The 72,089-nt window shown below is 41.6% G+C and overlaps 1 protein-coding gene and 1 pseudogene across 1 annotated transcript; both read right to left on the reverse strand.

Moving 5' to 3' along the window:
- Positions 1-11,916: 11,916 nt before the first annotated feature.
- On the reverse strand, positions 11,917-47,261 carry STMND1 (stathmin domain containing 1). Its single transcript, XM_065886007.1, has 7 exons — positions 47,255-47,261; positions 44,472-44,663; positions 43,962-44,194; positions 31,756-31,936; positions 26,153-26,336; positions 12,809-12,929; positions 11,917-12,093 (listed from the first exon to the last, which is right to left on the reverse strand). Exons 1-7 carry the CDS (start codon positions 47,259-47,261, stop codon positions 11,917-11,919), a joined length of 1,095 nt encoding a protein of 364 aa, XP_065742079.1.
- LOC136129783 (actin-like protein 6A) lies at positions 35,833-37,340 on the reverse strand (annotated as a pseudogene).
- Positions 47,262-72,089: the final 24,828 nt, after the last annotated feature.

Here is a 72,089-nt window from a genome sequence, read left to right on the forward strand (position 1 = left end):
GAGTTTCAAACTTCCTTTTCAATAAAACCTTGACCAAGGGCTTGGAGATCTGCCCACGCTTGTACTTCGGAAGGGCAAAGTACTCTACGTCATGAGGGCTAGGTGACATTGGTGTGCTGAGAAATATTGGGATTCAACCACTAATTCAATGTAATCATTTATTTATTCACTCATTCAACAAGTTTTTATTGAGGGCCAATCATGTGCCAGGCACCCTTGTTGGCCCTGAAGATACAGCAGTAACAAAACAGATACAAGTCTCTTCCCGCATGGATCCTACGCTCTAGCTGCGGAAGAGATGGGTTAAAAAAAAAAAAAAAACCAAATGTGTGCGTGCGCGCGTGCGTGTGTGGGCATGCCTGTGCGTGCATGCGCGTGTGCGAACCACCCCAGGAGAATAAAGCAGGGGGCAGGCTAGAGAATTATGGGAGTTGTCGGACTGGTTTTCATCCAGGGAAGAGCTCACTGGCTGTCCCACCTGGAGAGGTGGAAGAGTGACCAATCAGCTGTCTGGGGGAGGAACCTTCCAGGCAGAGGGAACGAGAGGCACAAAGGCTCTGGGTGGTGTCACGCCTGTCACGCCTGAGGAACATGGAGGGACTAGTGTGATTGGAGCAGAGTGAGTGAGGGAGAGTGTTAGAAGATGAGATCCAAGAGAACAGGGTGGCGGGAGTTGGGGGGTGGGGTCTGGTCTTACATGGCTTTGTAGACCACTATTATTTTGGCTTTTACTTGGGGTGAGGTCAGAAGTCTTTGTGTCGTTGAGTAGAAAAGCGATAGGATCTCTCCTATGTTTTAACAGAGTCAATCCGGCTGCCGTCTCTGGAACTGACTGAAGGGAGACAGGGCAGAAGCAGGGAGATGAATCAGAGGGCTATGACAACAATCTAGCTGAGAGATGGCTGCTGCTTAGACAAGGATTTAGTGCATAGGTGGTGAGAAGTGGCCAGACTCTGGATATATTTTTAGAGAAGAGCTGACAGGATCTGCTGAAGGACTAGACAGAAAACGTGAGAGAAAGAGAGAAGCAAAAAATGATGTCAGGGTTTGTTTGGGGGGTGCACATGGGAAAGGCTTTGAGAGAAGCAGAGAGCTCTACCTGGAACATGTTGAGATGCTGATGAGACATCCAAGTGGAGCCTGGACTTAAGGAACATGTCCATGTTGAAGATATAAATTTGGCGGTCATGTGCATGTAGATGGTATTTAAAGCCATCAGACAGGATGAGATCACCAAAGATGAGTATTGTAAAAATAATTAATAACCAGAAATTGCAATTAGAGTTGGGAAACCAGAAGGGGGAGCTCTCACACCCTGAGCCATGCTTAACGCAGCAGGAAGAAGAAAGACTCCTTTCCTGGCAAGGACTCAACCAGTGAAAAGCTATGGACTCTTTGTTTACTACAGCCCTCCCAACTTTCTTTTCCTTTTATAAAAGTGTTCCTCTCTTCCTCTGCAGGGACTTGCCTGTGGCTCACCATGGTTGCAGACCCCGAATTTCAATTCTCTGCTGATCCCAAATTAACCCATCCTTGCAGGAGAAATATGTCAGTCTGTTTGTTTCAGGTCAACAGTATGTATATAGATAGAAAAGAGAAAAAGCCCAAAGCAAAATGTTCTGAGCTCTCCAATGGGAAGAGATCAGGGATATAAGAAAGTCAAGGAACCGAACCAAGAAGTGAAGGATGTGGGAAGGATCTTCCGCGAGGATATTGAAATCACCAAGAATTAAGACAAGAGGAGTGCTGGAGAGTGTAACAGTGACCCAGGAGCTAAAATATTCAAGGGACAGACCATCCAAAGTTTTGATTATTATGCAGTCAAGTAGGACTCAAAATGCTGTATACTCCAACAGATTTTTAGTCTACGGTGGAGATTCATATTTTCTATTAACTATCCTTTAGTGCCACCTGCTGGACATAGATCAAAGCAAATATCAATAACTACAGAAGGATGAACCCTTTAAGGAAAGTCCTTGTGATTAAGAGAATTTCACAGCAGGTGGGAAAAAAAGTTCTTAGTGTACTCTGATTAATTAGATAATCACTTTGCAATTTCACCAGAGGTAATCAATTTCACAAAGCTTGGTTTCTGAACTATCTAGGGGAAAAAATAGAGAACAAAGGAGGATATATAAAGAGGGAAGTAGAATTTGGAGAAGACTAAAAAAATAGGCACACAAAGGGATAAAAAAAGAAGTGGAAATGAGACAGAAGAATTGTCTAATTATTCTATGATTTGTCTTTTGGGAAATACACTATCCATTTTTGAAATTTCTCATGTGTACACGTGTTATCCCCTCTCCCAAAGGTTAAAGTTTTCTGTCATCAGGTCTCCCGTCTTACACATTACTAGTGACATGCCTATCCTACCACTGTATCTATGACAGAGCCAGGCAGAGTAGATGCTTACTATTCACCAAGGACTGCAGTAAGAAGAAACAATCAAGAGTAAAGATAGTTTAAACAGACTCACAGACATAGAGAACAGACTCTTGGTTACCAGTGGGGAGAAGGAATGGGGGAGGGGCAAAATAGGGGTCTGGGATTAAGAGATACAAACTACTATGTATAAAATAGATAAGCAACAAGCACATCTATTTTACATATGTGTGTGTACAGCACAGGGAAATACAGCCATTATTTTGTAATAACTTTGAATGGAGCACAATCTATAAAAATATTGAATCACTGTGTTGTACACCTGAAACTAATATAGTATTGTAAATCGACTATACTTTAGTTAAGAAAAAAGTTAGTTGTACAATATGAATATACTTATTACCAAACTGTACACTTAAAAATGTTAAGATGGTTCATGTTATGTGGTTTTTAAACCCACAATTAAAAAAATTTAAAACAATTTTAAAAGGGCACCATGAAGCGTCCTTGTGGTGATGGAAATATCCCAGATCTTGATCGAACTGACGTTAATTAATATCCTAGTTGTGATATTGTACTACAGTTTTGCAAGATGTTACCCCTAGGTAAAGGGCACATGGATCTCTCTATGTTATTTCTTACGACTGAAAAATAAAAGTTTAATTTAAAAAAAAAGAATATCTAATAAAATGACTTGGTATTGAAAATAAACTGCTCAAAGACCAGAGCATGAATAAATTAGATACTGGTGAATTGAAAGGATGGTCTAAAGTTCGCTAACGTAGCTTTCTCAAATGCAGCCAAGATGAAAGCAAGTTATTCAAATCCCTTAGTGATAAATAGCAGGAGACAGTCAGACAGCAGCTTGGGAGGAAGATGCGCTGCGTAATTTTAGGTTTTTGGTAGAGAATCTTAAAAGAGCTTTCTTATGTGAAATAGCCATAACGAAGAAAACCACACAACAGTATGAAAAATTCAACATATGATATTAGCAAAATGAGTCCAGCATCATATTAAAATAATAACACCTCACAACTGTGGTTTACATTGTACAGCACCCATTTGCCCTCCTCTTTTCTGAATGGAACCCAATTTTATTCAGGTATCCACCCCTTTCCAACTTGCCTCCAAGAAAACAATTCTGTCCTCAACTCCAAGGGGGGGGATTTGATTGTCCCAAAGGTAACTCCCGTTCCCTTGACAGCGGCTGGCTCAGGAATTGGCATGGACACGATCTAGGCATATGGAATGCAAAGGGATGCTTTCAGGGTTCTTTAGGAAACTTCCCCCTTGCTTTTATGGGAGCGCTTCCTGAAATGACTCTCTTCTGCCGAAGTGAGCATGTAGCCCCAGCTGCTACTTAAAACCATCCCATGACCACGAGGAATACCTGCCTTAGAAGGAAGCTAATGATGTGGGTAGAAGAATGAGAGCCAGAAAACCTGGATCCAGGATGACTGCTGAGCACTGGATCCACATACCACGGACTCGCCTTGCCTTTTATTTCTGATTATATACATCAGTACATTTCTTTATTTCTTTATTGTTTATATTGGTGCAAGTTGAGCTCTTAATTATTTCTACGTGAAAGCATCCTAACTGATGAAATGACTTGGTTGAGGGTTTAATTCTGGGAGTGACAGTGTTGTTCAGTATTGGCAAAGATGCTGTATATTCACCCCATCAATGGGTCAGAGGAGAAAAACACCGTAACCATTTTGAGACTGTGTGTGTGTGTGTGTGTGTGTGTGTGTGTGTGTGTGTATGTTTGTGTATGCATGTAATCTCAGAAAAACTGGGAATTGGAGTGATGGGGTAGTGACTAAAATCGTTCCAAAACTTTCAATTTAAGACCATGGGAAGGATTTGGGATTAGCAGACGCAAACTATCATATATAGCATGGATAAACAACAAGGTCCTACTGCATAGCACAGGGAACTATATTCAATATCCTGTGATAAACCATTATGGGAAAGTCTAAAAAACAATGCATATATATGTATAACTGAATCACTTTGCTCTACAGCAGAAATTAACACAACATTGTAAATCAACTACACTTCAATAAAACAAATTTTTAAAAAGACCAAAGGAAGGAGAAAAACAAATGGAAGAATATTCACTGATCTTGTTGAAGCAATGTGGGAGATGGGGAGAAACACTTCATGAAGTGGCCACCCCTGGGAGGGCTCAAGCCGCCTGGTGGTTGGGAAGTTGGGGAGTGTGGTCACTGTGAGGGTCCTGAGTCCCCCACTGAGGCTGTCCTCACACTGGCCTGGGGAAGTGCTGTCTAGGCAGGCCCTGAAATGCTCCTTGATCATATGAAAGAGCAGGCTTTTATTAGACTGAGTGACATAAAATTGCCAATGACTGGACCACATTTAACCTACAACTTCCATATTACAGAGAGTTCTAGCACCTGACTGGCGGGCCAGCAGTTGTTCACCTTGGGCTGAGGACGAAGGTCCAGATGAATTTCTCCACCTCGGCTGCAGCTGGTAATTACTTGCTTTTTTCTGGTGTGGGTTTCCCACATTCAAGCTGCACAGATTTCAACAAGTCTGGAAGGACAAAGGGATAAACAGTCCCTCCTTGAAGAATTAAATAAATGGTTCCAAGTATTCTGGGCTAATCTGGCAATCGCTCATTGTCACCATACTCCTGTGGAAATAGCAATTCTCTGCATCATCAACTTCTCTGCAATGCTAGACACAAGATCCAAAATGAAAATGTCCATTTTATAGAATTTATGAGGTGAAATTTAAGACTAATAAGCTGGCATTTTGGTGATGACTGTAGAATTGTTTACAATCACTTACTGATAAACTGAAAATAACCAAAACCTCCAACAAACAGGCATTGGTTAAATAAATAGTAGCATCTTTCAACTTTTTAAAAACTGTAAACCCCTTAAGTGGTTTTAAAAAAATTTTTCTGCAATTTTGAATGGCATGTGAGAAAAAAGCTCATTTTAAATTTAAAATGTTAAACATTTTGGGGTCAATATACTAAAGATTGTGTTAGAAAATTTCTTAAAAATACAATAGATGAATCGTGTGGAAGATTATTAGTTAATAAAAATAGTCAGTTAGACAGGGAGTCTTAAAAAACAGTGCGTATATACCCTAAATATTTTGTTTGAACTTAAAACATTTATATATACTTTCATGTGAATATACTGTGATGTAACACCAAGGCATGGTCAGGATTCTTACAAAAACCACATTCATAATGCATTATCTACAACTGCAGGTTTAGTTTCCTTGAATTGGAGGGTGAAATTTGTACATTTTATGAAACCATGTGAGTCTAGAAGCTTCCAAGATTTTTTCTTTTTTACAATCTTGTCTATTCCTTTATAGAGCACATTTTTTCAAAAAGCATTTCAAAATTAAATGTAACAGCCAGCTGTTGGGCTGCGCCCCACAGGCTTGCAAGCCTTGTAGTTGCCCAGCCTCTAGACCAAAGAAAGAGCCCGCAGACAGTGACAGAGACATCAACGGCTATCGGATAGGGGATCTTACGCATCTGAAGCAAAAGGTCCTGGACTGACATCCTGCCATGCACAGCAGACAGCAGGCAGGACACAGCTGCAATCTTCAGTACTCGCAAGAGAAGGAAGCTACCATTTATATGGGGAATTGACATCAGGTTGACTCATCAGTTACCATGGAAACCAGCGAGTAGGGCAGGGGGCAAGCAGGTAGGCAGCTGGTTAAGCCTTATAATTAAGAGAAGTGGATAGTCATGAGTGAAGCAGAGACTGGTCAAGCAGGGGGGATGTACAGCGAGCAAGAGTACAGCCATCTTGAATGGCCTGACCATACATCAGTACAAATGGTGTTGATATGTTTTAGAAGAGACATAACTGACTCTCGGTAAATATTCAACTTGACCCTTGGGTGCATGGGTACTTGAACTTGCTGGAAGTGGCCGACTAGTCATAAATGGGCAGCTTACTGTGGGCATGGCTGGATAGGCTTACGGAGTGAACGAACACACAGGGCAAACCTGAGCGTGCATCACCTGGAGGGCTTGTTAAATTCAGATTGCTCAGCCCCGTGATTTGATACAGAAGGTCTGGGGTGGGGCTGAGAACCTGCATTTATTACATGTTCCCAAGTGATGCTGATGCTGCCAGTGGGGGGGCCACACGCTGAGAACCACCGGCACAGGCCAATCCCACAGGGTTGGTTAAGGGCTAAAATCCTCTGTACAGTCTTTCTCTCCTTTAACGAGTGAACACTGCTCGTTCCTCCTTAAGAGGAAAAAGCATGAAGTGTCATATACCTTTTATTTGTCATACACCTTTTTAAGCGATATGGTTGGTTCAGGAATTGAACTGTATTACACAGAGAGGAAATGTATGTTTCAATTACTAGAAATGACTAGGAATTGAATCACTGCTTTCATGATCCTGATGTTTAGAATGACTGCATTTGGTGCTCAAAATAGCTGATCGCTTAATTTTTCTGACAGTAATTTCTTGTTTCTAAATGACAAGAGAAAAGGTTACGGATCCTTAACTGCAAACACTTTTCTGTCAATAACACGTTGCAAATGTAGGTAGCCTTTAATCCTGATCAGTGAAAAACTAACTCAGATATAACTGATTCACTGTGTTATAAAGCAGAAACTAACTCACGACTGTAAAGCAATTATACTCCAATAAAGATGTTAAAAAAATAATTTTATCATGTGGGCTTCTGAAGCATACTTGAGATCTCAGTGTGCTGAATACAAACTATAATGAGGTGAATACAGTTTCCTGAACGGGAGAAGAGCCTGGAGGTGAATTTGCAAGACTGGTCATTTGTCCTCTGAGGGACAGGGACCAATAAGGGCAATGGAAAGCGGGGTCCTGGACAAGCAAGCATGGCAGCTGTCTGACTTCCTGGGGGTTCAAGACTGTTGTTAAACGGGGAGTGTTCAAATTATTTTACTCACCAACTTATAAAAAACAGAAACAGAAATATGTTATGACTGGCTTTAAGGATGAGAATCCCTAAACACATAACAGGGAAACTCAACAATGTTACATTAAGAATGACACTGTGGGGCTTCCCTGGTGGCGCAGTGGCTGGGAGTCCGCCTGCCGATGCAGGGGACGTGGATTCGTGCCCCGGTCCGGGAGGATCCCGCATGCCGCTGGGTGGCTGGGCCCGTGGGCCGTGGCCGCTGGGCCTGCGCATCCGGGGCCTGTGCTCCACGGCAGGAGGGGCCGCGGCGGTGAGAGGCCCGCGTACCGCAAAAAACAAAAACAAAACAAAAAAAAAAAAGAATGATAATGTGGGAGCAGATTTAGTTACATGAAAAGATATTGTACTTCTGAGTGAAAAAAGCAAGTTACAAAACAGTTTATGTTGTATTAGTCCATTTATGCGAGGAAAAAAGCTACAGTACCTGCAAAATGTTCCCAGTAGTTTTCTTGGTAGGAGGGGAAAATGTTGGATTCTTGGTGTTTTTTGATTCTTATGTTTTTCAGTGCATATTTCCTATAACATATTACTTACGGGCTTTAGAAAAATAAAAACAACGAGGTGGCTATTATTTTTAAGAAGCAAATACAAGTGACACAGAGAGACCGTAAGGGTCATCTCCCACTGTTTATTTTAAAATAATGCCCTTTATCGATCTCCTGCAACAAAAATTCCACCATCCTATAGGAAGGCGCTGTATACACAGGTTATATGGGTGCAAAAGTGATCTATCTGCTGACACACCGTAGCATTATATATCTTTAGAATGCAGCATTTACTGTATAATTACTCCTTCAAATATGAGCTATTTACTGATAATGAAATAACAAAGACAGAAATAGGCACAGTCAAAATTACTGGTACCCACTATACCAACACCCTATAATAAATTCTATTTTTGTCCTTGTGATTGTAAAATTTCTTTTGTTAACATAAGAATCTTACATTGTGTATCTTTTAAATATATGTGAAATATTTTTAAATACATCTTTTAAATATTATTTTAAATAAATATGTTATCCGTAAGTTTTTTTCCCCCAGAAAAACTGGGGGATTTTTACTAGATATCAAAGTACCTTTTATTAGACACAGCAAGGCCATCTTTCACAAGGAGATCAATACAGGCAAGTTTTCAGCTGCCCTCAATTAAAATGCTTACAAAGATGTCTATCTAATCCCTTCTTCTGACTCATAACTTTCCTGAAGGTTGTGGTTTGGTTTTAATTGAAGTATGCTGGTGATGTTCAAAATTTTGTTTTAAGAATGAGAAAACCAATTATGTTATTTCAATAGATAAAATTAACATTATTCCCAGAGGAAATATTTTAGAAATCTCAATCCTTTAACGTTCAGTGTGAATCATCTTTAAAAAAGAAAGAAAGTTGATCATGGAAAAAAGTCACATTTACATTTGAAGTTGTTGGTTTTGTTTTGTTTTGTTTGTTCGTTTTTTAAATTTTGTAGAGATGGGGTTAATGGCTCATTAGAGGCAGAGCGGATTCAAAAACAAGCCTCCTGCCCAGTTGATGCTAGTGGCTCTGGGAACGTGGGAAGTGCCTACAGTCTCTGAGCCTCCTCTTCACCCCTAAACCCTGAGAAAGTTTTACGAGTAGTAACACGCCTAGAGTTTTAGGGCAGTTCCCAGAATCCAGGTAACTCATCGTCCCTCCATCCTGTTAAAATGGATGGTCTTGCTAAGAAAATATATGGCTTACCGTTTAGGGTGTGTTACTACTTGGCAAGTTTCACTCTATATATAGAGAGAGAGGTTTTCAAGCCAGGGTATCAGTGATAATGCTCACATCTATATTGTATATATTTTAACTCAATAAACATGTCTTCCAAGCCACTATAAATAGCATAGGCAAGAGCATGAGATTTCAAGAGAAAGTGTTACTTGGGTATTTAGCAAGTTTGAGGATTGATTTAACTTACAAGAATTACTAAAATTTGAACTGAATGTACTTTTGGTCATTTAAATTTTATTATTTGCAGAGATCTGGATGATAGTCCAACTTTTCCTAAGTGTCCCAGTACAATCATTTTGTACTAGTAAATCATCAACTGATCTAATATTTCATAAGACTGGCACATGCCACCACGAGATCATCTCCATAGAAAAAGCAACGGACAGACGAAAAACATCATGTTGTCCACGTAGGATTTTATATAAATAATGTGCTATAAATATTGTGGCATATTCTAGTTTGCACAGTAGTTTTAAACATTATTTCATTTGGTATAACTCCGGGAAAATGGCAATCCCAAATTAACATATACAGTATGTCCCCTACGTATGAACGAGTTCTGTTCCGAGAGCGCATTGGTAAGTCCACTTTGTTCGTTAAGTCCAACAAAGTTAGCCTAGGTACCCAACTAACACAATCGGCTAAACAGTACTGTACTGTACTCGGTTTATAATACTTTTCACACAAGTAATCCATAAAAAACAAACAAAAAGTAAAGAAAGCATTTTTAATCTTACAGTACAGTCCCTTGAGAAGTACAGTCCAACAGCTGGCACACAGGGGCTGGCACTGAGTGAACACGCAAGAAGAGTTACCGACTGGAGGAGGGAGAGGAGGTGGGAGACGGTGGAGCTGAAGGATCGTCGGCAACAGGAGACGGAGGGCAAGCTGCAATGTCACTCACGCCTGACACTGATGGAACGCATGTTCACATCTTCGAAAGCTCTCAACTAGAAGGTTCGTATGCAGTGGACTTACTGTAAGGTAAAAGAGGTCCAGGGAGCCTAAAGGACTTTCCAAGGTACTGCTGTAAGAAGTAGACTGGTTCTTAAAGGTTTTGGTTCTGGAATGAGTTAGGAAAGAAGCCCCCTCCACCACCACCATCATCATATCTCACTGCTGCAGGAGTTCTCAGTCCTACAAGCTAAAGGAAGATGAGGTGTCCATTTGCAACATCCCAAAGGGAATGTACAAACAGGAGGTGCCCAGTGGTCTTCTGCTCAAATCAGCACTGCCATGGGTTCCCAAGGAAACAAGCCATCTCCTGGGGCTGTCCTCCAGCTTCTGGAGGATATATGGGTATACTGATTTATCCACAGAAGAAACATCTACACACCATGTATCATGTGCCATTCACTTTCCAAGGTACAAAACTGCAACCGTGATCAAGACAGACCCATCCTCCATCCTGTTAGAACTGACACATCTAGCGATAAAGATGGACACGCACCCGGTAATTCCAAAAGAGCATGGCAAGTGCGACACTGAGTAATCCGGGCTGCCAAAAGGCAACTATGAGAGAGGGCCACCAACTCAGACCAGGGGCTTCAGAGAAAGTGCTGTCTGAGTGGAGACGTGAAAAACAAGAAGGCATCAGGCAAGTAAAGCAGTGAGACGGGGAGAGGGGAAGGAGGGAACAGCATGTGCAAAGACGCAGAGGCTAGGGAATGTGCTGAGGGTGACAAGCTAGAAGGTCAGCAGGAGTGAGTTATGAAAGCTGAGAGTCTTACCAGTCAGAAGGCGGAGGCTGGACTTTACCTTGACCATAAAAGGGAGCCAATAAAGGGTTTCAGCAGAAGACCATTGAATAGGGACTTCCTTGGTGGTCCAGCAGTTAAGACTCTGCGTTCCCAATGCAGGGGGCCTGGGGTTCAATCCCTGGTCAGGGAACTAGATTCCACATGCCACAATGAAGATCCCGCATGCCACAACTAAGACCCGGCACAGCCAAATAAAGAAATAAATATCAAAAAATAAAAAAGAAGACTGTTGGATAAATACTAAGAAGACTGTTGTAGTCGTATAACTGAAAAATGGTCGGATGGTCTGAACAGGTAATGACAGGGGAAAGTATGAAAAGGGATGCAAGAGATCTTCACAGAATGTAGACTCATAAGACCTGATAACTTTTTCATTTTTCATATGAAGAAAACTCCATATTTCATTTAATTCTGAGAAGTGGATTTTGCTTCCTTAGGCTATATGGATGAAGCTATAATTCAACCAACTTCAGGATATTGCTTTAATCACAACACAACACAAAGAGAATTAGAAAAAAAACACACCTAAACATAGAGCATAAGAAGCATACAGATCATTAAAATACTTAACACAAATCCATACAATTTGTCTTAAAGGACCCTCAGAGGGCAGACACAGCCAAGAGACAGGAACCAAAAAGAAGGATTTCATTTGGCACGAATACATTAATGGAAGCTGAAAGGTGCTCATAAATGAAAGACATTTTCACATGCTGGAAGCCACATTGAAGGAGAATGACAACTTTATAAAACCAAAGCTCGTCAAATCTTCCTCTTCTTTTTTTTAAGCTAACATAGTCATTTGGTTCACTCAGCTAAGCTCCAGCCCAGGCAGCTTTCACAATCATTCCTAAACCCAAGGCACATCCCAGTGGGTCAGACAAAGAAAACATGAGACATACTAAGAAAGTCACACCCGGGGGAAAGGATGCCTTTTCACGAAATTCACATAAAACGGCTCATTAGAATACGTCATCTGCTTGGTTGTAAGACATGTCTGACTCCACGACCCTGATACCTTCGTACCTGTAGTTTCTATCATTTTATCATTTCAACAGCTTTCCTTCCGGCAGGTCAGAGGGTTCAAACGCGGCACAACTCACAGTTTTAAGTCCTTCTGCAAACGGAGCCTCCTTCCCACCTGCTTCAGCTGAATCTGAATGATGGTCTGGGGGCAGAAGTCGGTCACTCCGCAGCCTTTTTCTTGTTTCTTCTTCTTTAGTCTGAAAAGCAGTATTAAAGAGTGAAAACGAGTCCGAGTGACTTTCTCCAAGTTCTCATAACTACTGCCTGTAATGAACATTCCTGGCTTCCCTATTTCATTATGCAATCATTCGACAAGGAGAGGTTGAGGAATTACTGTTGAAGAAGACAGCGCCAGCCGCCAGCCCCCACCCCATACCCTCCAGACACCCTCCAGACATACCCTCACAGGGCTATGGTCTGTCCTTGCTCTCTGAGAGGCCAAGTAGAGACACCGAAGTAAAGGGTGTCAGACCAGAGCTGTGAAGGCTGGTTCCGGCAGAAGGGCAGACAGAGGGTTTATGGGCACCACGTGTGTGTAAATGTTGCAGAAGTTGTCTGAGGGTCTGCACGGCCTCCTCTCATCTCCCATCCTCCACCTGGGACCTCCTGCCACCCCTGGCCCCAACTGAAGTTTCTCTTTTTTTTAATAGGAAAAAAACACCATACTTAATTCTCAGAAGTGGATATTGCTTCCTTAGGCTACAGGGATGAAACTGTAATTCAACCAACTTCAAGATAGTGCTGCATTTCTTCACCACACAAAGAGAACTTTAAAAAACTAAACATACAGCATAGGAAGCATAGAGATCACTAAAAGAATTAATACAATCCACGCAATCAGTCTTTAAGCTGGCGACTGGAGAGGATGCGCGCGTTTCAGAGGCAGCGCCCCTCACGCGAGACCTGGGCTACCTTCCTGCACTCCTCCACTGCCTGCATCTTCTCTTCTATGTCCTTCATCAGGAAATCTTTTATTTCCTTTTTAAGTTTTTTCAGCCTGGCTGGTGGCTTTCTCAGCAGCTTCTCAGTCATGCTTACGTGCAGAAAGACACTTTTTAAAATGCAGAAACAAATGTATTTATTAGCAGAGGAGAAAGATAAGAGAGAGAGAATAAACATTGTTTAAGGTTTTAGTCCTAAAAATCTAAACAGATTTTTGGATAGATTTGTAAAAATAATTACGTGAAAACTGGTAACAGCTGAACTCATCCCTAAAGACTTTATGCCTGGTAACAACAGAACTAATTCCTAAAGAAAAAATATCTATTAGATGTCTAGGAAAAAACAGGCTATTATCAAAAAACATGAAAGAAACATGCAGTGATGGAGGAGGGCTCTTGAGAAGTAAAAAAAAAACCTGGAGAACAAATAAAAGATGGGAAAAGGTGGCGAATGAATGATGCATTTGTAGTTCAAGGTAAAAAGTTAAACCCCATGATTTTATAATATTCCATAAGCTACAAATGACTTTCATTTGGGGTCGAGATTAGTTTTAGGACTTTTGGTCTGGTGAAAGAGAGAATTAACACTGGTCTTTGCTGTCAGTACTTTACAAATGTTTTCATGACAATAGAAAAAAACCCATACTATTTCCTGATTGACTACCGTTTATATGTTTAGAGCAGTGATAATGACTTTGATTGTAATTTCTAGTTATTAAAAAAGGTTAAACTGTTGTAAAGGGTTTATAAAGTTTAATTTTTTTAAATTGGGTTTTAAAAATAATATACCTTGGTTATAAAAAAATTCAAATGATAAATAGTCCCCTAATTCTCTGTTTAACCAGCTGGCCCCCAATCCCACTCATCAGCACGAACCATTTTCAAGAGTTTGGTGTGTGTCCTTCCAGACATCCTCTGTGCACATATATCTATATACACATATATTAACAGTGCATCTGTCATGTTCAACCAATCAATGGGATTATACCATATACACTGTTTTGCAATTTACTTTCTTCATTTAATTTAATAAGGACATCTTTCCAGGTCAGTATATAAAGTATATATAAAGAGTTATTAAACTGCCTTAACGAACACCAAGCCTTCATTATAAAATGAACCAAAACAGGCAGACCTCATTTTATTGTGCTTCACAGATATTTTGGTTTTCTTTTTTTTTACAAATTAAAGATCTGTGGCAACCCTGCGTCGACCAAGTCGCAGGTTGGCGCCATTTTTCCAACAGTGTTTGCTCACTTTATGTCTCTGTGTCACATTTTGGTAATTCCTGCAGTATTTCAAATTTTTTCATTATTATTATATTTGTTATGGTGATCAGTGGTCTTTGATGCTACTGTTGCAAACCGATAATGACTTGATGAAGGCTCAGATGATGGTTAGCATTTTTTAGCAATATAAGTATTTTTAAATTAAGATCTGAACATTGTTTTATTAGACATAATACTATTGGACACTTAACAGGCTACACTATAGTGTAAACATAACTTCTATATGCGCTGGGAAACCAAAAAATTCGTGTGACTCGATTTATTGTGATATTTGCTTTATTGCAGTGGCCTGGAACCGAACCCACAATATCTCCAACTAGGTACTCCTGTATTATTCTAGATAATTTCTCTAAAGACTTTTAAAGACAAAGGAGCTATTGATATCCACTGTCATATCAAAAAGACGGTCTCTTCAGATTGCAATACTGTAGTTACTGAGAAAGTAAATCACACAAAGACAGACAGGTCAGCACAGCAGGAAAGGGTACCAGATCCAGACACATACAGCCCTGGGTTTGAATCCTGGCTTGGTCATGGTGTGGCTTTGCATGAATTCTTAAACTCCGTAAGCCTTCCCTTCCTCATTTATAAAATAGGTTTTATTTCACAGGATTTTTTTTAGAAAAAAAAGAACAAAATCTTTGCCAACTTGGTCTAGCAGGCAGATCACTTCTCTGGTTGAGGCACTGACTGGTGCATCTCTCCTGCCACGTCTGGCACAGAGAAGCGAGGCCCAGCCACCAGTGGTCAGAACAGAGCAGGTAGTGGGATGGGCCACGACCCTGGGTCAGTCAGGGGAGGAGTGGTGCCTGCCGAACGGCGTACCAGGGTCGGCCGAGACGCAGCCCCTAGGGATTTCCAGGTGGTAGTGCGAACTCTTCGGGCAAAGGAGGGTGGGCAGGAGGGCGCCCAGCCCATAGTCAAGGAGTACTGGGATGTACAGCCGGTAGGAGAGTGGGAAGAGGCAGAAGAAGAGGAGGAGAGAGTTGGACAAGGAGAAGGAGAGATGAGGGAGAGGATGAGAATTATGTGGACCAAGAGGAAGAGGGGGACGATCCTCCTGAGGGCAGGGTACTAGATTCTGCTGCTGATTTTAAATTGGGATACTTTTTCCACCAACTTATCCCAAAGTCTGTATGGTTCTAAAGAAGAGAGTGAATATCAATATGAAAACGCTGATGACGAGGATGGGAATGAAAAACCAGAAGAAGGACTTAAAATGGATAGGGTCTCAGCAGAGGGCAGCTCTGGAGAACACAGTTGGAAGGCATAAAAGAAATGGACGGCAAAAGAAAGATGCATTTGCTCTTCATGGATATTCTAGTCTTCCTTAGCTCAAAATACCAATTTTGTTTCAAAGTTCAACACCCCAAAATGATATTAACTGACATCTGACTTTACTCTTACCTTTTAGAGATAACAGTACTGTTCACATTGAAAATAAAAGCTTGTTTGAAATGAAAAAGATAAAGAGGAAAGTATACAGTAGCCACTCAACAAATGGTAATTACTTATTCAGTGAAAGCAGTGACCTTTTTCAATGACAGCACACAGAATCACAACCAAACACAGTTTTTGTAATGAAGGGGAGAAACGAGACTCAGAATCACAGGGGCCAGCAGGCAGGAGGCCTGGGCTCTGTTTAACCCCGGGTCTACTGCTAATACCCACTGTGTGACCTGACACAAAGCACTTCTCTTTGGACTCACTTTTCTCAAAATTATACCATATAACGCTCCTCTGCAACTTGCTGAGGATGGCTAGGGTTCCTTCCAGCTTTAAAACCTATGATCCTTGGAAAGAATCCTTCTAAAGGATAAACATTTATTAAAGTTCTGGTTCAGTTGCAGCCTTCAGACACTTTTATGTGATGAGAAATTTTTCACTACAGGAAAACTGGGAGATGTTTGTCAAAGCAAGTTCCCCCTCCCCCATCCTTGTGTCATCTTTTATGACAATTGGCTTTTAGGCTCCCTGCTGACAAAAGCCATCTGCTAAAAAGACGGGACATGCTTGCTATGGAGGCTCAGCTAGAGATACTGTGAAATTAGGATGAAACAGTTGTGGGGGGAAGTTCACTCATAGACGGCTAACAGAGAATGGAATAGTCATCTAAGATCCAATAAAGCAAGTCTCCCTCAGGCTTACACAGGAGTCTGAGCCTTGATTTAAATCATGAGATCAACAGTTTCAAGAGAGCTTGGGCTTTCCGGTTTGGCTGACCTCTTCCTGTGGCTTTATCCCAAAATGATGCATAAGAAATCATGTACTTCCTTTCCCTTGTGGAAGTTAATCCTACCTGTGCAGCCCTTGTCCTTTCTTGAGTTTGACACTTTAAAGAAAAGCACTGAAAGACCTGAGGAAAGCTATCTGTATTCTTTACCACTGGATTTTATAAAGGCAGGAGTTACCAATTGTTGGCACTTAAAAAATGATAGCATTATATGATCACATTATATGTAGAGAGGTACTACCCATAGAAACTCTAAAAAAAAAATTAACTTTAAAACCTACAGAAGTTACTAGTTCAATTATTCTCTTTAAGAACACCAGCAGGGGATGGAACCAAAGATGCTGCGATAAGAAGGGGATCTCGTTTCTAGCCAATCTGCTTGTATACATTACTTCTTGCATCTGCTGTGTCTTCCTCAGAGCTTTCCTAGTTAATTATTGACCGACAGATAAACCTACCCTGGCTATGTTCTCTTAACAGGAGTCTTGTGCATAGAATAAGCCGAAGTTTCTCACAACAGATCTGTCACTCCTGCTCTGCCACTGTCAAGACCTCCTAAGATGGTCACTCTGAGGGTTAACTGCCATTCTTTTGTCTTTACCCTGGTCAACTTCCTCCTCCTTAAAAGACTCCCCATGAGGTTCAGCAAATAATGTTACAGACTCTGATCATTGTCAACAAACTCCCTAACTGCACTGAAGGTTATCAAGGACAGAGGTTGCCTGGAAAAGGGAATCAACTTGGACTAGAGACAGAAGGGATCAATAGAGGATTGAGAGTCTTGTGTAGGGAAACCCAGAACGGGAGAAATGAGTTTGGATGAAAAACACCTAAAGTGGATAATACCTATGTGGATAAATGAGAGCCACTCCCATCTCTTTAAAGAGATCTGTACCAATCCATACATGTATTTACATGTGTATATAAAACTAATATACATTTATAATACAGCCACTGGAGTCTCAGTAGAATGTTTTAAAATATACTGGAAGATTCACTTAGTCTGATAATTTATCTTCTTAACATCGTATTACTTACATATCATAATTCTTTCTGAGTGAGCGTTACATCTATTAGCGTGAATGTGCTTGCAGGCAGGTTACCCAGAGGGGCTATGGAATGGCTGTAGCACTGGCTAAAAAGCAGATGATGAAAAAAAATTAAGAAAAAAGACGATAGGGGGCCCTGTGGACACAGATACTGCTGTGGATTTCTAGGAAGAGACTAGCTCATAGGGGAGTCCCCTTTTCAGCATCCTTTATTATATTTCACTCTAAATGATAAATTAATTAAAGATAACAACCTGGCTAAGACAGGGACAGATCTATGTCTAAAATTCCCTTGTATATAATATTGGTCTACATAAGGAGCCTTGTTTTTAAGTATTCTCACTTTTATTGTTCTGTTTTTTCTCATAATATTTCACTCTAAGTTTTTTTTAAAGCAATGAAGAAATGGTGTTCACATGTCTGATTGGATTCATCGTATTGTAGTATCTGCTGACATTAACATCTCTTTTTTTGACTATCCCCTTTTTGTTTCCTTTGGCTCTTTGTTTCTTAGTTAAAAGTATTAACTGTCTCATAATATTTTTCATTTTCAGTCCTTCAATATTCATTCTCATCTTTTTGTACTGGCCTCAGAACTTTCCCCTGAATATCCAAGACATCTGGTGTCTGACACACATGTTCTCAGCTACACCTGGATTGAAAGAGACTTTACCTGTGACACCGAGCAATTATATCTCTTCATTTCCATACGCTTCCTGGGTATCATCTCAGTCCTATAGTGAACACATGTTCTATTTTCAGGAATATTTTAGGACTCTCTTTCACAGTGAATGGGAGATTTCAGTTTCGAAAGCTTTAACCCTCCCCAGCTGGATAATGGATTTGAGGGCTTGGTGTACATTTTTATTGAAACTTCATGGCAGCGGTTCTTAGCCTGGGCTGCCCACTGGAATCACCTGGGAGCTTTCAAAAGCACCACATTCTGGGCCCACCCCAAGCCATTTGTCCCAGGAGTTTTGAAAGTTTCCTGGGTGATGCAAATGTACAGGTTAAGGACTGCACTAGGCAATAAGACGCACAGCTGTGCATTACAGCTCCGGCCTGTTGCAAGTCTGGCTTTTGTTGGCCATCTTGGCCCAATTCCAAAGCAAAAAAATAATAATAATAACTGTGTTATTCTTTTTTTTTTTTTTTTTTTTTTGCAGTACGCGGGCCACTCACTGCTGTGGCCTCTCCCGTTGTGGAGCACAGGCTCCGGACGCGCAGGCTCAGCGGCCATGGCTCACGGGCCCAGCCGCTCCGCGGCATGTGGGATCTTCCCGGACCGGGGCACGAACCTGTGTCCCTTGCATCGGCAGGCGGACTCTCAACCACAGCGCCACCAGGGAAGCCCAACTATGTTATTCTTGCCTACCTTTGCAGTCCTGTCACATTTAAATCCTTCTGAGAACACTCCACCAACGCCCCTGACAACCATTCTATTTCTATGTAATACGAATAGGATCACAGTCTTCATCTTTGGCTCTCTTAATGATGTTACTGAAAGTCAAGCCTGTAGTTTTCATTTCTTAATAGATACATTTCCTTCACAATGTAGCTTATATTAATTAACCTTGCTGGTGCCCTTGCAAGGTCCGAGTCTGAAGTCATTCATCTGTGGCACTGGAATCACTGAAAAATGTTTTAATGTTACTCCCACTGACGTGAGCATCAAGAGTCCATAGCGTCTCTCTTCAGAAGGCTTGCTTAGCTACTGTATGTTCCCACAATCTAACCTCCTCCAGATGGCCCTCCTGTTATTTTTTTTTGAATTTTATTTTATTTATTATTTTATACAGCAGGTTCTTATTAGTCATCAATTTTATACACATCAGTGTATACATGTCAAGCCCAATCTCCCAATTCATCACACACCCCCACCCCCCGCTGCTTTCCCCCGTTGGTGTCGATACATTTGTTCTCTACATCCATGTCTCAATTTCTGCTCTGCAAACCAGTTCATCTGTACCATTTTTCTAGGTTCCACATATATGCGTTAATATATGATATTTGTTTTTCTCTTTCTGACTTACTTCACTCTGTATGACAGTCTCTAGATTCATCCAAGTCTCTACAAATAACTCAATTTCATTCCTTTTTATGGCTGAGTAATATTCCATTGTATATATGCATCACATCTTCTTTATCCATTCGTCTGTCGATGGGCATTTAGGTTGCTTCCATGACCTGGCTATTCTAAATAGTGCTGCAATGAATATTGGGGCACATATGTCTTTTTTTTTTTTTTTTTTTTTTTGCGGTATGCGAGCCTCTCACTGTTGTGGCCTCTCCCATTGCGGAGCACAGGCTCCGGACGCACAGGCTCAGTGGCCATGGCTCACGGGCCCAGCCACTCCACGGCATGTGGGATCTTCCTGGACCAGGCCACGAACCCGTATCCCCTGCATCAGCAGGCGGACTCTCAACCACTGTGCCACCAGGGAAGCTCCACATGTGTCTTTTTGAATTATGGTTTTCTCTGGGTATATGCCCAGCAGTGGGGTTCCTGGGTCATATGGTAATTCTATTTTTAGTTTTTTAAGGAACCTCCATACAGTTCTCCATAGTGGCTGTATCAATTTACATTCCCACCAACAGTGCAAGAGGGTTCCCTTTTCTCCACACCCTCTCCAGCATTTGTTGTTTGTAGATTTTCTGATGGTGCCCATTCTAACTGGTATGAGGTGATACCTCATTGTAGTTTTGATTTGCATTTCTCTAATAATTAGTGATGTTGAGCGGCTTTTTATGTGCTTCTTGGCCATTTGTATGTCTTCATTGGAGAAATGTCTATTTAGGTCTTCTGCCCATTTTTGGATTGGGTAGTTTTTTTAATATTGAGCTGCATGAGCTGTTTATATATTTTGGAGATTAATCCTTTGTCCGTTGATTTGTTTGCAAATATCTCCTCCCATTCTGAGGGTTGTCTTTTTGTCTTGTTCGTAGTTTCCTTTGCTTTGCAAAAGCTTTTAGTTTCATTAGGTCCCATTTGTTTATTTTTGTTTTTATTTCCATTACTCTAGGAGGTGGATCAAAAAAGATCTTGCTGTGATTTATGTCAAAGAGTGTTCTTCCTATGTTTTCCTCTAAGAGATTTATAGTGTCCAGTCTTACATTTAGGTCTCTAATCTATTTGGAGTTTATTTTTGTGTATGGTGTTAGGGAGTCTTCTAATTTCATTCTTTTACATGTAGCTGTCCAGTTTTCCCAGCACCGCTTATTGAAGAGACTTGTCTTTTCTCCATTGTATATCCTTGCCTCCTTTGTCATAGATTAGTTGACCATAGGTGCGTGGGTTTATCTCTAGGCTTTCTATCCTGTTCCATTGACCTATATTTCTGTTTTTGTGCCAGTACCATATTGTCTTGATTACTGTAGCTTTGTAGTATAGTCTGAAGTCAGGGAGTCTGATTCCTCCAGTTCCGTTTTTTTTTCCCTCAAGGCTGCTTTGGCTATTTGGGGTCTTTTGTGTCTCCATACAAATTTTAAGATTTTTTGTTCTGGTTCTGTAAAAAATACCATTGGTAATTTGACAGGGGTTGCACTGAATCTGTAGATTGCTTTGGGTAGTATAGTCACTTTCACAATATTGATTCTTCTAATCCAAGAAGATGGTATGTCTCTCCATCCATTTGTATCGTCTTTAATTACTTTCATCAGTGTCTTACAGTTTTCTGACTACAGGTCTTTTACCTCCCTAGGTAGGTTTATTGCTAGGTACTTTATTCTTCTTGCTGCAATCGTAAATGGGAGTGTTTCCTTAATTTCTCTTTCAGGCTTTTCATCATTAGTGTATAGGAATGCAAGATATTTCTGTGCATTAATTTTGTATCCTGCAACTTTACCAAATTCATTGATTAGTTATAGTAGTTTTCTGGTGGCATCTTTAGGATTCTCTATATATACTATCTTGTTATCTGCAAACAGTAACAGTTTTACTCCTTCTGTTCCAATTTGTATTCCTTTTATTTCTTTTTCTTCTCTGATTGCCATGGCTAGGACTTCCAAAACTATGTTGAATAATAGTGGTGAGAGTGGACATCCTTGTCTTGTTCCTGATCTTAGAGGAAATGCTTTCAGTTTTTCACCATTGAGAATGATGCTTGCTGTGGGTTTGTCGTATATGGCCTTTATTATGTTGCGGTAGGTTCCCTCCATGCCCACTTTCTGGAAAGTTTTTATCATAAACAGGTGTTGAATTTTGTCAAAAGCTTTTTCTGTATCTATTGAGATGATCATATGGTTTTTATTCTTCAATTTGTTAATATGGTGTATCACATTGATTGATATGCGTATATTGAAGAATCCTTGCATCCCTGGGATAAATCCCACTTGATCATGGTGTATAATCCTTTTAATGTGTTGTTGGATTCTGTTTGCTAGTATTTTGTTGAGGATTTTTGCATCTATATTCATCGGTGATATTGGTCTGTAATTTTCTTTTTTTGTAGTATCTTTGTCTGGTTTTGGTATCAGGGTGATGGCAGCCTCATAGAATGAGTTTGGGAGAGTTCCTGACTCTGCAATTTTTTGGAAGAGTTTGAGAAGGATGGGTGTTAGCTCTTCTCTAAATGTTTGGTAGAATTCACCTGTGAAGCCATCTGGTCCTGGACTTCTGTTTGTTGGAAGATTTTTAATCACAGTTTCAATTTCATTACTTGTGATTGGTCTGTTCATATTTTCTGTTTCTTCTTGGTTCAGTCTTGGAAGGTTATATCTTTCTAAGAATTTGTCCATTTCTTCCAGGTTGTCCATTTTATTGGCGTAGAGTTGCTTGTAGTAGTCTCTTAGGATGCTTTGTATTTCTGCAGTGTCTGTTGTAACTTCTCCTTTTTCATTTCTAATTTTATTGATTTGAGTCCTCTCCCTCTTTTTCTTGATGAGTCTGGCTAATGGTTTATCAATTTTTTTTATCTTCTCGAAGAACCAGCTTTTTTATTGATCTTTGCTATTGTTTTCTTTGTTTCTATTTCATTTATTTCTGCTCTGATCTTTATGATTTCTTTCCTTCTGCTAACTTTGGGTTTTGCTTGTTGTTCTTTCTCTAGTTCCTTTAGGTGTAAGGTTAGATTGTTTATTTGAGATTTTTCTTGTTTCTTGAGGGTAGGCTTTTATAGCTATAAACTTCCCTCTTAGAACTGCTTTTGCTGCATCCCACAGGTTTTGGATTGTCATGTTTTCATGGTCATTTGTCTCTAGGTATTTTTTGATTTCCTCTTTGATTTCTTCAGTGATCTCTTGGTTATTTAGTAACGTATTGTTTAGCCTCCATGTGTTTGTGTTTTTTACGTTTTTTTCCCTGTAATTGATTTCTAATCTCATAGCATTGTGGTCAGAAAAGATGCTTGATATGATTTCAATTTTCTTAAATTTACTGAGGCTTGATTTGTGACCAAGATGTGATCTATCCTGGAGAATGTTCTATGCGCACTTGAGAAGAAAGTGTAATCTGCTGTTTTTGGATGGAATGTCCTATATATATCTATTAAATCTATCTGCTGTATTGTGTCATTTAAAGCTTGTGCTTCCTTATTAATTTTCTGTTTGGATGATCTGTCCATTGGTGTAAGTGAGATGTTAAAGTCCCCCACTATTACTGTGTTACTGTCAATTTCCTCTTTTAAAGCTGTTAGCAGTTGCCTTATGTATTGAGGTGCTCCTACATTGGGTGCACATATATTTATAATTGTCACATCTTCTTCTTGGATCGATCCCTTGATCATCATGTAGTGTCCTTCCTTGTCACTTGTAACATTCTTTATTTTAAAGTCTATTTTATCTGATATGAGTATTGCTACTCCAGCTTTCGATTTCCATTTGCATGGAATATCTTTTTCTAACCCCTCACTTTCAGTCTGTATGTGTCCTAGGTCTGAAGTGGGTCTCTTGTAGACAGCATACAGATGGGTCTTGTTTTTGTATCCACTCAGCAAGCCTGTGTGTTTTGGTTGGAGCATTTAATCCATTCACGTTTAAGGTAATTATCAATATGTATGTTCCTATGACCATTTTCTTAATTGTTTTGGGTTTGTTTTTGTAGGTCCTTTTCTTCTCTTGTGTTTTCCACTTCGAGAAGTTCCTTTAGCATTTGTTGTAGGGCTGGTTTGTTGTTGCTGAATTCTCTTAACTTTTGCTTGTCTGTAAAGCTTTTGATTTCTCCACATATGTGAATGAGATCCTTGCCGGGTAGAGTGATCTTGGTTGTAGGTTCTTCCCTTTCATCGCCTTAAATATGTCATGCCACTCCCTTCTGGCTTGCAGAGTTTGTGCTGAGAAATCAACTGTTAACCTTATGGGAGTTCCCTTGTATGTTATTTGTCATTTTTGCCTTGCAGCTTTCAATAATTTTTCTTTGTCTTTAATTTTTGCCAAGTTGATTACTATGTGTCTTGGCGTGTTTCTCCTTGGGTTATCCTGTATGGGACTCTCTGCGCTTCCTGGACTTGGGTGGCTATTTCCTTTCCCATGTGAGGGAAGTTTTCAACTATAATCTCTTCAAATATTTTCTCGGTCCTTTCTCTCTCTCCTCCTTCTGGGACCCCTATAATGTGAATGTTGTTGCGTTTAATGTTGTCCCAGAGGTCTCTTAGGCTGTCTTCATTTCTTTTCATTCTTTTTTTCTTTATTCTGTTCTGCAGCAGTGAATTCCACCATTCTGTCTTCCAGGTCACTTATCTGTTCTTCTGCCTCAGTTATTCTGCTATTGATTCCTTCTAGTGTAGTTTTCATTTCAGTTATCGTATTATTCATCTCTGTTTGTTTGTTCTTTAATTCTTCTAGGTCTTTGTTAAACATTTCTTGCATCTTCTTGATCTTTGCCTGCATTCTTTTTCCGAGGTCCTGGATCATCTTCACTATCATTATTCTGAATTCTTTTTCTGGAAGGCTGCCTATCTCGACTTCATTTAGTTGTTTTTCTGGGGTTGTATCTTGTTCCTTCATCTGGTACCTACCCCTCTGCCTTTTCATCTTGTCTATATTTCTGTTGATGTGGTTTTTATTCCACAGGCTGTAGGATTGTAGTTCTTTTTGCTTCTGCTCTCTACCCTCTGGTGGATGAGGCTATCTAAGAGGCTTGAGACTCCTGTCTTTTTTTTAAAAATAAATTTATTTATTTATTTAATTTATTTGGCTGCATAGGGTCTTCATTGCTGCACGCGGGCTTTCTCTTGTAGCAGCGAGTGGGGGCTACTCTTTGTTGCGGTGCACAGGCTTCTCATTGCAGTGGCTTCTCTTGTTGGGGAGCACGGGCTCTAGATGCGCAGGCTCAGCAGTTGTGGCTCATGGGCTCTAAAGTGCAGGCTCAGTAGTTGTGGCGCACGGGCTTAGTTGCTCCGAGGCCATGTGGGATCTTCCCAGAACAGGGATTGAACCCGTGTCCCCTGCAATGGCAGGCGGATTCTTAACCACTGCACCACCAGGGAAGTTCCTGTCTTTTCTTTTTGACCCACCTTTTATTTTCTGACCCCCAGCGATTCACCTACAGCAAGAAAAAAAAATCTCTCCTTGTCCTTTCCATATTAAAGATGCATCATTTTTTAGTACTTTGAAGTAAGATAAGGTACTCGAAAATGCCTTGCATCCTGATAGCTAGCCTTGTGCAAATGTAAATTGTCATTATGTTGGCATCAGTTTTTCCATTATGTGGTCCATTTTTACCTTCCTCCCAGTTCCTCTTATTATTGGCAGCCTGATAATATCATTTATAAGGCTTAACAAACTTCTTTCCTTGCCAAGTACTTTCTGCAGTACTTATTTTTCCTTCTTCAAAAGAAAATGCCACTTTGGCTTTTATTTATGAGTTCTCAGCAAGTCCCACACACAGAGAAGGAAATTACCTTTATTGAAACACTAAGTGACCTGGTCTAGGTGCAAACTTGATTTCACTGATGAATCTTTTTATTCCCTATTGACTGTTTTCCCTACAACACAGGGGACTAAGGTGCCTTTGATATAATTTCTGGTCTCAATTTCCACACTTCTGTTTCTTTCTTTTCTTTCCTATTCATTTTCCCTTATGCCTCTTTTCTGTGTTATTTCTTCTTTTTATCTTCCTTCCTCTGTCTATGCTTTAGGATTACTGGTGCTGCTGGCAGTGGCTTAAAAAGAAACCCAAACCAATGAGAACTAAACAAAACAACAGCAAATCTGCCATCTTCTTCATAGGTTTACAAAGAAGATATTAAAAAGTCAAGAACTCAAGACTTTGGCCACGACAAGTTAAAATCAGGCTACAAATAATGCTCACACTACAGAAAAACAATGATAGATCAGTCAAGATGAATCAACAAAGAAAATTAAGGGTATAACAATTTTTATCATTGTATTTATTACCTCATGGTTGAACTCAGGGTGTGTATATAAATGTATACATGTATCTATTTTAGCTTTTACATTTAGGCCTATTTCCTTATTGGATAAGTCAAGGTTCAGTTTTATATTCACATGCCTAGTACATAGGCAATGTTTAATAAAAACTGCTGAAAGAATGAAGGCATTTTATTCAATGGGGCTTATCATGTCTCAAATTTGGTAAAAGCCAAGATATGTTTCATTGGATTCATTAATCATTAACAATCAGGCAATTCCTGAATCCGTAGAGAAGGATGGTGTGCAGAGGGGTGAGGGAGTTTATGGGAGAAAAAACTGGCTTAGATAAATGCCGTAATCTGTACTGTGACACTAAGATGCATATTGGTGGAAAAAATAACTCATGATCAGTCATATTCTGTTGCTATTTTAACTATAAGCTACTGTTAATTACAAAATTACCTGCCGTGACATCATATGATTCTCCATTTCTAAATACTTTGCTGTGGCTTTGTATTATTCCTTGAACAATTAACTCCTCTAGGATGTCTGATGACTTTTGTTGCTCTCTATTCTCTAAGGGTTGGGGTTTATGGATTAATCCACTGATCACTAGGTCTTCCAAAGGAAAAGAAAAAAGAAGAAAAGAAAAAAGAAATTTAAGCACGAAGATTTTATCAATCAAATGCTAAATACATGCCTTATAAATCATGCTAATTAACTCTTAGTCTCAACACTTGTACCTAAATATGTTTCTACTACAAATCTTTATAATCCTTTGAACTTCAAATCCTTAATGTTCTTACAGAGGATACACATCAACATAATATACTGTTTACTTAGCAGGTCGAATATTAACATAACAAAAAGTCTTTGTGCTGCTATGTACTACTTTTTTGTTGTAACAACACTTACACACTTGGGTACGATTATACAGGTTCTGTGCAATAATTATGAAGCTAAACCATAGCCACGAATGAGATAGTCTTTCAGTGACTCTGAGTTGCAGTTTGGTTTCTATGCTTTGTATACAAAGGATAAACAGCGTGATGTTGCCAAGAGACTTCTAGTTCTGCAACCCTGAGTTTACAATTACGCCATCTGCTAAATCTACATAAGTAAAAGCATGCCTTTTTGAAAAGAGTCTTTGAACCAAATCAGAATTGGAGTCGAGTGGTAGCTAAATTTTTATTCTAAAAATGGCGCTGAAATAGTTTATAGGGGAGCACTAATGAGAGAGACCGCTCCCATTACAAATCACCCAATTATATAAATAAGCAAGCAAGCATCTGTTTTTACAACCTCATAAAATAAAGGTGCAATGAGGGGTCCTCAGAAATGAGCTCTCTTCTATTTTAAGAAGTCCATTTCATCCAGTGGATGGAATCTTTTTATGAAAATTTCTAAACCCACTGGTTAACAAAGACAGTTTTCATGAATTTGTAATGGGAAGACAGGAAAAACACACACACGTGCACACACACACACAAACCAGATGTCTCTCACTTCAGAATATTAACCTTCCTGGTATCAGAGACTTCTCTAATTGCCTGCTGCAATTAACCCCAACGAATTTCCTATAGTCTTATCACCTTTCCAGTGCTATGTCTTCTACTCATACACGTGTTTGAAATAGAGTCAGTTCTCATTTTAAAGTGCTCTGTACAGATTTTGGTACAGAGTAGTAAAGCACGGGTTTCAAGGAGGTAAACTAGAAACTAAAAGAACATAAAAAAAATCAATAAAGAAGAGGTGAATCCTCTTCAAGGAATTAGAATGAATTATTTGTTAGAAGCTGGGCTTATCTGCAAGGGTCAAAATAATAATAATAATGACCATTTATTGAGCACTCATGTGCCTGGCACTATATTAAGTACTTTATGTTCTTTGTAAGCTCTAATTCAAACATAAATTCTGTGACAGAGGTGTTAGTATCTCTTCTTTTTTTTTTTTTTTGCGGTACACGGGCCTCTCACCGCTGTGGCCTCTCCCGTTGCGGAGCACAGGCTCCGGACGCACAGGCTCAGTGGCCATGGCTCATGGGCCCAGCCGCTCCGCGGCATGTGGGATCTTCCCGGACTGGGGCACGAACCCGTGTCCCCTGCATCGGCAGGCGGACTCTCAACCACTGTGCCACCAGGGAAGCCCAGTATCTCTATTTTATACATAAACTATATGAGAGAGGCTAACTTGCTCAAGGTGACACAAGTAGTAAGTGAATTAACTAGGATTTGAATCCAAGTCTATTTGACATTAGCATCCACGCTCTTCACCACCTCACTGTACTCCTTCCCCAATAGGTTATGTATCAATAAATGGCTCCCACTGGTCATGGTCCACTTCTCTCTCAGGATGTTCTTAAAAAGAATGTCATCGTTGACATCTGTCACTACCATAACATAATTATTTTAACCATTTCTATCCATTCTTTTCTGAGTCTACCAAAGTACTTGGCTTGACATTTACAGCTCACTTATACAGAAATCCCTGGGGGCTTCCCTGGTGGCGCAGTGATTGAGAGTCTGCCTGCTAATGCAGGGCACGTGGGTTCGTGCCCCGGTCCAGGAAGATCCCACATGCCGCAGAGCGGCTGGGCCCGTGAGCCATGGCCGCTGAGCCTGTGCGTCTGGAGAGACCACAGCAGTGAGAGGCCCGCGTACCGCAAAAAAAAAAAAGAAATCCCTGGACTACATCAGTCATTTCAGCTAATATTCATGATTTCTTGGGACACTGAAGACTACTGGGGGAATGTTTAAAAATAACATTGTGCTTCTTTCTGATTATAAAAGAAATACATAGTTATCAGAGTAAACCTGGAATATATAAAAAAGAGTAAAGAGGAAAATTTAAATGTCCATACTCTTACCTTTCAGAGGTTGCCAGTTAACATATGAAATTTAATTTTTATAAATTTGACATCATACTGAACATCCAGTTTTATTTCTTATGTAGTTAATATTTACAGTAGCATCAGTTCATGCCATTAGAAATTTCATAAGCCTAAGTGTAAAAAGTGAAATTATGCAAGAAAACATGGGTGGATTTGTCTTTAATCTTGGTGTAGGGAAAGGCTTTCTAGCTATGTCTCAAAATCCAGGTTCAATGAAAGAAAGATTGATAACTTTTACTACATTAAAAAAAACCCTTCAGGGGCTTCCCTGGTGGTGCAGTGGTTGGGAGTCTGCCTGTCGATGCAGGGGATGCGGGTTCGTGCCCCCGTTTGGGAGGATCCTGCGTGCCGCGGAGCGGCTGGGCCCGTGAGCCATAGCCGCTGGGCCTGTACATCCGGAGCCTGTGCTCCACAATGGGAGAGGCCACAGCGGTGAGAGGCCCGCGTACCGCAAAAAAAAAAAACAAAAAACAAACAAAAAAAAAACCTTCAGAATGGCAAAAAAAAAAAAAAAAAAAAAAACCCCAGTAAAAGTCAAAACTAGGTATCACATACCTCCTGATTTGATGTACTAAGCAGGATACAATATCATTCTTGGTATTCTCGCTAAAAATGCATATTCTGAACCTAATCATGAGGAAATATCAGAAAAACCCAAACAGAGGAATGTTCTATAAAGTAAGTGGCTTATATCTCCAAATATTTCAAGGGTTTAGAAGACAAAAAAAAGCCAAGGAATTGTTCTGGATTAAAGGAAACTGAAGTCACACGACAACTACATTAAACGTGTGATTCTGCATTAGATCTTGAACCAGAAATTTATTTCCAAAGGACATTTGTGAGACAACTGACAAAATGTGAATAGGTGAGAAAACAGCACTGCATCAGTGGTAATTGTCTGATTTGGATCCTTGTACTGCGATTTTGCAGAGAATGTTCTTGTTTTTAGGTAATGCACACTGATATATTTAAGAGTAAAGTATCATTATGTCTGTGACTTACTCTCAGAAAAAATATAGATGTATATGGGAGAAGGGCGGAGAGGGGAGAGGGAGGGAGGGAAGAGAGGGGACAGTGATAACACAAACGTGGTACAACATTAACTTTGGGGGAATCTGGGTGAAAGAATACAGGCATTCTTTGTTTTGGACAAGTTTTCTTATCTGAAACTTCTCAAAATCAGAAGTTCTTTTTGTTTGTTTGTTTGTTTTGTTTTCTTTGTTTTTGTTTTTGGCCGTGCCATGCAGCTTGTGGGATCTCAGTTCTCCGACCAAGGATTGAACCCGGGCCCTTGGCCGTGAGAGTTCAGAGTCCTAACCACTGGACCACCAGGGACTTCCACAGAAGTGTTAGTTTGTTTTGTTTTTTTACTAAAAGGAAATACTTGGGAAATGTTAGTGTGAAACTTGAAATTAAAAAAAATTTTTATTGACGTATAGCTGATTTACAATGTTGTGTGAACCTTGAAATTTTTAACAAGTAAACTCTGTAGCCGTGAAGAGCAGGGATGCAGAGAGGAAACAGAGAGGAAACTGGGCAGAGAACAAGTAGAAAGCTCAGGGTACCGGTTCTTATTCATCCTGTGGGAAGAGCTTTCCTGAAAACGAATTTACACAACATTTTGAAAACACCTGCTTTGGTGGTTCAGTCCCTCCCCCGCTGGTCTCTCTTAGCACCATCCTGCTTACCTGGGGCCCTCCCTCCCCACACTGCTTTCAACGGTGTACAGATGGCAGGACTGCCTGTCCAAGGGCACCCCTGTCCTCCTAACAATCCCTAGTCTGTTAACACATGGATATTGAGTATTCGTGTTGCAGTCTAGGAGGGATTCTCATCAAGAGAGTCATCAGAGAGAAAAAAATACATGTGCTGGCCCAACACAGAGGTAGAGAAAGAGGCCATCCCTGCCCTGCATCCCCCATCTCCTCCTTCATCCTCAGAGGTCACGCTACACCCTATCAGAAGCACAAGAGGAGGGCAAATGTGAAATTTGCGATGGACCTAGAGAATATTATGCTTCGTGAAATAAGTCAGACAGAGAAAGAAATATACTGTATAATACCACTTATGTGTGGAATCTAAAAAATAACACAAACGAATGCATATGCAAAACAGAAACAGACTCACAGGTATAGAAAACCCACTAGTGGTTACCGAAGGGGAGAGTGAAGAGGGGAAGGGCAAGATAGGGGTAGGTGATGAAGAGATACAAACTACTATGTATAAAATAGATAAACAACAAGGACATTTTATAGCCCAGGGAATTACAGCCATTACCTTGTAATTACTTTTAATGGAGTATAATCTGTAAAAATACTGAATCCCTATGCTGTACTCCTAAAAACTAACATAATATTGTAAATCAACTATACTTCAATTTAAGAAATAAATAAAAAGGGTATTAAAAAAGGAAATTTGTCATAATCCGAGTTGCCACAAAAGTCCAGGAAAAAGAATCTCACTTACTATCCAATCTATTTTCCAACTCTAACTGGTCCCTAGGGAAGAAACTACAGCAATGAGGAAGGAAAGCCTCCCCCCACCCCAAATAAGTCTTCCTTGAAGTCTGTTAAGTTCAATTTGTTTCAAAGGCTGATGAAACAGAAACAAGAGCTCTTAACAACAGAAGGGTAACTCAAGTAAAGTGAAAACATACAATAGGAAAAACCACAAATAGTTTCTAAAGAACACACCAGGTCTACATCACATCTTTTATGTTTTTGAAAGATATTTTTATTGTACATTTGCTTATAACTTTGAATGGGGAGAGACAAGAGAAAAAGTTTGATGTAGATTTTACTTAATTTTTCAAATGTAGAACTTTGCCTTGGAAAGAGGTTAACATAGTGCAAGTTTTGAGGAATTTAACTAAAGCCTGTGCAACTCGTATTCCCAAGGCCTTATCCCAACCACCAATAAAGGCTCTTAGTTTAAAACAAGATAGTTTTAATTATGTCATCAACAAGAAGATTAATGGTTAGTATTACTCACCTAATGAAGGCCTAAGGCTATGTCTTGGAGATGGTGACCTTGACATTTGAAGCACTGCCTGGTTCACAAAGCTGTGATAAGTCACCAAACACACACTATAGAATATATTCAGAGAAACAGTATTTTATATAGATCAACATGAACAGGGGCTGTTACCTGAATTTATTCTTCTGTTTCTTTCACTAGGAAATGGGGAACTTTCTGGAATGGTTCCAGGTAAGCTTCCCAACTGGGCCTGCTTGTCCAGGCTTCCAGGGCTGCCCACATTATCCTTGGGCAGCGTAGTTTCAATCTGAGGTCTGAAATTCTCCCCGGAATGAGCCACACTGACATCAGCCTGTGAAAAGGAAACGGCTCTGTAAGAGTCAAGATTTCTTAAAAAATGAAAATGCCATACGGTCTGCTTTGTGAATAGCTGAGTAGTACCCAGCACCCTGTCAATGTGACCTTATGTGGCAAAAGGGACTTTCTTTGCAGGTGGGATTAAATTAAGGACCTTGTGATAGCAGGAGTATCCCAGGTTATCTAGGTGGGCTCTGAATGTTATCACAGGTGTCCTTAGAAGAAGGAGGCAGAGGAAGATTTGATCACAGAGAAGGAGATGGTGATGCAATGTCAGAAGCACGGACACAGTTGGAGATGCTGCAGTACCAGCAATGAAGATGCAGGAAGGGCCACCAGCCGAGGAACGCAGGAATGCAGCTCTAGAAGCTGGAAACATCGAGGAAAAAGATTCTCTCCTCAGAGCCTTTGAAAGGAACCAGCCCTGCAAACATCTTGACTTTCGCCCAGCGGAGCCAATTTTGAACTTCTGACCTCCAGAACTGTGAGGGAATAAAATTGTGTTGTTTGAAGCCACTAAACTTACATTAATTTGTTACAGCGGCAGTAGGAATCTAACACAGTGACTAATAGGAATCTACCAGGTACAAGCTATCACGCTGAGTACTCTGGAGGACACCAAGATGAACAAGTTTAATTATCAAATGTGAAAAGTAAAGACACTGCTATGTATAAAGCCTTTTTATTTATTGTTTTAACATCTTTATTGGAGAATAACCGCTTTACAATGGTGTGTCAGTTTCTGATTTATAACAGTGAATCAGCTATACATATACATATATCTCCGTATCTCCTCCCTCTTGCATCTCCGTCCCACCCTCCCTATCCCACCCCTCTAGGTGGTCACAAAGCACCGAGCTGATCTCCCTGTGCTGTGCAGCTGCTTCCCACTAGCTATCTGTTTTACATCTGGTAGTGTATATCTGGTAGTCCATGCCACTCTCTCACTTGGTCCTGGCTTACCCTTCCCCCTCCCCGTCCTCAAGTCTATTCTCTACACCTGTGTCTTTATTCCTGTCCTTCCCGTAGGTTCTTCAGAACCATTTTTTTCCCCCTAGGTTTCATATATATGTGTCAGCATACGGTATTTTTCTCTCTCTGACTTACTTCACTCTGTATGACAGACTCTAGGTCCATCCACCTCACTACAAATAACTCAATTTTTGTAAAAGCCTTTTTAAAAATGAAACTACCATTATTGTTTTTGTTTCAATCAAACACTAATCTAGGCTTTGCTGTTATGGTATTTGGTAGATGTGGTTAACATCTAAAATTAGTTGACTTTAAGTAAAGGAAATGATCCTCAAATAATCTGGGTGGGCCACATCCAATCAGTTGAAGGCCTTAAGAGTAGAACCGAGGTTTCTCTGAGGGAGAAGGAATTCTGTAGATGCAGCTTCAGCTCCAGCCTAGCTTTCTGGACCACCTATTCTATTGTATGGGTTTTGGACTTGCTTTGCCAGCCCTTATAATTGCATAAGCCAATTCCTTATAACACATCTATTTATCTATCTGTTCATCCATCCTACTGGTTCTGATTCTTTGGTAAAACCCTGACTGATACAGAAACACAGTAGAAAATAAGAAAGACCATTCCCTAGACAGAAGCATTATTGACATCTTAGTATATAACTTCCCAAATATGTTTGATTATATAACTATAATCTTTAAAAATAAATTGGAATTGGCCAGTAAGCATATGAAAAGATGTTCAATATCATTGGTCATTAGGGAGATGTAAATCAAAACCACAAAGAGATATCACTTCACACACACTAAGATGCCTATCATGAAAAAGACACATCATAAGAAGTGTTGTCACGGATGTGGAAAAATTGGAACCCTTGCACATTGCCATGGGAATGTAAAATGGTGCAGCCACTTTGGGAAATGATTTGAGAGTTCCTCAAAAATTTCCTCTTAACATAGTGTTATCACATGACCCAGAAATTCCACCCCTAAGTATATACCCAAGCAAAATGAAAACGTCTGTTCATACAAAATCTTGCACACAAATGTCCATAGTTATTATTCAAATATCTAAAAAGTGGAAACAGCCCAAATGTCCAGCAACTGATGACTAGATAAATTAAATGTGGCCTATCCATACCAAGGAATATTATTTGGCAATAAAAAGCAATGAAGCTTTTTATTGACTTACGTGTATCAGTAGATACACGCTACAATACAGGTGACACCTGACTACATTGTACTAAGTGAAAGAAGCCAGTAACAAAGATCATTCCACTTACATGACATGTTCAGAAGAGGCAGATTAATAGAAACAGAAGGCGGATTTAGTGGTTTCTCAGGAAATGCCTGTTGGCTGCCAATGGATAGTGGTTCCTTTTAGGGGGACAAAAGTGTCCCAAAATTAGCTTGTGGTGATGGTTGTGAATTGTGCATTTTAATGGATGAATTGTATCAATATATGTGGATTACATTTCAATAAAGCTGTTTAAAAAACAAAAGAAATCAGATTATATATTAAGTGATATATTGTATTTCTGTAACCTTTGTTTTCTAGTAACTATTATATATCAGAGACATTTACCTATGTCAATACATATAGGTCTATCTCATTCTATTTAATGGTGAGAGTAGTTGTTTATTTGACGACTGCATTGCAGTCCATTATGTAACTAAACCACCTACTGAAGGACATCTAGGTTTCTAACTTCTCAATATAATAAAGAGAACTGGTATAATATCTGTGCATATACATCATGTGAACTCACCCAATCCTTCCATGAGAATAAATTCCTAGATGTGGACCTGCTGAGTCAGAGGATATACATACTTTATATTAATATGTGTTTCCAGAGGGCCTTCTATAAATCCTGCACTGACTTACAATCCCACCTTCTCCTTTTAAGGATGTCTATTTCTTCATACCACAGTTTCACTGCTTGTAAATAGGCTGAAACATGGCATAAAAGGGGCTGATAGGTGATTTAGTAAACCACCAACTCCAAAATGCTGGTCCATGTCAAAGTTTTCATAATTCCACAGTAAAAGAAGGAAAATATAAGGAGTCTTTCATAAAGCTAAATCAATTTGATTTAAAGAACTGTCATTTATTTTGAAAGGAAGTAAATTAATATGTTCAGAAAAACTTTTCTCTCCCACTCCTCATTCAATGGAAGTCAAGGCCTCTAGTAGATGTTATCAGCCAGCTTCTTCTCCAAGACACACGTACCAGAGGAATCCTCTATAGTATCCCTAGAAGAGGCAAGAACATAAGCCTCTCCTACAGACTATTGTCTTCTAGCTATTTTTTTTTTTTTTGGCTAGTAATTTTTATTTAATTTTAAAAGCTTAAGGTAAAAAATATAGGCAGTAAGTTTTACTAGTCAGTAAAAAGCAATTCTACCAACCCAGTGGTAATATACTAAACAGAGTTGGAAAGCATTTTACTGAAAGCAAAATATTTAGAGAAAATAGACATTTATACAAAATTATAAAATGCTTGTAATAAGAATAAGTACATTTCAAGGAAAGCACAAACTTATTTTAATCTACAGAGCCAGTTAAAGCCTTAAAAAATTTAAGTGGAGGGCTTTGCTGGTGGTGCAGTGGTTGAGAGTCCGCCTGCCGATGCAGGGGACACAGGTTCGTGCCCTGGTCCGGGAAGATCCCACATGCCGCGGAGAGGCTGGGCCCATGAGCCATGGCCACTAAGCCTGCGCGTCTGGAGCCTGTGCTCCACAACGGACGAGGCCACAACAGTGAGAGGCCCGCGTACCACAAAAAAAAAAAAAAAAATTTAAGTGGAAACTGAAATATGCAAAAATGTATAAACATTCTACAAAAGATGGTTGTTCTTTTCCTGAGTATACTAAAGCTATGAAACATAAGGTGACATAGAAGGTAGAGGTTTGGGAACTCTTCTCAAGGGCATTTCCTTTCTACACACTGCTTCCCTCCTTCTTCATATTCTTGTTTGGAAATCAACATCTGCTGAAATGTGCCCAAAGAAGCTAGAATGGAGCCACCGATCCATGAACTAAACCTCTGTTCCACTGTTGTATTATTTGCAATCAGTTTCAACCGCATACTTGGGGGTGTTTTCTGAGAGAGTTCTCTATTCAACCTGTCAGTAAAGCTCTGTATTAGCGTGTTTCCTCCCGCCACGATAACGCTGCCATAGAGACCTGGTCTGATATCAATATCGCACATTCCAACACTTGTAGTGACAACGTGACTGACGCCCAGCATTGTATTTCCTGATAACCCCTTTACATCGGAAGAGTCAAATAATCCTTCAGGAATCTTTAACCGCTCTGCTCCAAAATCACAGTTGTAGTCATTGGGGAATTCATAATGAACAGTTGGCATCTGTGCGGCTACTTGTTCATCGTAAGTTGAATCTGATACTTGAAGTACTGAGCCTTGAAAATCCTGGATAACACAGTTACACATGTAATTGTGCCAAGACCTTGTAACCTGTGGCCACTTCTCTCTTTTCCAGTTTGCTGGAGATCCTTCACAGTTTCTTCCGATGCAATCATATATGGAGCAATCAGTTCTATATTCATTTCTTGGAAGAGTTCTCTGCACCGCATAGTAATACAGTCTCCAGCAAGAGGGGATTTTACAATGCCTTGCTGAAGGACATAGCCATCGTGAACTGGAACTGCAGTGGTATGAGTGGCTCCACTGTCTAAGATAAGCCCAGTAGAATGACCATTAGCAAATGCTGTCCAAACAGCAGTTTTGCAAAGGAAGAATGCAGGGATGTTGTAGTGTTCAAACATTAACTCTGTCAGTTTCTCTCTCTTTGCTCTGGTATTCCACGGTGCTTCTGACGTGAGACCAGGATGCAGGCTGGCTTCTGATTTGACTCATTTTGGAGGTATGAGCCAAAATAGCCTGGAAACTACCCCAGTCTTCAACCATCCCAGTTTTCAGTGGTGGAATATGGCCTCTGTACTCTCCCTCGGAACACGCAGGACATTAGTATCTATGTAATAGGTGGGACCGCCTTGTTTGCCTTTATCACCATCTATTTCCATCAATGTACTTCCATCACCTCTTTCTACACCATACCAATAGCCATAGGGAAATCCATCTTGGGAGAGTCCTCACCAGCATAACCAGCTTTCACAGTATAGGATCCAATGTCAAAAACAAGGGTTCCGGGCTTCCCTGGTGGCGCAGTGGTTGAGAATCTGCCTGCCGATGCAGGGGACACGGGTTCGTGCCCCGGTCTGGGAAGATCCCACGTGCCGCGGAGCAGCTGGGCCTGTGAGCCATGGCCGCTGAACCTGCGCGTCCGGAGCCTGTGCTCTGCAGCGGGAGAGGCCACAACGGTGAGAGGCCCGCGTACCACAAAAAAAAAAACCCAAAAAACAAACAAGGGCTCCAACTTCATCTCCCCCGTACACCCCGCTGCTCATGGCTGCTATCGATGCAACTCCTACGCTAAAGGCCACAAGGCGAAGTGACTGCAACGGCTGCGACTGCGGGTCCCGAAAAGCGCTGGCCCCCGACTCCCTTAACTTCCACCACCACCCGCCTCAGGCAACAAAGCTGCGTCCACACCCTTCTAGCCATTTTTAAAATGTCTACTGATTTTACTATTTTGGCCCAAGGGGTGATCTTCTTCTCCTCTGAAACTTCAAAGGGCCTCAAGCCTCCACCCTCCAACTCCCACTCTTCAGCACAGCCCTGTCACACGGATACACGTGCGTGTCTTGTTGGGGGTCACGAATGGTATCAACGAGAAAATGCCTGGATTGGGTCTTGATGAATGAGCTTCCAGTGGGGAAGGAGAAAAGGTCATTCTAGACACAGGAAAAAGTACACACAAAGATAGGGTGTGAAACAACATGGTGTGCCGAGGAACTTGAATTACTCCAGTTTAGCAGAAACAGACTGAGGTAGAAAGTGGTCGGTGCTGAGGTGGGAAAGTCTTTTGCGACAGGTAAAGACGTGTCATTTTATTTTGAAGGCAACAGGAATCTTTTGTAGGATTTTTACACATGGATGTGTAAAAGCATCAGGTATGATTTTTAGAAAAATCACTTTGGGGTTAGTGCAAATGGCAGGAGTAGAAGGAAGGATGGGACAGCACAGAGCAACCAGTTACGATGCCGACAGTTGGCCAGGTGAGATTGGATTACTCATGAACTAGGACCGTGGTAGTGAAAATGGGGGAAAGAGGTGGGCCCCAAAATATCAGAAAGGTGGATAACGGACCTCTCAGAGCTTCAGTTTAAAGGAGAGAGGTCTCTTCTGGCTCTAAATTATGACTCTAGGAACTAAACAGAAAACATTCCCTTTAGGAAAACAATAAAAAGCCAGGACACCAGCATGAAACTCTTGGGACTTGCACAGTAAAAATCATAGCAATTTAAAAATCTAAGCACGTTTGACCACCTTCTGGAAGCGTTCCAAAGCTCCCTCAGAGGCTAAGGAGAAATCACCATAGCTAGGTGGTGGGCCCGTCACCCTCGGGTTCTCAGAATTCAATTAGCGATCCTCACGTGTTCGTAGGGAGACTCGCATTGCTTACCACCCTGTTTACAGAACGTGATCACTCCAGCTAAACCAACATCAGTTCATTGTGTTGATGGTTAATTAGTTCTGTGGCTCAGAACTACACGGGAAAATATGAAAAAACAACCAACTGAACAAACAAGTAAGCAAATAAAAACTCAACAGATCTGTACTATGACTCAGCGCAAGGAGAAAGTGGGAGAGGACCTACATGCTTTTCTCTTTCTCTCTCCATCTCTTTCTTCACAGACTCAGTTACTGCCCATGTAGTCCCTGAATGGTAAGCTGACCCAGGAAGAGTCTTTATATATTACGTGCTATGTTATTATATAATAACAATCATATCAGACAGGGCCTCCTTTTCCTGTTATACGAAATATATATATAATATGAAATACACACACACACACACACATATTTTATATAACAAAGGAATAGGAGACCATGTCTGATATTTATCTTTTAGGGGCTCACAGTTCACACTGAAGGTAAAGATTATACTGTCCCTCTTTCCAAATGAACTATTAAAAACCAATATCTACAGTGATAGTAAGACAGTTATTTTGACAAGTTCACTTCGTTTCACAGATCCATCGTTTTTTGAACCTAGTAAAGCACTGAGTTACACAAAGGGACTAATTTTGCCATTTAAGATTTCCCAGTGGAGATCCTGAAACAGGGAACTGATTTAACAACAACAATAAACAAAATGCCCATGTTGAAACTGAGAGCAAACTTGAATGTTTTCAGTCTAACACGTGGCTTTTCACAAAGATCATCTGTCAAATACAAGTCAGAATAGATCTAAATGCCACAACCCTGAACAACCTCCCAATTGTTCCCACAAAGCAATTCATCCAGGCCTTAGCAAGGAACTTTCCCATTTATGCTTATTTAGGTATGGTCTGCCTTCAAGCTCTGTCAGTGACCAAAACTTAAATTGTAGCCAATGAAACACAAGCTTCCAGCATAAAAGAACATGCACCAGCCTTCAGTTTCCAGAGCAGAAATTTAAGGTTTTTCTCTTTTGCAAACTAAGAAGTCTTTCAAACATCTTATCTATGTGCAACACATTCTGGAAATTTTAACACCCAATTTCATAATCTAGACTTGAGAATAGACATAGTCCAAAGATGAGAGATACTTACAAACTAATTAGATCTATGCCTCACAGGGATACGGCATAGACAGTTTTCCTGGTCTACCTATGCATGCACTTATATTTTCACACCAATAAGAAGTCTGTCTGCAATGGTACTGGGGGAAGGGGGTGGGGAGGTGGGTCGAAGGTTTTATTTTTTCCTTGAGATGAAGTTGTAGCAGAAGTACAGATTCAACGTTTCCACATTTTGTATCAATTTCATTTTATGCTTCCTTGTCTTAATAAAAATTGATAAATTTTAGACAGAATTGAAAAACTGTGAATTCCAAAGTAACAGCTATGCATGGGAATTAACACCATTCCAAAAAAGGTATTACTTTTAACTACAGAAAGGTGTTTTGTTTGTTTGTTGGTTGGTTGGTCTGGCAGTATTATATGTTGTGTTCTAAAGCTTTGGGGAAACAAATTTGCCAAACAGCTTGGAGGGAGGGAGTCATCTGTCAAGGCTCCCTGGAGCTGAAACCTTCTTAAATCAAATTATTGGTAGATGCATTTTATAAATATATTTGTCCGTAGACATATAGGAAGAATTTTCTCATCAAATTTTGATTTTTTTCTAGTGTACTTCAAATAAATGTAATAATAAATAGCAACCCTCCAAAAACCAAACAGAAATATATATTCATATTTTAACATCTTTATTAGAGTATAATTGCTTTACAATGTATATATATATATATTTTTTTTATTGCACTTTAAAAGTTAGCTCCTTTTACCGACAACAAACAAGAATTTTCTTGTTAAAGTTTAGGGGAAAACTGTGAAGGATACTTAGAGATCATCTATTCCAATCTAGTCTCTCCCCTTTTATATTAAGCAAGAAATTTTGAGTTAATCACATAGAAAAAGAGCAATTCTCCATATAAAATAGTTTCCCATGCTTTCCTTCTTATACATTATTTTATTACCATGTCCTCTTTCCACTTTAAGGGAGAGTGAACAGAAACTCTGCAGGCAGATCTCAAGAAGTTTGATTCAGAATATTTTGAAGTTGTGCCACTAAGAAACATAAATATTTCATGCAGGCAAACATGTTGATCTCATTTAAAAGACATTGCCGAACTAGTAAACTCTCAGCCCTACGCATTTATGAAGGTAGCAAAAAGTACTGTTCTGACAGCCTGACAGTGTTTAATTAATAATCATACTTTTCCCAGATCAGATTTCCAAAGTCAAATGCTTGGGGTAGGGAAAGAGAGGTACAGACGTGAGTCAACTCTGAGTCTATTTTCAGGTTATTTTAATATTAAATTTCCTCCTTCCTGCGTGTCATTAGTCTAGTTATGCTACTAGGAAACGGGAAGATGCTAAGGAATTGAAGGAGCTGGGAGGGACATGCAGTCACCCAAGAAACATTCGTTAATGTCTGCTCTGCACCAAGCACTGTAGCGAGCACTGGAGACACAAAGACAAAAAGCAGTTCTTGGGCTTCCCTGGTGGCGCAGTGGTTGAGAGTCCGCCTGCCGATGCAGGGGACGCGAGTTCGTGCCCCGGTCCCGGAAGATCCCACATGCCGCGGAGCGGCTGGGCCCGTGAGCCATGGCCGCTGAGCCTGCGCGTCTGGAGCCTGTGCTCCGCAACGGGAGAGGCCACAACAGTGAGAGGCCCGTGTACCGCAAAAAAAAAAAAAAATAAGCAGTTCTTTTCCTCAGTAATAGCTTAGGATGGGAGGCAAGCATGGAAACAAGTAAGTACAATGAAAAATTCTGAAATATGATAGGAGAAGGTGTAAGGTCCACTCCACCAGCACGGGGGCAGGGGCAGGGGGACTGCAAAGAGTGGTCTTGAGTCATATTGAAACCTGGGGGCATATTTGCCTGTGGTCCAGGAAGACAAAGAAGGAAAGGTCTGAAGGAAAGAGAACAGGTGCAAAGGCACAGAGGTAGGAACAGAATGGGGTTGGGAACACGTGGTGAGGTCTGACCAGAATCGGAGGGAAAGGAGAGATGAAACTGGAGAATTTGACAGGCGTCAGCTCGAAAGTCGCTCGTAAGGCACACTAAGAACTCAGGATTTTATCTCACATAAATAATGGTAATAATAGTGATTGTAATAATTAATATCAAGTGCTTATTCTGTGCCAAGCTTTGGTATGAGCACTTAATGTGAACTCAATTCATTTAATCCTCACAACTCTATAAAATAACTATTACTACCCTCATTTTACAGATAAGGAAGCCAGGGCACAGAGAGGTCAAATGACTTAACCAAAGTCACACAACTAACAAGTGGTGAATCCAGAAATCAAACCTAGGTAGTCACATTCTTGACCATTGGTTGGTGTGTCTACCTAGTGGGTCACTGACTTTTTTCAGCAGAGAACTGACATAATCAGATTTTATTTTAGAACGATCCCTCTGGAGGTCATGCGGAAGATTGGAGCTGCAGGGCAGGTGGAGGCTGGTCATGAAGGAAGCACCCAGGGAGACTAATGAGGAGTCTTGTACCAAAATCCAAGCAAGGAAATTCAGGAAGAAACCCAAACCCCTCCCAGGCCTTGAGATGCTTGGCCCAAAGGGACCTAGTGCATTTGACACTTGGAGAGGATTGCTTTTCAGCACTCCTTCTCTATACAACAAAATTATTTTCAGTAATAACCATGAAATGGGACAAATGATAAATGGCCAGAAAACAAACTCAAATAGTGAAAATTTTCTTCTACTGAAGTCTTATATGTAATCATGCCAGTAAAATAAATTTTAAAAGATTTTTGCACAAACAAGGAAAAGCAAAATGGATTAGTACTTTAAAATCACATTATTTTTTGGAAAAGGAGAGGGAAAAACAGCATTCTTAATGTTACTCCACAGCAGTGATGAATAACAAAGATGACCAAATTGCTCCCAAGAAGCCCATAAATCTATTAGGGAGAAGCAGCTTTAAACAAACATTTACCACGTGATAAGGGAGCACCAGAGTATTTGGACAGTGGTGCTTGGGCTCAGCGCTGACAGGAGAAGTAGGATTTCACGAGGCAGACGGGAAATGGGGCCCAGGGAGGCATTTCAGGAAGAGGGAATGGTATGGGGAAAGGCACGGAGGGTGAGGAAGCCTGGGGGAACTGAGCACTGCAGGTTCTTGGCTTGGCAGACCTGAGGGTCCACGAATGAGAGCATCTGGGGAGCAGAGGATGACATTAGAGAGACAGGTAGGACCAAACGTAAACTTTTGCACACTGCAGGGGAATTTTTTTCTTAGCAAGATAGCCTGGTTAGGGTGGTGATGGGGGAGGCAGAAAGACCCAATAATAGGTAATGGGGCCCTAAAAGCAGACAGTGGTGGTTGGGATGGAAAGCAGAAAACAATGTTGAGATGCGTGGGCATCTGGGGACAGGCATCCCCCAGGGCACCAGGGACTAAGCCTGAGTCCCAGCCTTGAGCTGCCTCTGGTTTGTTTTAGATGGACGCACACACAGTAGGTGCTGTAACTGATACTAAAGAATGTCTTGCCCATCATCTGCTGAGAGAAAGTGTGTGCTCTTTAAACTGTAGTTCCAAAAATGCGCTTCAGGAGGGGTGACCTTAAGTCTTGGTTTGCGGCAGGCAGTATGGGCTTATATCAGACTGTCTGGGCAAAGTTATTAATAGGGTTCCCTTCCATTTTTAAGAGTATTCTGCTTTTAATGATAAATTATATGGTAACACTGTCTTTGGGTAACCGCTCCGGAAGGAACCTTTGTGGGTTCCTAGTTCTGTTTGTGGAATCTTGCCCTGGTGGTGAGGATGTAAAGAATCATGGACCGCATTTCCGCCTCCCCCAGCCCATCCCTCCATGCACTACCCTAGAAAAAAGCGCCTATTCTTTTCTCCAGAAGAATTACGGGAGGTGCAACCTTGAGGGAGGGTGGGCAGAGTCCTAGGACGAGACTCTTGACAACTGGTTCTATCTTCAGCTCAGCCCCCAAACGAGCTGTGGAGCCTCGGGCAAGTTGTCCACCTCTCTGGGCTTCTAGATCCTCTTGTGAGCAGCACGAGGTCTCAGCCAGACGGCTGCTAAGATCTCTTCCAGCGCTAAGGAACTCCCAAGGGGCCCACTTTCCGGAAGCCTATATGGCGGCTCCCAAGAACTCTCAGTTTCCCCTGCGAATCACCACCAAACCAGCTCTGTGCCGAACGCCCCGCTCATCCCGTTATTCCTACCTCTGCCCTGGGGTGCGACCACCTTCGCGGGCTCTTGAAACACAAAAGCTAGTCCTGTAGCAGCACGAGACCTGGTTAAGACGGCAGTTAAGCGGCCCCAGAAGAAAGTCGCTTCCTCCCCGCCCACCCACTGCCCGTCGTCCAAGCCGCCTCCAAGCGTGGGAATCGCCAGGCCTGCCGGGTAAAAGACTTTGTTCCCGTTTGTCTCTGTTTTTACCTTCAATCCCTCTTTCCAGCCCTTCTGAGGCGCGGGCACACGTCTCTGTTCTGCAGCGGCCTGGGAAGGTCCGCAGCCCACGGTGCGCGCCGCGCGCCTCTCCTCGGGCCGGGCCGCCCCCTGCGCGCCCTCGAGCGCTCCTCGCCGCGCCCTTTGCGCACGTGCGTTTCGGCCCCGCGCGCTGCGCCTCCCCCCGCCGCCCTCAGTGACTCCAGACTCTCCCGCCTCGCGCACTTAAAGGCTCGGCAGGAGGCGCTCGACACCAGCGCCGTGGCCCGGAAACGTCGCCACGGTAAACTCCATCACGCGGACCTAGGACCTGGGCGGCAATGGGACTTTTGTAACCGGGACCTGCAAGATCGGAGGCGTTTAAAGGACGCTTGGGTTGCCCTCTCCCGAGCCTAGTGAGGGGAGAGACTAATGCCTGGCCACGCTGGTTTTAAAAGTACCCTAGGGGCCAGCATCGTGCAGGGACCTCTTTTTTTTCCTTTCCAAGGCATCGTGGGGCACGTCCCCACCCCTGCTGCCTGAGCCGGGCGCTCAAGCTGTTGGCTTTGGGGCTACAGACCCCGTGGGGACTGTGTAGAAGGAGGTTGCGAGGAAGGCGACCGTAGGAGTCCCGCCGGCGGAAGCAGCGCTTGAGGACAGGTGGACGGTGGAGGCGGCCCGGCTGGCAGAAGACTGCAGTGGCGCAGGGAGACCCTGGAGGGGACGGGCACGCAAACAGAAGCCCACTCAGTGAAGAAAACCAGACTTTTAGGATCATAAACAGCTCAGGAGCCACGAAATGGGTCATGCAAATCATTTTTATGGAAGGTGCATTTTATGAGCTGTTACCTTGTAAGGAAAGAGGGTGGATGGGTGTGCATATTTCTCTCAGAGAATTAAAATGGTGGCATCCATCAAAGAAAGGCAGACCAGGCGGACTGCCCAAATGAGCAACAAGTTGTTGGATTTTTTTTTCTTTTTATCCTTTTTCCAATTAATTTTTATTTTCCAGAATAAATTATTTTTAAAAGAGTTGAAAGGGATCTAGACGTTATCTACCAGCCCCTTATTTTACAGGCTGCAAACTTAGGCTCAGTGAGGTTGAGTGACGTAGACGGGGGTGGGGGTGGGGTGGGGGTGGGGGTCAGTTAATGAGGGAGCTGGAATGAGGCACCAGGTGGCCTCACTCTGTCCCGTGTATCGTAACACCAGGCAAATACGAGAAAGGATTCTTGGAAATGTCCTAAAAGTTCTGGATCCTGCTAAGGAAATTAATGGTCATTTGTGTTATAGGAAGCTGATTATTTGCTTTATACCATTTAAGCTCATTTCACTCTCCTTACTGCTGTGAGAGTGCTGCCTGTCAATTTTCCTTTGGCTAAAATTGAAGAAGAGGAAAGATGAGATGAAACTCAAGCCAAGGCATTATGATTGTTGAGCGACAGGCATTAAAAATTTGTGAATGAAGAGTTGAAGCCAGGCTAAAATGGTGTTTTGGGAACATCTCTGTGTTAACTCATGGGTGTAATAAGTCACATGAAATGTTCCAATTGGAAACTGAAAAATTCTCAACTAGAACTCAATACAGAGGACACCTATAAAACGTTCTTGAGAAAGTTTAACGGAAGTTTGTAGGATGAACTGTAAGAGTGAAATACTACAGATCTTTTTTTTTTTTCCTTTGAAGGCAATCTGTGAACAGAGGCTTGCTAGGACATCAGTGTGAATGAATGATACCCAAATGTATTGTGCAGCTATCTTTTGAGGCATCCTATCATTTACAGTCCAAAGTTGTGAAAAATGCCCCTTTTTTTTAAACATCTTTATTGGAGTATAATTGCTTTACAATGGTGTGTTAGTTTCTGCTTTATCAAAAAGTGAATCAGCTATACATATACATAGATCCCCATATCTCCTCCCTCTTGCGTCTCCCTCCCACCCTCCCTATCCCACCCCTCTAGGTAGAAAAATGCCCTTTTTAAAGGTATGTGCTGGAGCCTGCTTGTACTGTCTCATGAGAGCCAATTCTCGGGAATATTTGGACGTAGTTCAACACAGCCATTACTAAAAATTAAATTATATAAACTCACAATTAAATTAGTTATATTAAAAACAAAGGTAATAAGTACAACTCCTCAGTTTCTAATTGAAGAAGAGGAAATTATTTTAATCAGTTCCTAATTATTACAACTTACTACGTTTCTGAGTTTATTGACGTCTCTTGTATCTGTATGGTGTGCTACTGTGTGTCACTTCCCAACTCCACCTTCAGTGATATCACGTTGATAGTTTAAAATCAGCCAGGGTAGGACTATGTACACCATGAAAACTGGTAAATGCTCCAAATCAAAGGCTTTCTCCCCAGACCCCCTCCCCCTCCCCCAGAGAGCACACCACTGACTGTTTATTCCAGAATGCCAAGGAATGCCTCTGCCCTCTACACCGTCCTCTGACATCTCTCTGCAGTGAAGTGGCCTCTGTTACCCCCAGCCTGAGCCACAGAATGTGTGCTGGTATCATTTCCACATCTCCCTTCACTGGAGCTGGGGCGCTATTCTAAGGCTCCAGGCTCTGTGTCCTTAAGTATCCTGTTCTTGTCTTGGATAACCTGTTTCCACCTGGATGACTGCTAGAGGGAAAAAGCCTTCGAGGCTCACCCAAGCAGGGCTGTCACTTGCTCACTTTAAAGTTTGACTACTACTCTCCATTTTTCTCCTCAGATATGAATAATCTCTGGAAGGTCAAGTTTTTACTTCCCTCCGGAATCTATTTACGCCTGAGGTTTGTCTTGAGCTTTTTTTCCTCTGGAGCGATGAGGGTATTGTAAGGACTTGGGCCTCCCACACTTCACAGTGCACACCCTGGAGATCTCGTTAAAATGCAGATTATGGTTCAGTAGGTTTAGGGTGCGGCCCCAAATCCCACATTTCTGAAAAGCTCCCAGTGCTTCTGTCGCTTTTTGCACAGGGTCACACTTGGAGTGGGAAGGGTGCAGAACTCATCAGAATATCAAATCATGACTTCAAAAGGCAGAAAGGAGAAAGGAAAAATGGGAGGAAGGAGAAAGAATCGAGGAGGAAAATGACAGGGAAGAATAAAATGAAGTTTATTAGACAATCAAGCATAGAGGAAAAGAAACCCTGGCCTCGTTTTATCAAGGTATCCTCTGTCTAGGAAGTACCTTTATCACATAAAATTACAACTAGGAGCCTGAGTGCCACACCAGCTTCTCATCCTCTTCCCTGGTAGAGAAAGGATCTTTGCAAGTTACTGGATCAGAGTGAAGAAGAAAAGAAAATCCTTACTTGCCATCACCCAAGCTCTGGAGGTAGCTTTTCCTCTTCTGTCTGTTCTGAAAGTTACCCTTCCAGGGATGACGGGCAAACCAGAGAGCAGACGTGTCTCCCCGCAGCACTGGGAAGGTTAGTATATCAGGGCGGCAGGGGTTGGCGGGGGCAGCGGTTGGTACCACGCAGCCAAGGGGTTTCAGAGTTCACATTGAAAACTCTACAATTTTAGTTCAGACCCTAAGCTTTTCTAGGAGGTGGGACGTCAGAGAAATCAATTCTGATCCCACCACCAAATCCACTGAGTTTACCAGCATTCTTCCTATGCATAGAAAAATTACGTGCTGACCTTCATTCCCAAACGTGTCCCAACTGACTAATTATTTCAGTAATAGCTGACATTTTTGAGGGCTTGCTAAGGATTAGGTAAATGAGGGAAGCTGATGACTATGTTGGTATTTCTATTTTATCAGTCAATTGGCTTAAAGCAAGGATGGGAAAACTATGGCCCACTGCCTGTCTTTATCTGACACATGAGCTAAGAATAGATTTTAAATGGTTGAAAAAATATAGGAAAAAAAGAACATTAATTAGTAATTCCTGAAAATTACATGGCATCCTAGTTCCATTGTCTGTAAATAAAGTTTTATTGGAACAGAGACACTCCCATTCGTTTACATATTATCTCTGACTAATTTTTGCTACAATGGCAGGGTTGAATAGTTGTGACAGAGACCATATGGCTTATGGAGCTGAAGATATCTATTATCTGGCCTTTTATGGAAAATGTTTGCTGATCTCTGATTTAAAATGATAAAGTAATTCCCACAAGGGCATGAAATAATTCTGCGGAACCCCAACGGCCTGAAAGAGTTTGTACTGCTTCCAGAAGGGCCAAAAACTCCCAGGAAAGAGCTGCCATACGAGGGGCATTTATCTCATTAACTAACAACTCCCAGGCCCATGAAACATTTTGTTAAGTGGCTTCATTCAACTGCTAAAACCCTCCCCTGCTTCGATTGACTGCCCTGTTCAACAGGATGGCTATGGAGTAGCGAACAAAACTTCCCTGTGCCGCTCAGCTGTTTTTGCATCCTGAGACTTAGCGCAGGGACGCTTGTCGTTTCTGGAAAAAGAAAAAAGAGCACCAGATTGCAAGAAAGAGGGTGGTATTTCAAGTGTCATCTTGAATTTAAAGACCTAATTTAAAAACCCCATATTGTTCTGGTTCTTCACGTCCCTTTGTCAGACGCTTCAACCCAAACATTGTATTTCTGGAAAACAGTCCTCCCCTTCACGCACACATTGTGTCGCTCAGATGTGAAGTTTATAGCTGAGGAATCCACTGGGGCAGGTTGCTGCAGTAACAGAACCAAGCACACTTAGAAACCTCATGGATCTGTCTGTGAACGGTTGTGTGATAAAACTGCTATGAGTCAAGGCAAGTTGTACCAGCGTATTGTTAAGAAATACACAACAACACATTTGCATAATCAAGATTTTTGCAATCCCTGTGCGAAAGCTTGCCGTGACACCAGCGATGAATTAATGGAGTTGCCTAAAATGCAGAGTGCAAGCGTATTTTAGGCCTCCCTCTAAGGGACTTGATAGGACAGATTCTGGCAGAGAACACCCAGAAATAAATGAATAAGCCCACAAACAGGGGAACAATTGTTTACCAAACCCTGGCATTAAGCCACCAATCTGGATGTTGGCTCATTCAACACAAACTGGGTAAATACAGAGAGAAAATGCCAATCTCAGAGGAGTACCTCAGTGAATGGCAGCTTCACAGGAAGTGTAGCCATGATAATCTCATAGAATTATAAGCCTTCCGTTTACATCGACCCTTAAGAACCAGTTCTGAGCCACCTTTAGGTCTTACGTGGGTCTAAGACTGCGCTGAGGGCTTAATGGGGGTGTGTAAGAGGGGAACCAGTCCTCCCTGAATGGCAGTTGGAAAGGCAAACTCGCTTTTTAGAAAGCTGTAACAACTCTTAAGGTTACACATGGCAATTTTCACACACTGATATTCTCACAATTAAAGAAAAGTAATATTTAAGTGATTTTCACCGCTTCTAATTTTGGCAGTACGTGGGCACGCAGCACTGAGCCTTTTAGAATGAGTGGTGTGATTTTTCCGCTCTGGCCTTGAACATATTGTTTGATACTCTAGGGGAGTTTGGCTGCTTGCAGAACTGAAAGACTAGGGGGAGAACAAAGCTTTCTAAGAGACTTGAATTTTTTCTCCACTGGAATGTGGTGGAATGAATGCTGGGCCAGCTGGCTCGGTAGTGGACTGGCCTCCAGGAAGTTGTTTAACCTCTGGGGGTCAGCGCCTCACTCTTGTAATAAAAGGACTTGACTAGGAGGATGCTGAATATTTAATAGCCCCTGGAGCACTTATTCTCAAAATGAGGTACTGTAGCGTCTGTTTCAGAATAGCCTCTGCATGTTGTCATAAATGCAGAGTCCCAGCAATACGAACAAACGCATTGGATCAGAATCTCTGAGATGGGTGCCCCAGAATCTGCATGTTAAAGAAGCATTTGGAGTTATTCATATGCATAGGAATGCTTGCCACATTGCAAAGAGCAGAGGGGAGAAGAATCTGGGCTTCAGAGAAGATCAACCTTTGACCTTGGGAAATCATTTCACCTTCCTAAATCTCAGTGCACTCATCTTTAAAATAGGAGATAGCAATAATACCTACCTCCTAGGGTTATTGGGTTATATATTTAATCGTCCTAATATATATATTTAATATATAAGTAACTAAATATATATATAGGCATGGAAAATGCTTCACTCACCCACAGTAATTACAAAATTCAAGGCAGCTAAGATGATTTAGACTATATTTTGACATTTAGGGTTGACCTATTTTTTTTTTATTGTAAAGTTGTAAAATTCTAAACTCTGACTGAAAGTCCACAGCTTTATCAAACTAACATCACTGCAAGGGAAGAAAACAATTTTTGTTGGATAATCTAGCTTTTGAACAAGATTAGTTTTTTAGGTTTTTTTTTAACCACAAGCTTGCTTACATCTCATTTTTAGACCCACAAAGACAGTTCAACTGCCCTCTAGCCCTCATGCAACAGGACCCAAAGCTCTAGGAAAATAATAATTTTTAAAAAGGAGTGCAAATATCACTTGTCATTTACCACCAACCGAAAGCAAGCATTGCCCTTTTCACAGTGGACGCTGCCAATTTTCTTTCTTCTGGAGAAGCCCCCTTCTGAGCGGGTGGGGTTCACACAAGCCCCATGATTCCCTGCTTCGCTCTCCTTCCCTCTGTCTTGTCTTTGATCAGGCTCTACAATTATAGCAGCCCCAGCGAGCTGCCTGCTCCGTGCTCTCTTTCGGAACAAGCTGTGGTGAGGGCCTGAGAGTCCGAATTACTTGGAGGGAAATTACAGCTCTTCTCCCCTCAAAAGTCTGTTGAGTCTCTCCAGGAGATTCATCACAGGGAGGCTGTTACTGATTTCTCTCTCTCTGTGAAGACTGAAATTCAGGTACAAGTACTCTTTTTGAGAGTCAGGGATGGCGGAGGGAGACAGAGAGAGAGACAATAAGGAAACAGAGAGAGAGAAAGATTTTTTATGAAGGGGAAAGGTTAGGACAACTTTCCCAAACAGAGAAGTGTGTGTGAGTCTTGAGTATGCTCTGGACCAGCCTCCGGTGGGAAAGAGGAACTCAGTTCTTCAATTCCCTGTGCCCGAATGGGCTTCATCCCCATACCAGGTGGCACCAGTGTCATTGTTTGCAGAAATAGCTCCCTTCCATTTAATTCCCCAAACATGGATTGAGCACCTACTGTCAGGTGCTCTGCTGAGCTCAGAGTTGGTGTGTGATAACATCTGCTTTAGCCCTACCTTTCAGCCAGGTGTCGGCAGGTGGAATTCTTGTAGGGACAACTATTAAGAGTAGAAGGGTCATGCAGAGACTGTGGACCTAGAATGAAAAAATGTCATTCATTCTTAAAAAAAAAAAGGTCCGTGTTCAGAATGCCAGCTCGAGGGCTAATGCTAAACTCCATCTCAGTTTTGTGAATGCTCTTGAGTGGCAGCTGATGGTCACTTTTTGCACGTGGTCAGGTACCTGCCACCACACTTTCAGGTGCTAGTAAAGTAACTGTGTGGGTCAAGAAAAGCCTGTGCTGTTCCACTCTCCATGCAGTGTACATCAGCCAGCTACGGGATGATGGCCGCCCCTGTCCTTCCGGAGGCTCTTCTTACTAATTCTTGGGGAAGTGTTTCAGACCCAACCTGCCTCATTTTTCTCATGAATCCTTCATCACCTTCCTAGATTGCCCCTCAGGCACCCCAGCTGACACCTATAGGCGCCCATGAAATCTCTGATTGTCTGATGTGTTGAATTTTAATGTATGGCCAAGCATCATTTGTTACTTCCACCTAACCAAGCCAATCTTCTTGTCATCCACACATACTTCTGTAGCCTGCCATTTGTTCTACATGTTTGCTTATTTATTCACTCAACAAATACTTAGTGAGCTCCCACTGTGCACCAGGCACCGTTCCAGGTGCTGAGGGTACAGGAGGGGCCAAAACAAAGGCCCTGCCTTCAAAGAGCTTAGAGTCTAGAGCGGCAACGGAATAAACAAAAGAGTAGACGGATACCCTGGGAGGTGGTGAAAAGTGCTGTGCAGGAGAAGAAAGCTCAGAAAAGGATAGAAAGTAACCGGGAGGTGGGCAGGAGCTATAATTTTAGATTAGGGGTCAGGAGAGGTAGAGAGGAAATAACCTTTGTGGATGGAGGGAGACGGCGTTTTCTAAGCAGAGAGAACAGCAAGCAAGAATGTCCTGCGCCAGAGCATGCTTAGACCGTGCAAGGGAGAGGGTGGAGGCCAGTGTGGCTGCCCGGGAGTTAGGAGAATATAGGGTCCAGGTCAGTGAGGCAACTAATGTCAGAATCATTGCTCATAGGACTGGGTGGAACCCCAAGAGAAGTAGTACCATCTCCTTCTTGTTCTTGGGGAGGCTGTGTATTATTATACTCATTGTATAAGGTGTGTGAGGGTCAGAAAGGGGCTCATTTATCAACCTATGGGCCCACGATATGGTTACACCCAGTGATCCTAAGTCCACGTGGCCTGCATGAATCCCACTGTTTCTTCTTCCCTTAGCAGAGTTTCTACAGCACTCAGCAGAGAATCATACTGTATTTCATGACAAAAATCCTCCTTTTTTTTCCAAATGTATTTTTACTTTACCAACAGGCAGCGGGGACTCTGACGGGGACCCCAAGATTATGCCCGGACAGTGATGTGCTCCAGAAGCACTGCAGCAGGGAACATGCTTCTCTCCTGACAGGATTTATCATAATGGATCCATCAATCTCTTTCAGTGCAGTATCTGAAGAATTAAAAGAACTGAAGAACTGTCCGTAGTGGGCAAGCCTACAACTTTCCCGCTGAGTTTATTCTTATTCCCCCTCCGGAGTGAATCCCAGCTGACTATTAATTAGGCTGACTATTTACCAGCTAAGTGCAGAAAGGGCGACAGTAACAGATATTTGCAGTAATATTAGCAGTGATGCTCACCTAGGAGGGAGAATCTTACTTTCAAAGTACACCACACGATGCAGTAAAATTGTACTTTCAGTTGTTCAGAGCACATGTGATATCCCTTCAAACTGCTAGAGGGGAATATTCCGCTTGTTATCCTCTTATACAATACATTTAGCTTGGGTTGAATTCAATTTAGCAACAATATAAAAATTCTTTTATTTCCCATTCTGTTAGGAAAAAAAAGCAAAGAATGCTTCAAAGTTGCCGCAAGAGGAAAAAAAGAGACATCTCCCCTGTCCTCTTTCCTCAATCTGTTATATATTTTTTAAAAATTATCTGTTTTATGATTATTATATATCTTGACAGCATCAAAAATTTGGTTAAGTGATGCCTCCAACCTTCTTCCCTTTCCCCTGATGTAACATGATTCAGGTAGACTTCCAATCAAGATTGAGTAATAAGAAGCAGACTTACCCTCCCACTAGAAACAATTAAAAACAAAATATGTGAAACAATGGCTTTTAAGACAGTGGACACCAGGCAATGAAGGACAGTGGTCCCTGAGAGATGGAAAGCAAATAGAGTGAGCCTATGATTACCTTTATCTAACTGCCTTGAGAAAGATTCCAGATGATGGCACAGGGAAGGAAAACCCCAAACAGCCAGCAGAGACCTTGAATTGAGGAGAAGATGCTGGGAGTCCAGGGAGGGAAAAGGTGGCAAGAGTTTGCAGGGCAAAGTACCTGAGAGGAGACAGAGAGAACTCTGGGGACTGCAGAGTGTCCCCTTGAGTACTCAGCGGAGGACTGATCAACACAGGCATGGAAGAAAACTACTCAAGGCTGGGGAAAGAACCACCCAAAAGGATTAGAGGGAATGGAACTCTGAGCTCTTACAGTGCCTGTTCTCACCAGTCAGACTAGAAAACCTCAGTAGGCATAGGTTGGAGTACTCAGAAGGTACTAAATACTTGTCCTTAGTAGTGGGAAAAAAACTAGCCCTTCACTAAGCATCACTAAGCCCCACCTAACAAATCATAAAAGCAAAATCTGAAACTGCGTGCAAGTAATGGAACTGCACCCCAGAGTTTAGGAATATTTATAGAGACTCAAAGCTATCCAGGACCCAACAAGATAAAATTGATAATGTCAGAATTCTAATTAAAAAAATGGACCAGGCATACAAAGAAACAGGAAGATACGATCCACAATTAGGAGAAAAATAAGCCAACCAAAACAGACCCAGAACTAAAACAGATGTTGGAATTAGCAGACAAGGGCATTAAAACTTATAATTACTGTGTTCTATATGTTCAAAGAGCTAAAGGAAAGATTAAGCATGTTAAGATTAGAGCCAGGAAATATTTTTTAAAAGACTCAAACTGAACTTTTGGAGATGAAAACTTCAATGTCTGAGATTTAAAAAAAATAACCTGAATGGGATTAATGACAGTTTTAATCCAGTCAGGATGCTATAACAAAGTACTATAGACTGGATGTCTTATAACCAAGATGTTTATTTCTCCCAGTTCTGGAGGCTAGAAGTCTGAGACCAGGGTGCCAGCATGGTTGAGTTCTGAGAAGAGCCCTCTTCCGGTGGCAGACTTCTCACTGTATTCTCACATAGTGGAAAGAGAATGAGAGAGCTCTCTGAGGTCCCTTTTATAAGGGCACTAATCCAACTTGTGAGGGCTCCACCTCCAATACAATCATATTGGGGGTTAGGACTTCAACATATGAATTTTTGAAGGGACACAAACATTCAGTCCATTGCAATGACCAGTTAGACATTGCAGAAGAAAAGACTACTGAACTTGAAGACATAGCAGTAGAAGCTATCCCAGATGAAACACACAGAGAAAAAAGACTAAAACCAAAAATGAACAGAATATCAGTGAACTGAAGGCCAACTTCATACAGCCTAAAATATCTGTAGTTGGAGTTCCCATTGAAGAGGAGTGGAGGGATAGGAAAAGTATTTGAAAAAATAATGAACAAAAAAATTCCAAATTTGATAAAAACTATAAATCCATAGATCCAAGATGCTCAAGAAATCTGCTGCACAAGGAACATAAAGAAAACTACACCAAAGTACATCACAATCAGCCAATCAAAACCAGTGATGAAGGGAATATCTTAAGAGCAGACAAAGAAAACTTGCCATGTACAGAGGAACTATAAAATAGCATCTTAAAATACTGAAAGAAAAAGGGGGGGCAAGTTATAATTTTATAACCTGTGAACATATCTTTCAAAAACAAAGGCAAAACATACTTGTCCAGATATACAAAAATTGAAAGAATTTATCACCAGCAGACTTATATACAAAAATGGAAAAGGAAGTCCTACAGGCAGAAGAAAAATGATAGAAGATGGTAATATGGATCTACACAAAGGAATGAAGAGCACTGGAAACAGTAACTACTATGCATGAATAGAAAGGAATGTTTCCTACTATTTAAATCTTTTTAAAAGATAATTGATTGTTTAAACAAAAATAATAACAACATAGTATGGGGTTTATGACCTATGTGATACAATGTATGACAATGATAATAGCACAAAGCCCAGGAGGGGAGAAATGGAAAAATATACTGGAAATATTATTAAAAAACCAATGACACGATCTCTGAATAAACTCCTAAATATTTGGAAACTAAAAAGCTTTCTTCTAAATAACCCATGAGTCAAAGAAGCAATCAAATAACTGAAAGAAAGAGTCTTGACATCTAGTCTCTTTTCCCAATTCTTTGGGAAATTAAAACACCAGTAAATATTATGGTAGGATTTGGGGGGAGTAATAAGTAATAGTAATTACTTATAACAGTAATTGGGGAGTGTATTAGTTTTCTATAGCTGCGTAACAAATCTTCACAAATTTAGCTGCTTAAAACAGCACACATTTATTTATTTATTTTTTGCGGTACGCGGGCCTCTCACTGTTGTGGCCTCTCCCGTTGCGGAGCACAGGCTCCAGACGCACAGGCTCAGTGGCCATGGCTCACGGGCCCAGCCGCTCCGCGGCACGTGGGATCTTCCCAGACCAGGGCATGAACCTGTGTCCCCTGCATCGGCAGACGGACTCTCAACCACTGCGCCACCAGGGAAGCCCAGCACACATTTATTATCTCAGAGTTTCCATAGGTCAGGAGTCCAGGCCTTCTGTTCAGGATTTCACAAGCTGCAATAAAGGTGTTGGCTGGGGTCTCAGCTGGGACTCAGGACCCTTTTCCAAACTCACGTAGTTATTGGCAGAATTTATTTTCTTGCATCTGTGGAACTCATTGAGGATTGCTTCTTCAAGACAAAAAGGAGAGATTCTCTGCTATTTCTTTTTATCTTTGACCTGCAGACTCTCCTTTAAAGGGCTCACCTGGTTGCCAAGGGAGAGAGGGGTGGGAAAGGGATGGATTGGGAATTTGGGATCAGCAGATGCAAACTGGTATATATAGGATGCATAAACAAGGTCCTACTGTATAGCACAGGGAACTATATTCAATATCCTGTGCTAATCCATAATGGAAAAAGAATGTATATATATGTATAACTGAGTCACTTTGCTGTACAGCAGTAATTAACACAACACGGTAATTCAACTTTACTTCAATAAAAAATAAATTAAAAAAATAAAATCAATTGCTTAACAAAACAAGGCTCACCTGATTTGGTTAGGCCCACCCAGGATAATCTCCTTCTGATTAACTCAAAATAAACTAATGTGGAACCTTAGGTGAAACGCCTTCACCTTTGCCATATAATTTAACCTGACCATGACTGTGACACCCCATCATAATTACAGGGTCTACCTACATTCAAGGAGATGGGATTATACAGGGGGTATACACTAGGGTCCTGGGATATTAGGGGCCATCTTAGAGTTCTGCCTGCCCCAGGGAGACAGGAAGAAATAAGTGTAGAAAATGAATACTATTTGTCAATTATTTGTTATTCATAATATCTCCTAAAAGAGATTCCCTTCTTAAAAGAGATTAAATATTGCTCCTGAATGCAAACGATTAGCTTTGATTGGCTTTATGTTATTTTTTTCCCCTCAAGATCATTCATACCCTTCTGAATAACCTTAAGAATGATTACAGTTATGGTAATAGCTACTGTTTCTTGAATGCCTAATATGTGCCTGGCATTTTGCATAGTACTTTACATATAATATTACATTCGAACTTCACAACAAGTGTATGAGGTGGGTATTATTATACCCATCTTGTAGATGATGAGAAGATCCTGAGGCTTAGAAATCTTAAGTCACTTACCTAAAGTAGCACAACTGGTAAGGAAGGAGTCAAGATTCAGACCCAGAACTGTCTGATTCTAAATCCAGTGCTACAGAGAAAATAATGGGAATGCAGATAGCAGGGAAAACTGCGTTTCCACTGCTAGCTCTCCTTTTTGAACAGTCAGTCACTTCTTATTGAATTGTTTCCTTTAACGATAAATGCAGCCATCTCTGAAGATATATATATATATATATTTTTTTTTTTCAACTCTGTTAAAGCATTTTCTATCAATTAGAAACATTCCCCGTATCAACCTTTTCCCTACTTCATCTCAAAGGCTAAAAAAGGGATGTACAATTGTGAGTAGCTGACTTGTGCCTCTTGGGTAAGCTTCTGATTTGGAGAGTGAAAATGCATTTGGAAACATGAAAACGTGTACAGGTGACACTTCCCTAGAATGCAATTATTGTATGCAGTTGTTATACATAACCTCAGATGTCTGATTGTTGGTAGTTCTTCTACTATTCTATACATTTGAAACAATTTGCTGCCTGAACATCTAAGTCCCATGTGAAAGCGAGCTCCTGTCGGACTGAATATTGTTCTCTAAAATGGGGGTCCCCGAGCAGTTGTTCTTTGAGACCAAATGGCTAACCGCTCTGGTGGTTGCCTTCCTGGACGGCGACTCAGAGGGGACAAAAACGTCTCCTGGGGGAAGGGACATAAAAGGGAGGGAGCAATCGCCCTTAAGGAAAAAAATGCATGTGGAGCCGACACAGAAGTTTTCATCAAGAGAATGCCCTCACGCCCTTTGTCTCTAGTTTTACTCGAAGAGAAGCGAATACCATGATCTCCAGGGGAAAATCTGTGGACCCCGGTTTAAACAGCAGCATCTTCAAACGTGCAGGGCTAAGTAATTAACGTCGCCACCAGGGGGCAGTAAAACCACAGCGATGCTGGAGTAATAATAAGCTTGCCTTTATTGTGTCCAAAACATCTCCAAGGATAATCTTAGGTGAATGGATTTTGTGCTACTCATGGTCAACGATGCAATTAAGAACGAATACACTACATTTCTACTTTAAAGTAACAATAGTAATCAGCCTATGCAGCTGGGCAGTACAGCTGGGCAGGCTCTGCGGGGAAAACTTTATTCCCCTCTGCTACCTTCCCCCATAGAAAGAAATCTTAGCCTTAAAAGGGATTGTGATGGGAATCATGGGGTGGGTTGGGGGTGGGCATAGACAGGAGCAGGGAAACTTCCAGACAAGAAAAATGAAGCCCAGCGACATGAAAAGTGGATCATCCAGCACCATTCTCCTAGAAACAGGCTCGGACCCCAGAGATCCTGAGTCCCATCTACTAGGAACCCCACAGGACTGTGCAGCCTTCTCAGTGAGGAACGGGGTCACCAATCATATTCTTTGTGTGCCCACAGTATTTAACACGGGCGTAGTGAGTTCCTAATAGGGTCAAGGCATTGAGGTATACTGGAGGGAATAATAATAATATAACAACAATAATAATACAGACATGACCCCTGCCCCCAGGAACTTAGGGTCTGGTGAGGATACAGATAATGAGTTAATGATCAGACCAACGTCTAATCACAACGATATAAAGGAAAGTACAAGTTAGTGTGAGATCATATAATGAGATGGGAGTGGGGGTTAGACACTTAACCTGAGGCTTGAGGGGAGAGACAAACAAACAAAAACCTGGAGAAGAACATTCCAGGCTGACACCAAGTTATACTGGTTTAGAGAGAGAGAGGCTGGTGCCATTGAGTGCAAAGTGCCCTCTAGGCCATGTCAAGGGTTTGGGATTTCATTCTAAGTGCAATAGTAAGTGTTGAAGGGTTTTGTACAGAGGATTGACATGAATGCAATTATATTTTTGTAAGATCAGTCTGGTTTCTATTTCGAGAAAAAATTGAAAGGGAACAAGAGTTAAAGCAGGGAGAATTATTAGGAGGCTGTTATGGTCCCCCGGTGATAAACAATGAATGCCTAGTAGTGAAGATGGAGAGAAGTAAACAGATTCCCTCTGTAGTTTGAGTGAGACTAGATCTACCGTTGTCTTCGATGTTAGGGTTAAGGGAGAATGAGGCATCAGTGATGACCTCCCCAAATACTGGGCACGTGACAGGGTGGATGGGTGACATTTACTGAGTTGGGGGAGGCAGGAAGAGGGACAGAGATAAAGTGTTCGATTTTAGACACGATAATTTGGGAGGTCAGGAAACCATCCAAAGGGGATATAAGGTTAGAGCTCAGAAGGAAGGTGGGAGCATATTCAATTTTGGGGATCATCTGCACAAACCCCGAGAGTAGATGAGGTTGCCTAGCAAAACAGGGTTGAAAGAGAAGAGGTTTGAAAAGTGATCCCAGGAAGACCCCAGTATTCAGAAGACAGGCAGGAAATGGATTCATGCAAAAGTGACTCTGAAGGAGCTGCCAGATGTGTTTAAGAAAAGCTAGGAGAAAGTGGTATCATGGAAGCCAAGAAAAGAGGATCTTTCAAGAAGGAGGGAGTAATCCACTGTGTCAAATGCTTCTGAGTGATTACTACCTAAGGTAAAGCCTGAAAGGAGAATTGGAGGAGGATGGTTGCGGGGTGGGGGGGAATCAGAGCTGTGAAAGTGGGGACACAATGAGTCAGTCACTGTACAGATGGGCTATGTCAGGTGTCCACTTGAGGTTGGAAACCATGAGTTTATAGTGATATCAATTCTCTCATTTGTATAATCACTTTGACTGAAATGTTCAAAATAAGGGAGTACATACCCCTCCCCACCTTCCCCGACACACATAGCAATGTGCCACAGTGGCCACTCAAAGCCGCGTGATAAACATGGCCCAACTTTCGGAAGGTAAATTTACATGACAATAATTAATTTAAAGCATTTTTATTTAAAACCAAGAACACATATAAAATGGATTCGAACACAAAGTTCAAATAGATTTTGATAGAAAATCGGAGTATTTAAAAAAAATTTTTTTAATTGAAGTATAGGTGATTTACAATATTGTGCTAATTTCTGCTGTACAGCAAACTGATTCAGTTATACATATACACATCCTTTTTAAAATATTCTTTTCCATTATGGTTTATCATAGGATATTGAATATAGTTCTCTGTGCTATACAGTAGGGCCTTGATGTTTATCCAGTCTATATATAAAAGCTTACATCTGCAAACCCCAATCTCTCACTCCATCCCTTCCCCAACACCCTCCCCCCGGCAATGGTTCTCTATGTCCATGTAAATCGGAGTATTTTAAACAGGATATTATGATTTCAAGAAGTTTCTCCAGGCCCTCCCTCAAATTCCTAAGTGACTTGCTTGCTCCCCTTTGCAGATAAGGGTTCCCGTGTGAAAAAGTTTGAGAACTAATGACTTAGGCTATAGTGGGTGTGGGAGTCCCATAGAAGCCAAGTGGAGATTAGGAACCATATTTTTGGACTCCAAAGCATGTGCTTTTTCTACCTTCCCACATACATCTAAAGATTGTTCTTCAAGATTGTTCATTTCTGTGTTAGAATGTTCTGTTAAACTGTGTTCTAAATGATGCATACAACAATCCTGTATTTCTTTTATTGAAGAGACAATTGTGAATGTGGCTCCAGATGCTGGCTATAAATAGAATTTTATTAAACCCCGTGGCAACCCTGGCTGCCATTTGGCTGGTGGACTACTCAGCTATTTGGGGCCTTTCTTTTGGTAAAATTCAGAGCTGTGCAAACTGGGCTCAACATCGTACTAATTCTGGACGCTGTTTAGGGAAATACATTTGCATTTATATCATCCTTGCTGTTTGACAGATGAGTAGAAGGAGTCACAGAGGTGTTGCTTGCTTGAAAGGCTAAAACTCACAAGCAGAAGCTGCTAGTTTCCTATTCTGTCAGAGTAAATGGTGCTACTATTTTTGGTTCGGTGTTCTTTTCCATTTCTGGTTATAGTGATCAGAGAGAGACAAATTCTACTTTGTTTCTAAGATACTCTCTGATCTCTTTCAGGCAACTCACAAGCCATGTATTGTCACTGAAGCTCTCGCATAGTAAGGTCCTTGGGTGATGGTGGCAGGTGGGGGATTAGTGCTAAAGCCCATGTAACAAAATAAAAAGGAAATATTACCTCAAACTCTGTGCCAGGAATGATGATGAAATCTGTGGACTTAACCCTTCTTTAATAACTTGTCAAAACCTGTTATCTCCTTAATGCTATGCCCTTTGAAAAGAGCCAGAGGTGACTAAATCTCACCGGTAATGAGTAACACTGAAAAAGCATTTAAAGAGTGTTTAAAAGGGTAAAAATTATTTTAAGCATTTAGGGAAACCCAAAATTCTATCTATATGCTAAAAAGGGTAATATGATAATGGAGTCTAATAATATAGTAGTAATCAGATTAGGGAACAATTTAGGAGATAGGAGACTGGGAGCCAGTGACATTGTCATCCCAGGAAGGGGCTTGGTTTCAGGGGTACAAGAGAGGTGCACAAATTCCCTGCAGTGACTGAGAAGATAGGTGGGGGGGAAAAAAAGCAAATTAGGAGGTTGTTATAGATCCAGCCAGAATTTTCTATCATGTTTTTCAATTGGGAGGGTATTTTACAAGGCAGGGCATATGGATAGAAAGTTACCAGTCTCCTTCTAGACATGGAATGGCCTCTCTGTGGCAGGGAGACTCCAAAGCTGCTCCTGCCTCAAATCCCCACCTTCCAGTACACTTGCTTTTGTGTAATCTTCTCTCCTCGAGTGTGAGCTGGTCTAGTAACCGGCCTCTAATCAATGACATCCAGCAAGACGATGGGTGACCCTTCTGGACTGAGCAACATAAGATGCTCCAAGTTGCTGGCGGACTCTCCGCCGCCGTCTTTGATGAAGCAAGCTCTGGGCTGGGGAAGCTCTCGTGGCCTCAGGAACTCAAGACAGCCCTTGGCCAACAGTCAGCAAGGAACTGAGGCTGCCAGACCAACAGCCTGCAAGGAACTGAATCCTGCCAAAAACCCCATGAGCTTGGAAGTGGATCCTTCCCAGGTCAAGCCTTAAAATCAGACCCCACCCCTGGCCAACACCTTGAAGGCAGCCCAGTGAGAGACTCTGAAACAGATAACCCAGTTACACCATGCTCAGACTCCTGACCGTGGAGTCCCAACTGTGAGATAATAAATGCATGCTAAGTTGGAAAAAAAATACCACCTTCTAAGGGCAGGAATTCATCATGCTCTCTCATACTTGCATCCTTTGCCCACCTATCCCTTCTGCCAGGAACGTCCTTCCTCATCCTTCCCTTCCGTTTGGAAGACTCCAAGTCTTTTTGCGATAGTCAGCCATGACATTTCTTCCCGGAAACTTCCTTGAATAGTCAGGCTTTTCCCCCCCGTGCCTCTTTGGCAGCTTGTGCCATCTCTTGTCACACGTGCTGCATCGTCATCGATCAACGATCGGTATGACTGTTCACTAGACTGTGAGATCCTTGAGGGCAGGGGCTGAACATCTCCATCTATTTCCTCAGCATCTACCAGAGTGTCTACCCCAGTGTTTACAATAGTAGTACCTGCCAACTGGATAAACTGTGTCCAGAAGAAAAATACCCAGACTGTGACTTTGTAAACATACCAACGATCACAAACTCACCCTGGTCAAATCTCATTGTCTTAGAGGTTTAAATTAAGCAAAAGACTTCCCAGTTTGCGCTGCTGGCCCACCAATTTTGAAATCACACTCATGTGGTTCATTGCATTAACATTTCAACACAGACAAAAGACCTGAGATACTCAGATCATTTATTGCCAGGAAATTTTATTTCAATAACAGAATGAGCCCTGACTGCCTAAGATGCTGCCCTGCTTTCCAACCTTTTCCCCACTTTGCATCCATCCCAGCTGTCCCACTTCCACATCCCTCCTCCTGCCATCATCTTTTTTTTTTTTTTTTTTTTTGGCGGTACGCGGGCCTCTCACTGTTGTGGCCTCTCCCGTTGCGGAGCACAGGCTCAGCAGCCATGGCTCACGGGCCCAGCCGCTCCGCGGCATGTGGGATCTTCCCGGATCGGGGCACGAACCCGTGTCCCCTGCATCGGCAGGCGGACTCTCAACCACTGCGCCACCAGGGAAGCCCTGCCATCATCTTTTGTTTCTCTGTTGCCCACCCCTCTCCACCATGGCCTCCACACTAGGCGATATGCAGAATCATTAATAGGGTGCCTAGATGGTAAAGGTGGCCCCATTACCCTCCCTGGTCTGCCAGTGAAACTGCAATCTGTGGACACCTCCTGTACAATATTAATTAATATTAATAATAATAATAGGAGCTTTATGCTGGCTCTTCCTTTGCTTTGCAGTACCAACCAGTTACAAAGCCTCACAATGTTGTGCTGGGAGATTTTTTACCACTTGGAGGTTAAGTGCATGAGCTCCAGTTAGACTATCTTGATTCAAAACCACTACTCCATTTGCAAGCTGTGACACTTTGGGCAAGCTATTTCTTTGTGTGTAAGTTTCCTTAGTAAAACAGGGTGATAATAATAATGCTTACCACACAGAATTGTTTCAAGAGGATTAAGTGTACTGATATGTCCCAAGAGCTCTTGAAATAGTCCCTGGCACTAGATAACTGCTTTCTCTCATTGAAGATTCCAAAGTTTGCCAAATAATTAGAAATGTGGTAAAAGGGATCTACATGGTAAGTTCTGGCCAACACGATGCTGGAGAAACACCATACCAGAAGCATTCAATATTGTGCCTTTGGGCAAGTCCAGGTTATGTTAATGGATGCAGTTTCTTCAGGTTTTGATGCCTATCTCTTATTTTCTTGCCTTTTCTATTTGGTTAACAAGATAATGTTCTTCCTTCAGGTATCTCTGCATCCTGGCACCTTTATCCCAAGGATCTCCCTTGGTAATCATCCCTTCCCTCTATGAGAAAGGATAAGTGTTACCTCCAGTTTTTCAAATGTGAAAACGAAGGCACTAAAAGATAAAATAGGAACTGATGGATATACTTTGGCGTAAACTTATTTAAAACCCTTTTAGGTGCAAGGTTTCCTGTCACAGCTTCATGAATAATGGTAGTCCACATTAATTTTTCCTTTTTCTGAAGCCTATAATTTGCTCCTTGCTCAATTAGACACTATTTTGTTGTTCTCTGTTTCATGCATATTAGTTATGTTTCATCAAGGATGCTGGAAACTTCCTAAGGCTGGGGACTGTACTCTGGGCCACTCTCACCCTGTCCTAATCACCCCAGGGCCAGATACCAGATGAGCAGGGACAGCCCCTATGCCCCAGAGCCCACAGAAATTATTCAATCTAGCCAGTCCTAAGCCTGCTTCCTTACCAAGCCCATTATTTCCCTCAGAAACCACAATAAAGGCTCCTGCCAACTGTTTCCCTCTCTCTCTTTCTCTCTGCCCACTCGTCTTACCTCAGCGCTTCCTTTGTGGCTCTTCCTGGCACGCTGTGCCTCCTGTTTCTAGGAGACTGTGAGTATAATGAAAACTTCCTCCTCTCTGGTGACCATCTCCATGTCTGTGTGTCTTAACCACAACTGCCTAAAACAAATCCTGCTACCAACTGAATGCCAACTCAAATGGCTTAAACATTAATGAGATACAGTACTTCACATAGCAAGAAGTTCTTGGACAGGGAAGATCTAAGGTCCAGTTAACTCAGTGGTTAGATTATGTCATTCCTTCTGCCTTTCTGCCCTGTCTTCCTCAGAGGGTCAACCTTGACTTCGGCTAGCCTCCTCTGGGTCAGAAGATCGTTGCTTCTGTTCGAAGTATTACATCCACATACTACTACAAAATGGAGTGGAAGAGGGACCATTTCTTCTATTTAAGGAAACATTTTTTTTCCATAGGCCCCTCCCAGCAGATTTATCCCATGTCTCATTTAGCCAGAACTGAGTGACATGCACACCTTAAATAATCATTGGCAAGGGGGAATGGACCACCATGATTGTCTGAGGCTCATAAATACTTATTCATGCGTCACAAAGAGGAGGGAAGGATACCCAAACAAAAAAGTAAGGGTCCTGCCGATAACGGAGAAGTTTGGATGGAACCAGCAGTTGCTACAATACACTTCCATGCTGATCTATCCTTTAATCTTAAGGAGATTCTCATTTGCATAGGAAGGAGTCTAAGAACTTAAGTATAGAATAAAGAGTTACTATTTCTGGGTTAATATATCAAAACACATTTTCTGGAACAACAATGTCCCTTATTTTCCAATTTTGTCTGCGGATGTAGAGTTCCTCCTGATGAGGGTCTATGGCGCCTGAAGACTCCTCTTCAGCATATTCTGCTCCAGGTGTCATCTTCCTTCCACTCTCTCTCCCCTCTCTTTTTTCTCTTTGCTCTGCTAAAATTGTATGAGTTTACTACAACACTTCTCTCTTCTTTCTTCCTGCAGTTTTACTTTCCAAGGGAATTTTGTGGCTTCCCTGACACACCTCCCTTCGTTGCGTCAGGACAGGAAGAACTAAGGTTTCAATTTGCTTCAGAAACTGAGCTTTGAGCTTGTTGCCATAACTTGACGGACTTTGGGATCATCTTTATGGAGAGGGGACAAATACGCACTGTGAGTATATAAAAATATCGGTGAGCCAAAAGGGTGGACTGTGGCAGACGGCACTCATCCCTGTTGTTCCTGAAATCTCTTCTCTACCAAATCCTCCAAGTGTCGGTCTCTTCCATCCTAATCTTGCTAATTCTGCTAATGAATGATGACTGCAAGGGAAATGTTTGACAACCATATCCTGCATGACAACGTCTGTGATCCAGTCTCTTTATCTAAGAGGCTTGAAATATTTGATAATCCAAATTAGAACCAGGGCTATGCAGAGGGTTACAGTTACTCCAGACTTATCCCAAAGAAAGGCCAAAATTAGCTATGATGTGGGTGCACATGAAATCTATGAAGCTTCTTTCAGCCATCTCAAGAGCAGACAAGGACTTCCTGATGTCACATGTGTGTTATCATAGCATCACATGGGAGGCAGAATCACCGTGCTGAAGGGTGAGGCCTGGAGCCAGACTGACCTGCGTTTGAAGCCTGACACTGCTGAATCACTTTGAGCAGCATCCACACCTTCCCTCACCTCCATTTCCTCTTCTGTAGGTTGGTGATAATAGTAGGATCGTGGTAAAGGACAAATGTTTGTAAAGCCCCTGCCTATTACCATGCCTGGTATGGAATATGTATTTGATCAGTGGAAACTGCTACTATTATCACAAAAGTGTATACAACTTAAGTCATCACTTCCTGGTCTTGATTAATTGGGTAAATAAGTCTTCCTTATTTCTCAGCTTCCTTAGTCTCCCTGAGGGTGAATCTTCCCAGAAGACAGAATTACCTAGAATGCCTCCATCAATACTTTCCCATTTTCAGATTAAGATCAGGTGTTATCATTTTGCTTTGTATTACTTGTGAACATAAAATAAAATCCTAGCCATTTAAATGAAAACAATAGCATCTATATTTTAAAATCTATGTCATAGGTTAAAGTATTAAAAGTGACAGCAGGGCTTCCCTGGTGGTGCAGTGGTTGAGAGTCCACCTGCCGATGCAGGGGACATGGGTTCGTGCCCCGGTCCAGGAAGATTCCACATGCCGCGGAGCGGCTGGGCCCGTGAGCCATGGCCGCTGAGCCTGCGCGTCTGGAGCCTGTGCTCCGCAACGGGAGAGGCCACAACAGTGAGAGGCCCACGTACCGCAAAAAAAAAAAAAAAAAACTGACAGCAAGGGCCAGAATGAGGTTTTAGCAATATCTTAATGGTGCACTAAGAAAACTCCAAAATGTTTGCTTTATCTCCATCCTCAAGTCATCACTGGGAGGATTTTTATTAATAATACATGGGACACCATATCAGACTGACAGCTGGGACTAGCTGTCTAAAATTCTTTTGGGGACAGGGCAGATATAAACAAACCAACCAATAAAAACTGTAACCAGGGAGACTTTCTCCATGGGAATGTGGTTTAGGTGGAAAATTCCTATGCACCCGTTAAATAAACTATTTTAAGTTTGTTCCTGTGGCATAAAGGCCATTTTCTTGTTAGCCAACATCCAAATGGCCCGTGCTAAACATGGACCTCCTAAACACAGAGGATATTTGCATCACTCCATATGACATCCAGACGAGGCACTAATAGATGTCCGAGTAATGGGGACCTGGATAATTTTAGTTTCCCTTGATTTGCTTTCCATTTAAATGTGATAGAATCACAATATGAGAGGGCAAGACATCTGAGAGATTATAGCCACACAAATACTATATGAGTTTAAATCTCAGAAAAACCCACCGCACAAAGACAAATGACCAGATGATATTCTGCTTCAGATGCAGGGAACAGGGCTGCAGTCCAGGTGACTGGAGTGCTTTTCTTCTCATTCTAAAGCTGCTCGATATGTGTAAAATATCGTCATAGATTTAATACAGTTAACTACCCTTACCCTCACAGCAAATATAAGTGCCATAATAAGTGGTATATCTGCTAGAATCTCATGAAATTATTGCAAGTCAAGATGATATGGATAAAGAAGATGTGGCACATATATACAATTGAATATTAGCCATAAAAAGAAACGAAATTGAGCTATTTGTAATGAGGTGGATAGACCTAGAGTCTGTCACACAGAGTGAAGTAAGTCAGAAAGAGAAGGACAAATACCGTATGCTAACACATATATATGGAATTTAAGAAAAAAAATGTCATGAAGAACCTAGCGGTAAGACAGGAATAAAGACACAGACCTACTGGAGAATGGACTTGAGGATATGGGGAGGGGGAAGGGTGAGCTGTGACAGGGCGAGAGAGAGGCATGGACATATATACACTGACAAACGTAAGGTAGATAGCTAGTGGGAAGCAGCCGCATGGCACAGGGATATCGGCTGGGTGCTTTGTGACCGCCTGGAGGGGTGGGATAGGGAGGGTGGGAGGGAGGGAGACGCAAGAGGGAAGAGATATGGGAACATATGTATATGTATAACTGATTCACTTTGTTATAAAGCAGAAACTAACACACCATTATAAAGCAATTATACCCCAATAAAGATGTTAAAAAAAAAAGATGATATGAATGGTTCAGAAATGAATGTAAAATGAAAGGGTTCATTCATGAGAAAATATGGTATATATTGAGTCTTATGTGAATTCACTTTAAAACCTGTATTTTTGTGTTATGGTTTCTTCTCAAAGAAAAGTGCTTCAAGGTCCATCTTTAATGGCTGTTTAAACATCCTGTGTCTGAATTAGCAGCCTCCTGGTACTGAAACGTGACCATAATATGTTCTTTGTTGTCGAAGGAAGCTTCTGTGGCCTATTAATTTCTTTCAGTAACTGATATTTACTTTGAACAGGGACTGTGGAAGAGCTGTGATGATGATTCAGAAGACAAACAAGTGAAGGAACAAAATAGCACAAGATAGTAGTTGCTCAGGTTATGCTGAGGCCAGCTGTGTACACATGGAATTAAGAGAGGGAATGATTTTGGACCAGATTGGGGAAACTTTGGACTTGGAGCTAAACTGATTCTTCAACTTCAATTTAATCCTCAGCACAAGACAAATAACAAGAGCCTGTATTTTCCCTTATCCCATGGTTACCCAAACACAATTATATCATACAAAAGTGACCACTGGCAACTTCTCTAATGGGGACCTGGACGATTTTAGTTTCTCTTGATTTGTTTTCCATTCAAATGTGATAGGATCACAAAGAAGGCAAGACATCTGGGAGATTATAGCCATGCAAATATGAATATGTAGTCAATTGAATATATATTTGAATATATGTATTGAATATATATAATTGAATATTTGTGTTTGAGTTCTCCAGAGAAACAGAGTCAATAAGATATATATGTATATGGGGAGATTTATTGTAGAAATTGGCTCACATGGTTAAGGAGGCCAAGAAGTCCCACAATCTGCTGTCTGCAGGCTAGAGGACCAGGAAAGCCAGTGCTGTAATTCAGTCTGAGTCTGAAGGCCTGGGAATCGGGGGGACTATGGTACAAGTCCCGGTATAAGTCCAAACACCTGGGAAGCAAGAGCAACAGTGTCTGAGGGTAGGAGAAGATAGATGTCTTGGCTCAAGTAGAGAGAATGAATTCACCGTGTCCCCATTTTTTTGTTCTTTTCAGGCCTTCAATGGATTGGACGATTCCCATCTGCATTAGTAGGGTTGACCTTTTTTCAGTCTACTGATTCAAATGCTAATCTCTTCTGGAGACACCCCCAGAAATAATGTTTTACCAGCTGTTCCGGCATTCCTTAGCCAAGTCAACACATAAAATTAACCAGCACATGTGATGTCACTCCTGTGGTTATGGTAAATTTTACAAGATTTTATCTTCCTCCTTCTTAGGAGGTCCATGTTTAGCACAGGCCGTTTAGATGTTGTTCTAGCCTCTCCATTCCTCTCTCTCTGTGTCTCTTTCTTGTTAGCTTTGAAGAAACAAGCTGCCATGAATCCTACAGTTGCAAGGAAATAAATTCTTCTAACAACCTGAGGGAGCTTGGAAGTAGGTCCTCCCCAGCCCAAGTCTCCAGATGAGAACTCAGCCCTGGCTAACAGCTTGATTGTAGCCTTGCAGTGGACCCAGCTAAGCTCTGCCTGGACTCCTGACCCAAAGAAAACCTTGAAATTCTTTAAGCAGTATAGTTTGTGGTTATCTGTTATACACCGTAGAAAACATACAGTTGATATTTCTACAGAGTAACTTTTTCTATCCTTTAATTTCAACCTTTCCAGATCCTTATATTTTGAATGTGTTTCTTATAAACAGCACATAAATAGAAAAAAAATCAACCATCACAGTATTCAATTAAATATATATGCATATATATGTGTGTGTATGTATAAAACCTATATATGTGTATGTATGTATGTATTCAATTGCTCTCCTTAAATCTTTGGAGTTTTACTCCATCCATCAGTACTTATTTTTAAAATTTTCAACACTATTTTTTTTCTTCCTTCTACTTGTCTCCCATTCTCTCCTTTAAAAAGAGCCAAGATATGAAACAATAATTTTTATTATTTGTTTTCTTCTCATTTGTTTTCTTGTTAACAATTTTAAATACACAAAGTGGCTGAGCCTTATATTTGATATTTACCTGCTTTTTACTTATATAGCCACTGAAAAACTTTCTCTCACGGTCAGTGACCTTCTACAGAAAAATGTCCCCACCCTTGTTCTAAGTAAACAGTGGAGCATAACGCCAGACAATGCAGCCTGACTATGGAATGTGGGTAGCAACTTTGCAGCCCAGCCAGCCTGTCAGGGAAAACATTCAAGAGGGCTCTTTGTGTTGGAGCAAAGAAGCAGGATAGGACTAAGGGCAAAAGAGGTAACACAGGCCAAAGCTTGCTGGCATCTGTGGGATTGATTCCTACAGGTTTAATATAGCTCAAGTTAATTGAGCACATGTGGTTGTGAAGTCAAGCATCACTAGGATGGACTATTAAGATTGGCAATGGGGACCTGCAGGCAAAATGCTTGAAACAAATGTATGGTTTTTCTGATTTCTGCCTTAAATTATGTGAAAGCAAGTAGAGCAGAATGCTGAGGATTTTGTCATCAGAAGGAGAAAGGTTCAAACTATACTCTGTGTTTGCTACCTGAGCTATCTTTGGCAAGGTCACGGGGGAGATTTCAGACCTTGGATCAGTCTGGTGAGATAGATTCAATGGGGCAGACGAAATGCTCAGCACTTCATATAGACATTATCAATCCCAACTTCCAACTATATAAAAATAGGACCAGTCCATCAGGGGGTAAGGAGGCAATACATGGTACTCGTGAAGATCTACTTTGCTCCAGGTTTCTAAGGACTATGGCTAATTTAAAAGCGGTTTCTGGGGGCTTCCCTGGTGGCGCAGTGGTTGAGAGTCCACCTGCCGATGCAGGGGACGCGAGTTCGTGCCCCGGTCCGGGAAGATCCCACATGCCGCGGAACAGCTGGGCCCGTGAGCCATGGCTGCTGAGCCTGCGTGTCCGGAGCCTGTGCTCCGCAACGGGAGAGGTCACAACAATGAGAGGCCCGCGTACCGCAAAAAAAAAAAAAAAAAGGCGGTTTCTGGCTCCTCAAGCGAAAAAAATCATATCACATCTTTACAGAGTCCTGCTGTTAGACCCAAGTGGTCTGCGAGAGATTCCAACTCGCCCAAGAACCGCCAAGAGTCGAGAGCCGCTGCAACACGCAAGAGGTTTATTAGGAGCCGATGCACCGGGGTTCCCTGAACCTCACGCAGGAGGCCGATGGGGAACCCCTAAAAGCGGAATCACATACTTTTTATAGGTTTATTTACTCATAGGGCGGGTATATTCTCACAATGATTGGGTAAATGTGGTGACTTTTGAATTCATTGGCTTAGGAACTTTTGCCCCACCTTCTGGCCGTTATAGTTGTCTGTTCATTGTGGCGGTTAGGGCGTATACCTGTTACGGGCAACTGGAAAATTACCCGCTGTCTGGCAAGTCCCCGTCAACTGAAAAACTCCAAGAATTGGTTTCGATAGGGAGAAGGAGTGGCGCACGATAGGGAGAAGAATTGGTTTCAATAGGGAGAAGGAGTGGCGCACGATAGGGAGAAGAATTGGTTTACGGGAACAAGTGAGGGGGTGGAAAGTCCCTAAAGGCCCCACATTCCCCCCCTTTTTTTTTTGTAACTAATTTCAATCATGGAATTTCAGTTTCTTTTTGCGAGTTTTGGTAATAGCCCCAGAATGATCAATATAAAAACAGCATTCTTCTTTTAGTGCAGCACATAGTCCGCCCTCCTTAAGGAACAGCAGATCTAATCCCCTCCTGTTTTGCATTACTACTTCTGAAAGCGAGGTGAGAGATTCTTTTAACTGAGTTATGGAACTTTATAAATGAGTCTGGGGACCAGCTGAACTAACACACAAAAATCGGTTGAAGCTTTAAGGACCTCTAAAGAAATGCAGGGGGTCAATCCTGTGTTATATGCCCACCATCCATCCGGAGGAGGGAGGAGATACCCTGAGCCCTGTGGGAGGCTTAAATTGGCACAAAGATGTCAGTGGGACGAGGGGGGCGTTCCTA

The sequence above is a fragment of the Phocoena phocoena genome, chromosome 10, assembly GCF_963924675.1.
Source record: "Phocoena phocoena chromosome 10, mPhoPho1.1, whole genome shotgun sequence".
Lineage (NCBI taxonomy): Eukaryota > Metazoa > Chordata > Mammalia > Artiodactyla > Phocoenidae > Phocoena > Phocoena phocoena.

Coding starts and splice junctions, on each gene's coding strand:
- STMND1 (XM_065886007.1), bottom strand. Junction 44,195..44,471: donor CAGGCAGCAGGGGTGGGGAC/GTGCCCCACGAT, acceptor CGAGCCTTTAAG/TGCGCGAGGCGGGAGAGTCT. Junction 12,094..12,808: donor CAGTGGAGGAGTGCAGGAAG/GTAGCCCAGGTC, acceptor ACTGCTTTTCAG/ACTAAAGAAGAAGAAACAAG.